Below are 68558 nucleotides of genomic sequence, written 5' to 3' on the forward strand. Positions count from 1 at the left end.
CAAATATTTAAAGTGTCATTAAGACAGGCCAGGCGAGGTGCTCATCAAAATTTTATTTGTCACCTCTGATCTTACTGCACAGTTTTGAAAGACATGGATATTCATTAAGATATTAAGTAGAGAGGAATATACAGCCTTGGTTTAAGTATTGCAGAAGCTCCTGGATGAGTCACTGAATTGCTTAACTGAATCAAGAGTTTTTCATTGTTTAGGTAAAATCTCAAACCATTGAATCCAATCATTTACTTTTCTTTTTTTAACTTTTCTTTTGGAGTTATAGTCAGTTTACAATGTTGTGTCAATTTCATTTACTTTTTAAAAAGCCATAAAATTATTGATTTATTTTTCCTACATCCTTCCTTGTTTAACCTCATCACCCTACATTTCTCATATCTTTTTCTGAGACATGCAGTATGAATGCTACACATTAAAAAGACCATGTTACACAAGTCTCTTGGTGTGCATAAAAGAATTAAATACACATCATTCATATAAAATTTATTCAAATGTCTAATATGATCCTAAACTTTGTTCCAACTAAAGAAGATCATCTCTGTCACTTGGAGCTGAATCTTCTCCAGATGGTCATTCAGGGTAAAGTAGGTTCATCAAAGGTGAAGATAGTCATACAAAATTTAGTAAACACAAAGACCCACAAAATACAAGAACTTTAAGTAACTGAAAAGGATATGCAATGAACAGAGACTTTTCAGAAAGTAGAAGGTGATACGTTACTAGAAAAGACTTTGATTAAGCTTAGTGGATTTAATTTCTCTCCCATTTACATTAAGGAGGAAAAACACAAAGTGATTCATAGTCATGGCTATCCATAAATAGAAAGGTTTCAAGATCTCATCCAGCTGTGTGCTCAGGTCTTTGCACATTATCCATGAAGATCCAAAAGACAGAGGTTTTTACTCTAGGCTTATGAACCTGAACTTGCTGAATTATAAATTAGAGCTATCTTTAGCACCTGATGATGGAGTTAGCTCAGAAGGAGACATGCAACAACTTACTAAGAGTTATTTTGTAATAGAAATCTACAAAAGGAAAATTTTAAAAATACCCTAAAAATCCTTGAAACAGATTTTTTTTTTTTTAACTGCCAGGACAAATCACACAGGTCCAGCTTTCTAGAAAAATGTGTTAAAACGCTTCCTTTCTTTTCAAGAGATTTTAGAAACCAGTGAGGGACAATTGTGAAAAACTTAAAAAGCAGAAAGAAAGTTGCAGACCATTAAAGAATGCTGGACGGTATCTGGGTGTTCTGTGTTTCGGTTCCCTGGAGCAACAGGAAATGCTCGTAGCGAGAAGAGGCAGGAGTTTAAATAGTTTTCTGAGAAGGCCACGAAGTGAAGTGCTCTTGTAAAGAGCAGATCTCTTCCCTGTGGAGCTCAGCAGACCTTAATGAGACAGATCTGTCCCAGCTAATGAACAGTGTATTCATGGGGTGAAACAGCATGAACCCTAAGTCACATGGACTTTAATAAAAGTGTTTCCACTGCTGGGCTCCAAAGCCAAGATCCTGATTTCCTGAACATTTCATCAGAAATTTCCTTCAGCATCATGCATCTTAATGTGAAAAGCCATAAAGATGATTTTTTAAAATAGCCCAATTTCTGTTACTCATCTTAGCGGTTTATTGATAGTCTAATAATAATTATTTTATCTGGTATTGACACACTCACACACACACACACACACGCATATATATACTTGAGGAAATATGAAAAAGTTTAACAAATTAAAAGTGCTCATAATACTTAGAGATAGTCACCAAAGCGTATCATAGAGACAGTTATCTTTACAAAATTGCGTTTACATTGTATACGTTATATACATGGTATTTACACACTGACACCTACATATGTGTGTATTTACATATAATTTGGCAATTTTGATTTTTCACAAAAAAATACTTAGGAAGTTCACGAAGTGAAATAGTCTTCCAAATGTAGCATTCATAAGCCACATTATTCTCCCCCAGGGATCTGCTCAGTTTTATTTAACTAATGCTCCACTTTCATGCGTACGTGTTTTAATTGTGGCATTAATAAATCATGTAATGATGAAGATCTTTTTAAAAATCAATCTTGTTTTAACTTGACTGAAGTTTTTTTGAAGGCTTCATATCCAAGTTTTAACATATATATATTAATTTTATACAATTTTTAAAGATTACACTTCACTTAGGGTTATTACTTAAATAGTCTATATTCTCCATGCTGTGCAATGTATCTTTGAAGCCTTGTCTTACACCTAATAGCCTCTCCCTCATCTCCCCACTGGTACCCACTAGTTGGTTCTCTCTGTATCTGTTGAGTCTGCTTCTTTTTTGTTATATTCACTAGTTCTGTATTTTTTAAGATTCCACATATAAATAAAAGCATACAGTATTTGCTTTTCTCCGTCTGACTTATTTCACTTAGCAAAATGCCCTCCAGGTCCATCCATATGGGTGCAAATGGCAAAATTCTTTTCTTTTAAGGCTGAGGAGTATTCCTTAAATGCATACACCACATCTTTTTTATCCATTCATCTGCTGATGGACACTTAGGTTGCTTCCATATCTTGGCTATTGTAATAAAGAGGCAATGAACATTAAGATGCATTTTTTTTGAAAAACGATGTTTGGTTTCTTTTGGATATATACTCAGGAGTCGAATTGCTGAGTCATACTGTAGTTCTAGTTTTACTTTTTTTTTTTTTGACAAACATCCATCCTGTATTCCACAGTGCCTGTAGCAATTTATAGTCTAACAGTATACACTTAATTTTAAATCTAGATCTTGTCGTGTTTCCTTCATAAATTTTTCTTCAATGACAATTAGTCAATTTGTGTAATTATTTTTAAGTTTTACTTTTAATTTGCATTTCCAAAATATTTTGTAATGTGTGATAGTTCCCATTGCACTGATGCAGCCTCACAGCTCTCTTTCCACATACATAAGTATAAACAGATATGCATACACATACACACCCATTTACAACTTTAAATTTGTACCTAAATTTAATTGATTTTTTTTTCTAGTGAGGAAATTTCTTGAATGTGTTGGAATTTTTTTTTCTAAATTGTCTGCCCATTTCATGTGCTCTTATTTAATTGGATTTTTTTAACTTCTTATATTTTAAACACATTACAGTATAGAATAAATGAACAAAAAAGACCTACTCTATAGCACAGGGAATTATATTCAATTTCTTGAAATGAGCTGAAAATGGAAAAGAATTTGAAAATATATATATGTATGTACATGTATAACTGAATCACTTTGCAGTATACGTGAAACTAACATTGTAAATTGACTATACTTCAATAAAAATTACAAAAAAGTATGAACATGTGTTTATCATATATAGTTCAACTAGTGCTTGCATTTGCTTTCTGTTTAAATTTTATTCATTGTTTTTTGTTAAACAGATTATTGATTGACTGACTGATTTATGTTTTAGTTACTGGAACAAAGCATATCATCATTACTTCTTTCATTTTTATTTTCCCTGTTACATGCTTAGAAAATATTCTTATAGTTTTAAACATGAAACTATTTTAAGTTATATTGGTTTTCCTTTGTTTGTGTGTGTGTTTTTTTTTTTAATTTAACTCTTTAAATTTGAATCTGAGGGTAAGATTGTGAAGCAGAAATATACAATATTCCCTCTAAATAACAATACATTTATCTCATTATCCCAGTGACACCAATTATTGACAAATTATCCCTCAAATGAGTTTGAACATCAATTTTTTCATATATTAAGTTTTTACATTTATCAGGGACTCCATCTAGTGTACTGTACTGATCCTTCTAATTTTTAAAACTATACCTCACCATTTCTATTATTTCAACATGTTATTTCTTTTTGTATGTGGTAAAGAAAATGGTCTTCCAGCTTCCTCTTCCAAAAGGATTTATAAATATTTGCTCACTTATTTAGGAAACATACATCTAGAACTGCATTATTATGTTTCAAAAACAAAAATAGAAAAATTATTTTATAGTTCTTATTAGAGTAGCGCTAGACTTATTGATCTGAAGAGTATTAAAATCTTTACAAAGTTACTCTTCTCATCCCAGAGTGTGATACGCCCTTTGATTTGGTTAGGTATTAGGTTAAGTACCTTTAAGAGTTGCAATTTGTATATAGTGTGTGGATATTCTTGTAGTCATGTGTATGGGTATGAGTATGGATTCTGTATGTTTCTGTGTATTACTAATTATTTTTGTATATTTATTATTAGATTTATTCCTTACTATTTTATTTGTTATGATTTCTGCAATTTTTTTGTATTTGTCAATATTTACCTCTGGCATACTGAGGAACTGCTGGATTTTAAATACTAATTTATTTTTAATCTGTTAACAGACAATTTCTAATTAGTAAAAACATCTGGAAAGGTTCACATTATGTTTACTTTGCACACTTATCAAATGCACAAAAATAAACATATGCTCTTCTTCATTCTAAAATGTAAAGATTAATTTTTTATTTGCCTTATACTATTAAGAATTTCCCAGAAATGTCAACCAACATGGTGGACATGGGTTCTTTGTATTATTTTAGACATTCATAATAATGCATGTATTACTTTATCATTTTGTCTGGATCTTTTCTTAGTGTGAGACAGATAAAGTTCATCGTGGTAAGGAGTTACACTTTTATTTTTGTTTACTATCTAAAATTTTCTATCGGCAATGATTGCTGGATTTAATCTCTTGGCAACCATTCTTTACAAGCAGTGTGTGTGCGTATGTGTCTTTATGTATTTGTGTGCCTGAATCTCAGAGAGCACATTACTAATTCATTTTTTTTGCAATAGTGTTATTTTATATATATATTTATTGAAGTATAGTCAGTTTACAAGGTTGTGTCAATTTCTCATATGCAGCACAATGCTTCAATCATATAGGAACATACATATATTCCTTTTCATATACTTTTTCACCATAAGTTACTGCAAGATACTGAATATAGTTCCCTGTGCTATACAGTAAAAACCTGTTGTTTATCCATTTTATGTATATTAATTAGTATCTCCAAATCTCAAACTCCCAATTTATCCCTAACCATAAGTTTTTTCTCTATGTCTCTGAATCAGTTTCTGTTTTGTAAATACGTTCTTTTTTTTTTTTTTAGATTCCACATATAAGTGGTATCATGTGGTATTTTTCTTTCTTCTTCTGGCTTACTTCCCTTAGAATGACATTCCCCAGGTCCATCCATGTTGCTGCAGATGGCATTATTTTATTCTTTTTAATGGCTCAGTAGTATTCCATTGTATAAATATATCACAACTTCTTTATCCAGTCATCTGTTGATGGACATTTAGATTTTTCCATGTCTTGGCTAATGTAAATAGTGCTGCTATGAACATTGGGGTGCATGTATCTTTTTGAATTAGATTACCTCTGGATATATGCCCAGGATAGCTGGATCATATGGTAAGTCTATTTTTAGTCTTTTAAGGAATCTCCATACTGTTTTCCATAATGGCTACACCAAACACCATTCCCACCAGCAGTGTAGGAGGGTTCCCTTTTCTCCACAGCCTCTCCAGCATTTGTCATTTGTGGACTTTTGAATGATGGCCATTCTGACTGGCATGAGGTGGTATCTCATTGAAGTTTTGATTTGCATTTCTCTGATAAGTAGAGATATTGAGCATTTTTCTCATGTGCCTATTGGCACTATCGTCACTGGAGAATTTCTTGTTTAGGTCTTCTGCCCATTTTTGGATTGGTTTGTTTGTTTTTTTGTTATTAAGTTGTATGAGCTGTTTATATAGTCTGGAAATTAAGCCCTTGTCTATCTCATCTTCTGCAAATATTTTCTCCCATTCTGTAGGTTGTATTTTTGTTTTGCTTATGGTTTCCTTTGTAGTGCAAATGCCTGTAAGTTTAATTAGGTCCTGTTTATTTTTGCTTTTATTTCTATTGCCTGGGTAGACTGCCCTAGGAGAACATTGCTGAGATTTATGTCAGATAATGTTTTGCCTGTTTTCTTCTGAGAGATTCATAGTGTCTTGTCTTATGTTTGCCTTTAATCCATTTTGAGTTTTTTTTGTGTATGATGTGAAGGAGTACTCTGACTCCATTGATTTACATGCTGCTGTCCAGTTTTTCCAACACCATTTGCTGAAGAGACTGTCTTTACTCCATTGTATGTTCTTCCCTCCTTTGTCAAAGATTAATTAACCAAACGTTTGTGAATTTATTTCTGGGCTCTCTGTTTTGTTCCATTAGTCCATATGTTTGTTTTTGTACCAGTACAATGCTGTTTTGATTACTGTAGCTCTGTAGAATTGTCTGAAGTCTGAGGGAGGGGTGGTTATTCCTCCAGCTTCATTCTTTTTCTTCAATATTGCTTTGGCAATTCTGGGTATTTTGTGATTCCATATAAATTTTAGGATTATTTGTTTTAGTTCTGTGGAAAATGTCCTGGGTAATTTGATAGGGATGGCATTAAATCTGTAGTATGTTTTGGGGAGTATGGCCATTTTAACAATATTAATTCTTCCAATCCAAGAACATGGGATATCTTTCTATTTCTTTAAGTCTTCTTTGATTTCCTTAGTCAATGTTTTGTAGCTCTCCGTGTATGTTTTTCACTTCCTTGATCAGATTTATTCCTAAGTATTCAATATTTTTTGGATGCAATTTTAAACAGGATTGTTTCTTTACTTTCCTTTTGTGATATTTCATCCTGAGTGTAAAGAAATGCCAGTGATTTCTGTATGTTAATCTTATATCTTGCTACCTTGCTGAAATCTTTCATTAGCTCTAGTAGTTTATGCGTGGAGCCTTTAGGGTTTTCTGTATATAGTAACATGTCATCTGCATATAATGACAATTTTACCTCTTCTCTTCCAATTTGAATCCATTTTCTCCCTTTTCTTGTCTTATTGCTGTGGCAAGGACTTCCAATACTATACTGAATACAAGTGATAAGAGTGGACATTCTTATCTTCTTCCATTTTTTAGGGGGAAGGCGTTCAGCTTTTCACCATTGAGTATTATTCTGGCTGTAGGTTTGTCATTGTCACCAATAGCTTTTATTATGTTGAAGTATGTTCCCTCTATACCTACTTTGGTGAGAGGTTTTATCATAAATGGGTGTTGAAGTTTATCAAATGTTTTTCCTGCATCTATTGAGGTGATCATGTTATTGTTATACTTTCTCTTGTGGATGTGGTGTATCACTTTGATTGATTTCTGTATGTTGAACCATCCTTGCATCCCTGGGATGAACCCAACATGATCATGGTGTGTTACCTTTTTTATGTGTTGCTGGATTCTGTTTGCTAATATTTTGTTGAGGATATTTGCATCTACGTTCATCAATATTGGCCTATAGTTTTCTTTTTTGATAGTGTCTTTGTCTGGCTTTGGTATCAGGGTGATGGTGTCTTCATAGAATGAATTGGGAGTATTCCCTTCTTTTCAATTTTTTGGAAGAGTTTGAGAAGGATTGGTATGAGCTCTTCTTTGTATGTTTGATAGAGTTCCCCCAGTGAAGTCATCTGGTTCTGGACTTTTGTTTGCAGGGAGTTTTTTTTTTATTGCTGATTCTATTTCACTTCTACTGATTGGTCTCTGCAAATGATCTACTACTTCTTAATTCAGTTTTGGTAGATTGTATATTTCTAGAAACTTTCCATTTCTTCTAAGTTGTCAAACTTATTGCCTTATAGCATATAGTTGTTCATTGTATTCTCTTATAATTTTTCATATTTCTGTTGTGTTGGTTGTAATTTCTCCATTTTCATTTCTTATTTTGTTTATTTATGTTCTTTCATTTTTCTTCTTGGTCAGCCTGGCCAGAGCTTTGTCAATTTTGTTTACTCTTTCAAAAAACCAGCATTTGGTTTGATTTTTCTATTGTTTTTTAATCTCAATTTTATTTATTTCATCTCTGATCTTTATTATTTCTCTCCTTTTGCTGACTTTAGATTTTTTGCTTTCTTTCAGTTTTCTTTTTCTAATTCTTTTAGGTGGTAGATTATGTTGTTTATTTGAGATTGCTCTTCTTTTTTGAGGATGCCTGGATCGCTAGGAACTTCCCTCTTAGTATCAGTTTCCCTTAGTTCTGTCTGCCAAGCCATTCCCACTTTCTCCTCTGAGCCTTGGAAGTTCCGCTTCTGTCCTCACTGACCTCTCAGCTAGAGAGGAGGCATCCTAACATGAGGGTGCCTATCTTCCTATACCACTCTCTCCTTGCAGAACTGTCCTACACTGATTTTTTCTTTTTTTCTTGCTGGATTTTGTGAGAATCCTCCTGCATTTCAAAGAGAGAGACACACTGCCAGAGTTCAGTAGGTGTTCTGTGCGATTTAATGGGTTTGCAGATGTAATTCTTGATGTATTTGTGGGAGAGGGCAAGCTGTGAGTCTCTCCACTCCACCATCTTGGCTCAAACCCTGCAATAGTGTTGAGGTTGCTTACTAGCAAGGAATGGAACAGTAAGTAAAACTGTTTTAAACAGAAGATCCTCATTCTGTGCTAGTGCTACAGTTAATAGTAGACTATGTAAGCCAACTCAGCTCTCTGAGACTGTTTTCCCATTTCTGGAATGATCATTTTGAGCAAGATCAGTAATCACACATGCAAGGCATTTGTGTCTGGCACCTTATGCCCTGAACCTCATCCCCAGGAACCCACTTATGCACCTCCTGATTAATGGGACTGCATGACTCTTCTTACAAAGCATAAATGTAGATTTTGTTCTTGAGAAATTTCTTGACACAGAATTGGCAACCATTGGCAAGATCCCCTCTAGGACAATTTGCTCCCTTGAATTCTCTTCCTGTAAGAAGTTTCCCCACATTTTCTTTGGCCATTATTTATGGAGCACCTGCTGCTTGTCAGGCCATTGGGGAGGTCATCTAAGTCACTGGCTCCCTTCCCTACCATAGTCCCCAATTCACCTGCACTCCTTACCAGGGATAGTCCTATGCTTCATAGGTGGAATCATTGACTTCTTAGGAACACGGCTTGATGCCAAAATTCACTCTATTTACTACACACAGCTACATATTTAAAGCACTGAATGTGTTCATTGCATTCTAAACATCAGAACATAAACCGAAACAAAAACTTAAAAACTGGCCATAGTCTACCTCAAGCTGATGGAAGGGCCTGTGTACTACTCAAATTGTTAGCAAGTTTTTTTTTCTTGTGGGCACCAGCAATTATTTTGTATTGGTAATCTGTGAGAATATATCCCATTTCACTTATGGACAAACTGAAGCCAAGGCAGCCCAGTCATCTAAGTAACAGTGAGTGTCTGGCAGCTCTAAGAGCCAAATCAAGCACCCTTCCAGTCATTACTAATTCTTTTATAAACACAAGTTGCACATTTAACTTGCTGGTTGCCACCACAGGAAGGTCTTAAGACATTTTCCATGGGCTCTGACACTGATATTCAACCTGACTTTCTTGCAGGCATGTCTGTATAGCTCACAAGTGGAGACATTGTCTTCACGTTCCATCAGAGGACTTCAAAATTTTCCACTGTCTCTGCAGAATTAAGACCACCTGAATTTTATAAACTTCTTAGTGTATTGGACATGTGATGAATAAAAAAACACCTTCTGGAGAGAAAACCATTCTGCTCACTCTAACGTGGGCTTCTCTTGCAGCAGTAGCCTTCTGAGAAATATAGATGACTCATTTCCCCTCCTTACACAGGTTATATATGCCTTATTATATATGCAGGATGGGAAAGAAATACTGACTTGAAATGCAGAGTACCAAGGAAATACTACCATATGCCCAAGGTGTGAAATTAATTTGTCATCCCCGCCAAAATTCTAGCCTTACTGCTCCCCCACCTCCAAAATACTCATAGCCAAATCACCAAAACAAATCCAATTACATTAGCAAGGTCTTATAATTTAATGTCTGGTCTCCATCCTGCTTCTACAAATTCCACCATTCTAATGATTTCTTGAGTGAAATGCAGCATCAGAGAGTGACCTGGGTTTTAGGAAGTTTGTTTGTTTTTTTTTAATTAATAAGGTTTATATTAGAAGCCTTTTGATTTACAGAAAATGTAGCATGGAGCTTGACCATATACTTCCTCTCTTTTCCCTATTTTTAACATCTTTCATCAGTATGGTACATTTGTTGCAATTGATTAACTTATTTTCATACATTATAATTAACTAAAGTCTATGGTTTGCATTAGGATTCACCCTATGTTCTATAGTTCTGTGAGTTCTGACCAATGCATCATATTCCATTACAGTATCGTACAGGACAGCTTCATTGCCCTAACAATCCTCTGTGTTCCATTAATTTGTCTCTTCCTCCTGAAACCCCTAAGAACCAATCATCTTTTTATCATTTCCTTATTTTGCCTTTTCCGGAATGCTATACAGTTGGAAATCACGTATTATGTAGGCATTTCAGACTGTCTTTCTTCACTTAGTCTTATATCTTAAATATTCCTCCTTTACTTCATGGCTTGGTAGCTCATTTCTTTTTGTTGTTGAAAACATTCCGTTGTATGAACGTATCACACTTTATCTGTTCATCTACTGAAAGGCATCTTGATTAATTATTGGTGATCATATAAAAAGCTGTTATAAATACCACATGCAGGTTTTTGTGTAAAAAAAAAAATCAGTAGGGTAAGCCCTGAGAAGCACAATTTTTAGATTATATGGTAAGACTATGTCTGGATTTGTAAGAAACTGCCAAACTGTCTTCCACAGGAGTTATTTCGCACTCCCACCAGCAACAAATGAGGGTTCCTGTATTTCACTAGCATTTGCTATGGACAGTATTTTGAGTTGTAACCATTCTAATAGGTGTGTAGTGCTATCTCATTACTGTTTTAACTACTACATTTAAAAAGTATGCACTATTTATTCTTAATTTTATAATTTTCCTACTGAAATTTATTTTAATCCCTACAGTTGGGGTATTAATTTTGCACATTATCAATTTCCTTTCCTTAGTATGATGAATAAGACAACATGCTTATATGTGCGAGAAAGACAGAGAAAAATATAAATGGAGGAATTTTAAAAAACCAGGAAAAATAATATAAACATGAAGGGCAATCACCTTTGTTATGAAAAGCTAAAATAATGGTTGGTATTTAGTACATTTATCATATTTGCTTTTATAAAGAAAACCATTACATTAGGTCAAACTTTACGAAAGAGGAAATTGGGCCTTTGTTACATATATGATATACAGAAGTTCACATGGCCTCTACAAGTGGAGCCCAAATTGATTCTCAGTTCTCAGGACCATGCCTCATCTCTTCTGGTTTATTGCTTTCTTGTGCCTCACCATCCTCTGGGTTGGAGATGGCCCCTCCTATCACCTGGCAAATGGTACTTTCCAAGCCAGTCAGACAAGATTGGAGGAGATGTACCTTCCAGATAGAGAGCCTCAGAAAGTTTGCCTCTGGTTTGCAAGTGATAACCCTGCTGAATCAGATGGAAGCAAGTCCACTTCCTTGATTAACTAGTTAGTCCAACCCACAGTGTTCCAAGGTGGATTTTTCCTTTTGGTTACAGATTTTGTCTACAACGCAGAATCTTTTTCAGTGTGATAGGAGGCATGGTTATGTTTACCTCACCATCACCTGTGTCCTGTCAGCAGTAGAACATCCCCAAACCCAGTTGGGATTTTGTCATACTGGTTAAAGCACAAAATCTGGCACATCACCATGCAGAGGTGGTCTAAGGGGCTTGGGATATGGTCCAAGTGTTTACAACTGGGTACAGTTTAGCACAAACACATATATTCTGGGTTCCAGCTTCCTGGAAAGAAATTATATTGTAACTTCCCAAGAATTGTCCAGCTCCAACTTTCAAATGAAAAGTGAATTATTTCCCTCCCATTTTATAATTTTATATAATTTAAAACTTAGTACCATAGAAAGAGAAAAATATGCTGTCCACTATTTCTTTGGAAGAAAAAGATAACATATCCACACCACCACTAACACCTAAACAGCGATTCCAGAAATCTAATAATTCCAATGTATTGGAGAAGAAACTGAAAAGTGATTACTAAGTTTGCAAGTTAATGGAGTACTGCTTCCTCACCTGCCTCTCACTGTGTCTGCATTATTTTCCACATAACAAATATAATATCATAGAATCCTTGCCCAGCAGATACTTAGTCTTTGCATTTCTGCAAAAATACATGATTCTTTTTTTTTTTCCCCAGCTCCAAATTTAAAGGAGGGATGTTTTCAGGTGTTACTCAAAGAAAGGATATTCAGATATTCTAAATCCTGGTGTGAGTTAATGTAGGTATTTCCTTTGAAGTTTTATGACATGATAATTTCTTTCAAATGTCTGCATACATAACCCTTTCATAAACTCCATCAATGGATCATTTGAATAATGTAATCAAATGTTTCATTCTTATGAGGCTACTGAGGGTAGGCAGAGTATGTAATATTAATAAGACATTTGGGGGCCCTTATATACATAAATTACAGCCAGATAAGTGGTATGAGAGAAGAATTGGAATGGATAGATGCAAGGAATAAACATCAGTGCTGTTTTTGAAACCAAGCAGGACCCTGTAGGGCATTCCTGGGTACCAAATTTGTGTGCCTCATTTCGTTTTTGTAAAAAAGGCTTCAGTCTCCTAAGCTTTCCCTGAGGTCCAAAGAATAGACTCAAACAGTGACTAATTAGAAAAGTGAGGAATTGCTGAAACAAAGGAAAGACAGTCAAGTAAGAAAAAATAATGATAGCTTAAACAATAGTTCAGCAATGAAACAGAATCACAGGGCTCCTAATTCCTCCTCAAGTACATACCAGTTCTTTGAGTTCTGCAGAAACTAAGACCCTCACCCAGGCAGAGAATGGTGACTACAATGCTAATCACAAGCGTGTAGACCCCAGACTGGTTGGAACAAGAAAGTTGATGATTAAGATTCCCAAAATGTGATCCTGTCACCTCAACACCAACACATCAGAAGAATGTCCATGAACTTATCATGCACCCTGGTACCCTCACCTTTAATGTTGCCTTTAAGAACCCTTGCCCCAAAGCCGTCAAGAGTTTTGTTCTTTTGAGTGCTAGATGCCCATTCTCCTGGATTGGTGGCCTGCGATAAATGCTGCATGCTCCTTCACCACAACCTGGTTTCAGTAGACTGGCTCAGTAATGTTTATAGCATTCTTGCATTATCAAAGCACAGATGTTACAGTGGCTTCACATTTTTGATAAGAGTACTGCTGATGGACCTTTTGACATAACTGGCATTGGTTGCTGCAAGCATTATCTGTAGTATCCATGGCATAACCCCATTCCCTCCTGAGCAGGCATGGAGAATTTAGATTGTCAGAATTCTCCTACTGTCCCACCGCAGGGCCCTTGACATCTTGCCAAAACCCTCCTAAAGGCCCCAGTCACATCTCTGTTTCTCAGGCTATAGATGAGAGGGTTTAGCAAGGGAGTGAGGATAGTGTAGAAGGCAGAGAAGACTTTGTCTTTGATTGGGGTGTGGTATGATTGGGGAAGCATGTATGTGTACAGGGTGGCCCCACAGAACAACATCACCACCATCATGTGTGAGGAGCAGGTGGCAAAGGCCTTCTTCTTCCCTTCTGCTGACTTCATCTGGTGCACTGTGGTGAGAACCCTGGTATAGGACGTGAGCACCACAGAGAAGGGGATAAGCAGCATCACGACACAGCAAAGGTACATCACCATTTCATAGGCAGCTTTGTCACCGCAAGCCAGCCTCAGCATGGTGGGTGCCTCACAGAAGAAGTGATTGATCTTGTGTGAAGCACAGAACAGGAGACTCATGGTGATAGGTGTGAGGAGGAAGCTGTCCAAAGTACCACCAAACGAAGAGCTGGCCAAGATTATCCAACAGATCCGAGGGCTCATGAGAGCAGAATAGCGGAGGGGATTGCAGATGGCCACGTATCGGTCATAGGCCATGAGTCCCAGCAGGAAAAATTCAGCCCCTACAAGGCCCATATAGAGGAAGTACTGGGCTGTACAGGCAATGAAGGAAATGGTCCTCTTGTCCCTGAGATAATCGACCAGCATCTTGGGAACAATGGTGGAGATGTACATCATGTCAATGAGAGAGAGGTGGCTGAGCAGGAAGTACATGGGGGTGTGGAGGTGAGGGTCCATGTGGATCAGGAAGATCATGACCCCATTAGCTATCATGGCCATGAAGAAGATGGCACAAATGATGCTGAAAAGGAAACCAGAGGCTTTATTGTTAGTGAAGAGCTCTGTGAGGGTGAAGTCACTGAAAAATGTCTTATTATCTTCATCCATGGTGTTGAGTTGGACCTGGAGGCATAAGAAAAGAAGTCTGGGGTTAATGAAAACTGCGGTAGATAAAACAAACCATTAAAAATGTCTGTACAAGCATGACTGAATTAAAATGTTTTATATAACTGATATCAAGAATATTGTTTTTTGAGTGTGAGGGGGGTGAGCCTGCAGCTTCCTCATTTGTGGTTATTTCTTCTTACTGAAAAGCAGTTCTAAAATTTGGTCCCCATGGCATGAAGATGAATGGTCATCTGGCAATTAACACTTGGTTTAAGCAAGTTTAATTATTATTTCAGAACATCTGGGCCACAGAGAGGATCTTCCCCTGGAGTTGGCTCCATTTATTTGAAATGTGGATGCTACTGCAAAACAATTGATTTAATCATTTCAAATAAACCTACAGTTCAGTAAGATGTTCCACTGAATTGAGAATTTTTGTGACAATTTTAAAACCGATCAACCTCATCAGAAAATAACCATTAAGTTGTAGATATGATTGAAAACTATAATGAACTGTAATGAATTGGATCACAGCTTTGGCCATCTGACTATTTATCAGTCACTCATCCTTATTTGTACCTTCACTCATTGTTGATTTTTCAATCAATCACACACCAACCTTTAGTTATGGTGAACAACTTGTACAGAGTTTCTAAGCTCTTGAGTTACTGTTGCAAACAAAAGAGGAAATGTTTCATGTGAGTTATGGATTTAGTTGTGGGAGAATGAGAGTGAATTAATAAAGGACAATGATGGCTCTGGGTAGTAAGAAATACTACAAGGAAAAAGTTTACCATGGATAATGAAGGACGACAAATGAGCAGTCATGTGAAAGTTAGAGAGAAGGGTATTCCTGCAGACTGAAGAGCAACTTTAAAATCCCTAAAGCAGAAAGGAGCTTATTATATTCAAGACATTTCATGCAGAACATCATGAATGAAGAGGGTAGTGAGGTGTCGGAGGACAGATTTTTAAGATGTGTTAGCCAAGGTCAAGGGTCAAAATTATTTTTAAATATCTGTTGAGAATTAAGATGCAACTGACAGCTTGTAACCATCTGTTTAACATTTAAACACATGTTCATTCTGAATTTTTCTTTTTCAGTTTCCTTTTTGTGCATATGAACCAATGATTCCTCCTCTTTATTCTGCAGTTTTGTGGACTTTGAAGGCTTTACAACAGGAGAAATTCCATCCAGGTTAGTCTGGGGGCAGTCCGAGTTACATACTCTGTCCCTGGGTCCTTTCCGGTTTAGCGTGAGTCCTGCCCCCTTTCGCTCTCAAGAGCATCCTAATTTGGTTGGTCATAAGCCTTAGAGGTGGTACCTGAAAGAAGTGTCTGAAGGACTATGTTAGGTACAGGGTAGCAGGAAACCCTGCAAGGTCCCAACAGCTGGAGGGAAATCCACACTATGGGCAGTACATTTGCATATTGAATATATAATGAGAATAAAGGAATCCCTTTCAAAAATTCCTTATTAGCTTCACCATTTACCAGTCTTCAAAGGCCAGATCTAATTTGTGAATTACTTGGGTGGGGGTGCATAATATTAACAATTGCAAACATGAGTTGTTCTATATGAAGGAGCAGGTAATGTAACCGTAAGTGAGTGGAGCTGACAGTCAGGTTGCTGGTCTAGGAACAGCATTTTGAAGTAGGGGTTCTCTATGGTTCCAGTTCCTTGATCTATAATTAAGGGTCATCCTTTCCTCACCATGTAAATGTTTTTGCCTCTGTCCCCCCATCTTCTCTGTAATGACAGAAATGACACAATTTGCAAGGTCTAAATCAGTTAGCACACATCAGTAAGCTGGTACCTCAAATGCGTTACCTGCCTAATAAGAACTATTGTCCATATTACTAGATACACTTGAATTGTCAGTAATATGTGAATCAAAAAGGAAGATATTCTAAAATGTGTTAATAGGGAATAAACATTAACATATATCCAGATATTTGTATAGGTGAAACAAAATTGAGAAGTAAGAATAGAGAAGAAATTGCAAACTGTTCCTTACAGTGGACACTGAATTCAGTTTAAATAGATATGTTTAAAAGGAATGTAAATATGATTACAAACTTGCTCGAATTCAAAATAACGCTTAACAACAAAGATCTATTGCAAGGTATGAAAATGTAATTAAAGTGGGGGAGGGTATAGCTCAGTGGTAGAATGCATGCTTAGCATGCACGAGGTCCTGGGTTCAGTCCCCGGTACCTCTGTTAAATAAATAAATACATACATATATACATAAATACATAAACAAAGCACCCTAAATCTCCCTTCCCAAAAGAACAAAAACGAACAGAATATGTAATGAAAATTTTATATAAAAAACAGATTCAGATTACAAAGGATGGAAAATTAGGAGTACCAGAATGTAGCTTGCATGAAGTTATTTTTTTATTCATTCATTCCACTATTTATTGTGATCTGTTGGTGGAGGAGCTATGATACAACAACAATGTACACTCTATCTCGGAACATATATTCTAATGGAAGGGACTGATGGGAAATAATTAAACACACAACCATCAAGAGTTTAACATGTTTCTCTCAGCAAACGAGCCAGAGAAGATAGATTTTCTCACTCATGAGTGGAACAAAAGAGAGCTACAAGGAAAAGCACAATTCTGAAAAGCACTAACAAAACCAGGCCGAGTATTAAAGTCAGACACGAGGATGTGTGTGTGTGTTCAAAAAACACTAGAAAATTACATAATATAGAAAGGCAGGAGGTAAAAGCAATATAATGAGATTAGACAGGAAACAGCTAATTTGATATCAACATATGGGGTAGAAACACTTCCTTTTAAAGAAAAGGCTCACTCTTTAAGGAAGCAAATCAGAAAAAGTACCAAACAGAAAAAGACAGACTGAAAAGATGCAAAAAAAAAAAAAGAATGAATACAAAAATATAAGTCAATATTACAGATGGAGAAAAGAGGTAATTCTATTATTCACGTTATAAATGGAGATATTTTATGTGCTTAATATGTTCTATTAGTTTCTAAAGGACAATCTTTTAAAGTAAAATATGTTAGAATTATGAAATAATGATAGGTTTAAATCTAATTTAAAATATATAAATATATGCCAACCACTACTCAGGGCAAAAAGACACTCAAACTTGTACTTAAATCAAAATACTATGAATGAAAGCCTATAGGACATAGCCAAAGAGGTACTCAGACAAAATTGTATAGCACTCAATAAAGCATTTTTATATGAAAAATATGTGGTGTAAATAAAGGTTTAACCTAGTAAGTTAGAAATATATCCACAAAATAAATGTAAAGATGAGGAAGAGAATATACCAGTTTTAAATAGATATTCATGGATTCTAAAATGCATAGACTGCATATATAAAGAGGTGATTCTTTAAAATTGAAACAAAGTAGACCAACTTCTGACTAGGCTAATGATATTTGGGGGAAAAAAAAGGATGAGATTAAGAATTAAGCATGAATTAAGAATGAGAAAAATGATCTAACCACAGATATGAGAAAAATAACAAAATATTTGTGATAGGATGTTATTTCAACATTGTATTAATATAGTGAATATTTCGATAAAGATTAGTTTCAAATATATACCTAGATGTGTCTATAGGCATAATATGCATGTATAACTATAAATAAATAGAACGCATATATATCCAAATTGCTAAGAAAATTGTTAACAAGATCCACAAAATTTGGAAAAAATTAAGTAAAATATTTTAATAGAGCTATGTGTCCCTCAAGTTCCTAGTTTAGAAAGCATTCTATAAAAATCTTCTAAGAAGAGAATTTCAAAATTATTGCAGTGTGTAGAAAGATATGGGTTTTATCCCCACTTATTTTATAAATCTGTATAGCTTGCAAAACACAGTCCTTCCTAATTGTAAATCAATTTCACTTATACATGTAGATTAAAATTCCCCAAATTAATATGTCATTAAACCCAGCAGTACGTTAAGAATAGCACATCTAAGAACCGGCTCATATAAGCCTACTCCTTCTCTCTTAAAGCCCGTCAAGTCGCTGCATTGTTTTTGAGCTACAGGTAAAAGTCCTGAATGTGGTTTGCCTGGCCCTCAGTGGCTTGGACCCTTGGCCCTCTGCTTTCCAGGGATCTGTCAATTCCTGGCTCTTACCTCCCAGAAACTAGCCTGACTCAGGAGCACCCCCTGCCTGGAACACAATTCTCCCCACTTTATCTGGTTTCTCTGGCCTCTTTTCAGCTCAGGTGTATACTTTCCTCAGAGAGGACCCTCTCTGGTGTCAGTGACAGCATAAAATGCCCTAATTACATGTTAACATACTGTTCATAATAACAAAGATGTTAGCAAAATATCTGTACATAATATTAACAGAAATGCTGAAATAGTTGGTAATGTGTCAAACTTGGATAAAAGTGTAAAACTAATAAAATGCAATTCTAATTAAAATCCCAGTAGGAATTTTTCTGGAGAAACTTGGTAAAATGGTTCTAAATTTGATCTGACAGAACGAGGATGTGCTAACTGTCCAGAGGGAACAATGCTAAAAAATGGCAGTACTTCAACCTCTGGGGGACCAATGAAAAATGCAGAGACTGAACAACTGGATAAAAAAGCATGTTTAGAAATAAACGCCCCTAGCCCCTGCAAAAAAAAAAAATGCACACAGATTATAGCACATTGGTAAATGTTGCACATAGGATTTTTTAAAAGATGGATTTCAGAATGCACATACAACAATGAAAGAAAACAGAATACGTCACCCTAAAAGATGCATCATTGACATAAAACTTATCTTGAGCTGAAGGCAATTAAAAGTAGCAAACTAGGGAACAGCTCCTTCTTTTCTTTCTAAAGGCAGGATACACAATCTATTATTGGAGACAGACTCAGCAGGAAACTGCAAACCTTATTCATTTCCTCCCTTACATTATACTCCCACAGCTTGCCACTCACAGAAGCATAAAACTGCTTCCCTTAGTCTTACTATTTTTCTACAAATGTATTTTTCTTCGCTGAAGTTGCTACATATGCCACAGTTATAAGCCAATGGCTTTGGGTTAACTTTTGCGTTGAGATTTCTCCTGTGTATGGTAAGCTACATGTATTAATAAATTGTTTTTCTTTTATTAATACGTCTTTTTGTTGAAGTGCCCCAGCTGAAGACCTAACAGTGGTAAAGCATTGCCTTCTTTATAGAGACAAGAAAATTGCACCCTAGAGATAAAGAATACAGCTTTTCTTTGAACTCACAATCTTTAGCCCAGGTGACTCCAAAAACTTAAATAAAAGAAATCAATACATTTCTAAAATGAAGCTTTTATGTAATGCTTGAAGCCCTTTAACAAAGAAACCTTGTTTTGGAATCAGAAAAAAAATATGTTTAAAGAATGACAGTAACATTTTAGGGTTTTCTACGTGAAGAAGTGGACTCGTGCAGTCCCACACACTGCTAGTGTGACTATAAATTACAACAAAATTTCTGGAAGTATCTGGAAATATGTATCAATTTTTAAAAGATCTACACTCTAATGTTATGAATTTATTCTAGGGAAATATATAGTACGAAGATGTGATTATATGCAAATGCATTAATCATCATTTTGATTGTGAAAATAAACTGAAAACAGTGTAAGTGATCAACATTACCAGACTGATGAAATTAAACATTATACTCCTTACCTTGGACCCTTTGATACTAATAATGTAGATTAGTTTTCCTGTCATGTAAATATGTGCATAATATATTTTTGAGTAAAAAACACATTAATATTCTTTTACAGAAATATGTATGCCTAGAAAAACTTTCATCGCCCATAGTTGGTTTAGTGTGTTTTGCACTCAGATAGGGAAGAATGAAACTGAGGGCAGAAATCAGGCTTAAGGAAGAAGAAAAACCCACAGGAGGTGCTAAATTGAATGGAGATTGAAGAATCAGGAAGACATTTTACCAGAACATCTTACAGTCTGGTTTATTTTACTTACAGTGTACTATGCACTTTGTATGTCATGCTTTTCCAAATCAGATAGACTCTGATGATCAGAGTTCCATAACACTTTCAGTCTCTTTGTGATGCTCTTAAATGTCTGATAGGAAGAACACTGCTCCCCATTTGCGCCCATGACATGTCTTCAACTTGTTTCCACAGCTCACGGCTTTCTGCCCAGTGTTTTCATTTGTTGTGTATTTCTCGCGTTCCAACTACAGTGTGAGATTTTTGACAGTCGACTCATCTTCCAAATGGTTTTTATAGTCATGGCCATTAGCACAGTCTTGCACTTACTAGGTGGTCTGTATATCAACAGATTACTCCAAAAACGTAATGATTCCTATGGCTAATATTTTCCCGTTTCAAGCTTGTACGTGAGGGGACAAAGGATGTGACTGTTTGCTTTTATAGCCTCTATGATATCACATGGTACCGAAGATCTAAATTCAAAGACCTCTTAAGTCAGAACAAAGCTGGTCTGTGGAAAGGAAAGACAGCTTTGACACCAAGCAGAAAGGTGATGGTGTTGGCCAGGTGTTTCTGTCTAACATCAAAAGTTGTGTTAAGCCTGCGCTTTCAACACAGCTTGACTAACAAGATCTGACCGACCGACAGCCACAACCATCTGGGAAGAGGGCTCCCATCTTCTGGGTGCTGCTGCCTGCTGTACCCAGAACGGTCCACAAAATGCAATAAACATAACCAGATCATGAAATAGTGAGTGGCTCCACAGCAAAGCTAGCAGTGTTAATTACCATTTGATTATTTTTTGTGTGAAACAGTGATGCTGGTTTCACACAAGTGAGTGGCTATTTTGTAATTGAAGCAACAGAAAACTTGAAGTCTAATCCAAGTTTTTCTATGATTATTTCTGCCCAACTGCTGACCCCACCCCATTTAACTGTAAATATTTCTTTATTACCTGAAAAATAAATATTTAAGAGTGCTAAATGAATACTTTGTGAGTACGCAGAAATAGCTAAAATAGTAGTCTATGTTTTTTAGGTTTGACAGCTAGGTTTTTGTCCACAGTTTTGGCTTTATTCAATTCAGTCAAAATTATGTGCCTCTACTTTCCTGGATTCTACTTTAACCATTTCCAACCCAGTCTTCTAAAGGTAAAGCATCCTGTCTTCCTTATACTTCCACCAAAATTTCTAATTTCCAATTCTATTCTATTTAATTACGTTTTCATCACCAAAGTCTTTGTGCTCCAAGCTTATGTAACAGCAAGTTTGAATATGCACAAAAATGAATATGCAAAAGATATGCAAATTGTCACAAGCCAGTACATTTATTATGAATTCTTCCTGGCCCCCATATGTATTATCCATGAGAGCCAAGAGGCTTTCTTACCCTGAGGATGGAGGTAAAAGCTGATGGCAATGTATCACTTGCAGGTATAATATATTTAGAGAGAGGAATGTTAGTTAAAAGCAAGATTAGTTACAGACAACTTCACAAAAGATAAGACCTTAGAAACTGAAAGATAAAATGGAACCTCTTTGGTTTTCCTGTTTTCTGTCTCCACATTGGCTTCTTGCCTTCCTTGAAAAGACGACAGGATATCCAGGTTGAAAGACCCAGAGAATCAAAACTGAGATTGTTAGTTAGAAGTATTTAAAGATGACCAAGTTAGAAGTATTTAAAGATGATCAATATAACTGAAGCCATGTATTTCATACTTCAGTGCCACAGACAATTTGGGGCACACAGCAGCAGGGAACTAAAGCAGGAAGAGTTTAAATAACCTTTAGAATGATACCATGACCATCCTGAGAGCTCTCATGGCGAGGTCTCCTTCTAAGAATCCAGAGGGGATATTAATTAAACTGATTCTGGTTGATCCTGAGAAATTTAACCCAAAAGTCTAAATGGCAAGCAAAGAAAGTGCTCTAAAGCTGAAAGGATTAGTCTGACTTCTCTCCAGTTTTTTTTTTTTCAATCAGCTTGAGAACAGCTGTTTTCTGAATGTTTCATCACATCACATTATGTATTTTATTCCCCTGGAGAGCAAATTAGTAATAGTGGGAAAACCAGCAAAGTAAGGAGAAAAGTTGGTCATTTTTTTTCCTCACTTCCGTAACAATCATGAACTCTAATTCTTACATTTTTTTTCTTTTGTGAAGCAACTTTCTAATATGGATCATTCGTTGACTAAATGATAGCAAAACAACTCATGTAATCGCCAGTAACATCACTAGCCAAATTTGTAAGAAAATCTATGGGGAAAGTTTTTGCCTATAAGAATCCAATTTACAGAAATGATTGTCATCAAACCCTCTTGAATGCCTGGTCAAACATCAAGTTGATGAACATTGCTTTATCCTAGATTAGAAGTCAGAGTGAAACTTTTGTTTAAAAAAAATAAGCCTTTGCTTTATTTTTTAAAGCAAAAATTCATGTGAAAAATTTGAAAAAAAATGGACAATACTTCATTACTTTAATACATAAAGCAAAGTGTGCCAGTCAACTGGAAATTTTAGACATGCTCATTCTTTTTTTTTCTGACAACATCACACTCAGGTCTGGGATGAATACTTCCTGTGACCACCTGAAATGGGAAATGTAATAATCAGGGACAGTAAATAAAACAATATTAATATCACCTGTCATTCCACCAAAGAACCAGTGTTATATTTTGTTGTATATGCTTAGGAATGGATGGAACTTAGCTAGGTTATATTATTCAGTGTATATTTACTTTCTCTTTACTGTGTATCGTAACTAGTGTTGCCACCTGCAATCTGACATTAATGGTTTCATGGTAAAGAGAAACGATTGTAACTAGTGTCCCAGGCTGATTCATATTTTGGCCATTGTGCACAGCAGGGCATTGGATAACTGTACAGAAATAGTTGTGTTCAAATCTACTTCTTTAGAAGAGTTTTCAAGAAGTGGAGTTGCTAATACACCAGTATATATATATATTTTTTCTAATACACCACTGTTTTTTCTAATACACCACTACTAATTCATGAGTCAAGGGATAGAAATCTATATTGCTAAATAAACCCCAAGATGAATTTTATAACACTTAGTAGAAATACATGACAAGAGTGTCTATTTCACCATTCTTGCATGGGGTTTTCTCTGCTGATTCCGGCCTATATGCATGTATATGTGCATGTATGTGCATTTGTAGACCAGAATTTCTGTAAAACAACTAAAACAGATGTAGCAACACCACCGCCATCATCACTTTCATCATTACAATGTAAGCCTTGGGTATAAAGTATTCCATTCCGTATTTTAAACTAATCAATCGCCATCCCTTGATATGGTCAGTTTCTCTCTGGGGACATCAGCCTATGAGTTACGGGGTGGATTCTTGCTGTGACCACGGGAAGAAAGTAAGGAAATGTCAACGGCGTATTATATGATGAAGTTATCATTATTTTATATGAAGAAATTGAGATTACTGATCTGAACAGACAGATCAACCAAAAAACCAAATTTAAAGTGCATACTATGTGCCAGGCATTATATTAGGAATCACTGAGATACTAGTAATCAAAATATAAACAGTCGGTGGCTAATTGGAGCTAAGAGGCGTGGGATGAGGATCACATTAGTAAATGCATTCAAAGTGACTAGTTGTTACTATCATTAATTTATGTTATTACCAAAATGATGACTGTTTTACGCTAAGGAAATATGTGCCTTTCAGTTTTTACTACCCGGAAATAAATCTTGAAACTCCAGGTCATTATATCAATTGAAGTTGGTCAGGGGAGAGACCCTGAATTATAAAGAAAAACTTGTTTTTCCTAATTTATTTTTAAAAATATTTTTTCTTGATCTTGTGATACATTTGTGAATCAGGTACAGTGCAAACATACAAAAGAAACTGCTAGAATGATAAGGAAATAATGTGGCACTGATACAATTAAGTTAAAATTTTTTTGAAATGAACTCAATGCACAATGTATTCACACTGACAAACAACAAAAAAAACTAAGGAATAATGATATTTGATTTTAAAAGAATGATAAATCCTTATTAGAAGTACTGAAAATAAAGTAGAACATTAAGTAAAAAGACTACATACGTTATTGAAATTCTCAAATATATGCAAACAAAAAAGTACCTAATATGATAGAACATCAATGGAAAAAAAGCCAAACATCTAGCAAATATAAATGTTGTAATTGTCTTCTAAATGTGATTTAAGTTTATTTGCTGTTAAGTTATTTGCTGTTAAGTTATTTGCTGTTAAGTAAGTTGCCACTGGGTTCAGTTAATTTTCAAAGGCTTGGATCGGATCCTTCAAATCCTACATTTTCTGAAATGGGTCATGAATGTGAGTGAACTAATGCAAAAATGGTAACAGGGACCAAAATATTTGAATCTCGTAGACACTTTTTATGCTGAAGAAAACAAAGGTTCTATGTCATTTTGGAGATGAGGGAATACACAAGAGAAATCACATCAAGTTTTCACCCATATTTGCCAAGCTTGGGCAGAGAATGTAGATCTCTTTGATTTAATTTGTGATCCATCTATGCCGTGCAGTTTTTTTTCCCCCCCAGTAATTAAAATAAGCCAAAAATATTGAAGGAGAATGAGAATCAGATATGCTCTTTTTCCCTAAACCTAGTGCTGAATTAAAAGCAACTGTAGTGAGAAATACTGAACACGCTGGGAATTTCTGTAAGATTTATGGGAGGAAGGGTTCACAGATGTTGTCACTGACTTGAACAGAATTTCAACTTTTCTGGCTTATCTTTCCCTTCCCCATCACGCTGAGTCATTGATTTGATGGAGGGTGTTGAGGAGGGATGGAGGAGGTGCAGGGGATGGAGGATAAGGACGTGATGCAAACCCACAGTGCTGGTGGTCCCTGTGCAGACAGCAAGGCAAACTCCCGCTGCCCAACGGCCGCTCTGGTTCTGGGCCTTTCTGAGCACAGGCTGAGAAGGTGGCCTTGGGCAAGTAACTTCAATTTTCTGAGTCTTAGCTTTGTCTCCTTTGAGGAGGAAGGAGGGAATAATGATGATAACGATGATGATGATGATAAACTCCCGGTGTTCTTATAAAGTTAGGCGGGTTCCCATACCCACACGTCGTAAGAGAGTCCAGGACAGACGCTGAAAGCATTTTTTGTTGGGTGGTCACTGATTCTGCTTGTGTAGTTTTTAAAAGATGCCCATTTTTTAATGTGTATTATCAGATTAAGTTCCTACAAAAAACTTCTATATGAAATACATGTCCTCGTTTTTTAGAAAACTAAGGCTCAGAGAAGATATTTTTCATCCAATATTTCAGACTGAGAGGTCAATGACTTGCTAAGATTGCCCTGCGAATACACAGTAAAAGCAGATTAAGGATATTGTTGGTTTATTCATGAATTAAGGGAAAAGACTTCCTTGAGAAAACTGGAAAGTTGAAAATCAGAACTAAAAAAAATGCACTAAACCCTGCACGAAGCATTTTCTGCAGGAGAGCCCTCCTGCATCCTGAGACGTCCCAGGTTTTGCCTAGGAGCAGCAGCAGCAGCAGTCACCTCCCCAGCCACTAGGTGACAGCACTGCCAAGTCCTCACTGGTCCCCTCAGGGGCAGAGGTGACTCCTCTTCCAGCCCAGGTAAGTCTGGGTCCTGTTCTCACTCTGCTCTGCAGGAGGGATGCTGGGAGACCAGGACAAACACCTCTGAGATAGAGGGCAGTTGCCCTGTGGATGGTAAGGATGCTCAGATGCCTGCATTGATTGCAGAGCTCAGAATTCTTTCCTGGATGGGTGACCCCTGCAGAGCTCAGGAAGCAGGCATCCTGGAGGGGATTTTTCCATAAGGTCTTCAAGGGCTGGGGAAGGGAAGGGACCTGAAGAGAAAGAATATCTTCACTGGGCTGCCTAACTGAGAAATCACTGTCCAGGTGGAGGCATCATTGAAAGTCAACAGTGGACTTGGCTAATGGGGACAAGGACAGGCTGGACAGAGACACCAATAAGGCCAGGGTGTTTCTACAGTGTGAGGTCACCAATCACTCTGGGGATAGACCCAGAGGCAGCAGACGCTTCCTGTCCCAGTTCAGCCGGTTGCTACACAGCTGGGGACATATGGCTTTAATGTATCATCTGCAACAAGAGGGCAATAAGGATCTATTTGAGATGCCCCATCTTTGTGCCTACCTTGCTCTTAGAGTAGCAAGATTGATGTGGACTTAACATAACAGCAACTCCATAGCAGTGAGGAGGTATCTTTTAAGAGAATCAGTTTGTTCTAGAGAGAGCAGTTCCTTCGTTCATCCAATAAGCATTGAAGTTGAGAAGTAGGCAAAGGGATGAGATCAAAGTACAAAAAAAAAAAAAGACCCACATGATCTTTGCTGTCTGGAGCCTTCCTGATGGATGAAAAGATGAACAAAATGTTTGTCAGGCAGCCTTGAAGGGGAGTCTTTAGATGAGGGTTCTGGCCAGAGGTCACTCGGGATGGGAGAGCTCTCTAGGGAGGGGATTTGAAGCTGACACTGAGGGACACGTTGCATCTGTGAAGAGTACAAGTGTAAAAGGGACAACGGGCAGGATGGGCACCCCAAGTGCAGAGAGCATGCAAGGGGTCCAGAGGGACAGATGTGGGTGTCTTCCAGAAGTTTGGGGAAGACAATGAGGTTGGTCTTGGATAGATGGTGCTGGGGAAAGGACAAAGTGACCTTGAGAAGAGTAGGAAGAACACTCCAGGAGAAGGAAATCTACTAGTCACTGGATTCAGGGTTCTATTTGTACAATACTTGAACTTTTTCCTTGAATAAAACTCCCCACAGGCCTTGAGAAAACCTGTAAAAACAGCCACCACTTGGCAAATTCTACATGGGGATTCTATCTTGCCTGTGATACATCCTTGATTCCAATAACCCTTTGAATGGGGCCATTTCCTCTTTTATTCCTCGCCTCCCATTTTCTCTTGATTCATTTCAATTAGACTGTTGTCCCCATCCCTCCTCTGAGGCCACTCCCCAAAATCCACAATGACAACATCATTTCCCAATACAATGCTAAATTCTCAGTGTTCATCCTTCTTAATCGATGAGCAGAACTGGGTCTCCTGGATCTGCCCACACCGCTTAGAATACTAACTTCACCTGATTTCTGCTCTTTCTGATCACTCTCTTTCTTCTCCTTCTTCATCAGCATCTCTTCTTTTGGTTACTTTTGCTGGAAAAGCAGGGTTGGTCGGCACTACTTCTGACTGGGTATCTGCTGAGAGGGAACAGTTGCTGTCTGCAATCTGGGGACACCATGTTGGCATTAACATGGTCTTCCCAATGTACCATTGTCTGTGAAGTCCCCTACAAGGGGGTTCAGTAAATTCCAGGTCCCTTACATGCCACAGAATTTTGTGGAGATACCTGAATATGTGTGTGTGTGTTTGTGCAAGCGCGTGCACACGCGTGGAGGGTGTGTGTGTGAGTGTGTGTGTATATTAGTGGAACTGCGCAGTTCTTATAAATTCTTCAATAGAGGTATGGAACATTCTATTTTGAACACATCTGTAACTTATGGCTCTAAAAACATGTTTAAATAAATTATTTCTGTTTGATAGAGTAATTAAAAGAAACCTTTGGAGGAACATGGTTCCATACCACTTTTTGTTTTATTTTGTTCCGTTTTGTTCCCTATGTCTCTAGGGTGTTGTAAATGGAACCATCAAACGTGCATCATTTTGGTTTAGCAAATTGAGGGATGATGCTAGTTTTTAATTAATTTAAATTTATAATGAATATTTATTGATTCAGTTTTACTGCATCAAACTTATAGGGAATTGATTTTCTAAAATTGTTTCCCAGAACACTGCAAGATGTTTATTTTATGGTCATGAACTAATCTACTGTGTCAAGAAGTACTGGGAATATGTACTTTTGAAACAGTAAGTTGGACACAGCCAACTGGAAAACGGAAGACACATAACCATGTCTGTGGTCTTTATGCAACAGTTTCACCAAGGCCTCTCTTACTCCAAATATTCTTCCCTCCAGTTCCTTTGTTGTTGAAGCGGGATCCATGCCACTTAGATCAACACCACTCAGCTCCCATCCTCACTCGCCTCACCACCCTGTCTCCAGTGTCAGAGCTCCCCTGTTGATTACCACCAACTTAGCATTTCAAAAATACAAACCTGACCATGTCACTGCTGTTTGTACAACTCTGGGTCACAGAAGGTCAAGAAATGAGTCTATAAAGTAAGGCAGGAAAGGAGGAGCTATTGGAGCAGTTAACTCTCCTGCCTGGGAATCTGTCTGACCTTTGTTGACCCGGTTTCTTTTCTTTGTCCTTGAGTGAGTTCCCCTGGCCCCAGCCACCTAAATTCATCCAAGGGTAATGTCGGCTCACCATTCAACACTGAATTCCAGGGTCTGCTCTCAACCTTTTGTTTACAAAATTTACATGTCACAGGCAGAACTGATGCATCTTTATGAGCTGTAACTTTTCTGCATGAATATCAAGTCATACCATGTATTTAATTGAACCTATTTGCATATAAAACTGTAGGTTCAAATTCCTTGGGAACAGCAACCATATAGCGTTCAGATTTTAATCGCATTTAGCTATTATTTTGGGTTATAACATAGCATAGGAAATACTCATTAAATATTTGAATAAATGAGTTTGGATATTTGATATCCTGTCTCTCTTTCTTTGTGCGGTAAATTACATACCTCAAAACTCAACTCAGATGGCACCTCATGGAAGGAAACTCCCCTAAGCTTTTCTGCCATTCAGAGTTTATAGTTTTCCCTCTGTCCCTTATGAAATTCTGCATTCTAAACCTACCACCTGGTAAGGACAATTAACCTCTCCGATAGATGCCTCCAGGGTTGGACCACATGAAATAATCTAGCCCGAACAAAGGTGGGCAGAGAGAGGATGGTCTCAGTAATAATTAGCCATGTTGAAATGAGCACGTTTTCTAGACATTATGTCATTTACATTGTCACCAAACAGAAGACAAACTCAAAAGGGGGGTGACTGATATTTTAACTGTTTATGTGGAATAATTACATATTTACATATGAATAGCATGACCAAGAATGGTAAAAGCAACAGCCACATACTCTTTACCCAGACTCACCACTTACTGACTTTGTACCATTTTGCTTCACCATTCCTCCCCATTAAATCAATTACATAGCATCTCATGACCTTTTTCCTTTAAATACTTTTATTATGTGTTTCCTAAGAATATAGATATTCATCTATAAAGTCATAGTGTAGTTATCAACTTTAGTACATGTAACAGCAATACAGTATGATTATATAATACATTTTGAACGAAGAAGTATTCAAAAATTGAAGAGTTTTCTTGTACAGGAAAGGAATTCTTTTTTTTAACATTTTTTATTGATTTATAATCATTTTACAATGTTGTGTCAAATTCCAATGTAGAGCACAATTTTTCAGTTATACATGAACATATATATATTCATTGTCACATTTTTTTCTCTGTGAGCTACCATTAGATCTTGTGTATATTTCCCTGTGCTATACAGTATAATCTTGTTTATCTATTCTACATTTTGAAATCCCAGTCTATCCCTTCCCACCCCCCGCCCCCTTGGCAACCACAAGTTTGTATTCTATGTCTATGAGTCTGTTTCTGTTTTGTATCTATGCTTTGTTTGTTAGTTAGTTTGTTTGTTTTTTAAAAGAGGGGTGAAAATGAGATGAGACACCATGGTATGAAAGTCTGAGGATTAATGTTGGCATAGGATTCTAAACTTTTGATGTGTAGGGAGAAGGCAAAATACATTAATATCAAAGTTTCTTACTTTACAGTTTCTTGAAAGCTCCCATTCAACATTTTCTTCAGAGCTCCCATAACATCCTTATTCCTCAGACTGTAGATTAAAGGGTTTATCACAGGAGTGAGTATGGTGTAAAAGACAGATACCATCATGTCCTTCTCAGGGCTGTGGTAGGAGCTGGGGAGCATGTAGGTATAAACGGCAGCCCCATAGAAGAGGATGACCACAGTCATGTGGGAAGAACATGTGGCAAAGGCCTTCTTCCGGGCCTCTGCTGAGTTCATCCTGTGGATGGTGAGGAGGATAAAATAGTAGGAGCCTGAAATGACTGTCACAGGGATGAGGAGCATGAGGACACAGCACAAGTACATGAAAATCTCATAGAGGGAGGTGTCTGAGCAGGAGAGCTTTAATACAGCAGGGACCTCACAGAAGAAATGATGGATCGCCCGGGATCTGCAGAAGGGGAACATCATGGTGATGGGAGTAAACAAGAAGCCATCCACCGAGCCCAGAAACCAGCAGCCAGATGCCAGAGAGAGACACACCCTATGGTTCATGAAGACAGGGTAATGGAGAGGATGGCAGATGGCCATGTAGCGATCATAGGCCATGGAGGCTAGAAGGAAAAACTCTGAACCTGCTAGGGTCACATAGAGGAACATCTGCATCCCGCATTCAGGGGCTGAGATCTTATTCACACCCAAGACTTGGTCCATGAGCATCTTGGGCACGGTGACGGAAATGTACATCACGTCCATGAGAGACAACTGGCTGATGAAAAAGTACATGGGGGTGTGGAGGTGGGTGCTGGAGTATATCAGAAAGATCAGGATGCTGTTTCCAGACAAGACCATCAGGAAAATCACAAAAATGACTGCACAAAGGAGAGCTGGGTGCTCTGTCTGGCTGAAGAGTCCCACCAGGATGAAACCTGACATGTCAGTGTGGTTGGTCATCCAGGTACTGTTCTCCATGAGGTTCGCCCTGGACCACTGAAGAGAGCTTTGAAGTTAATGGATCCTCAAAGGAAGCTACCCATTGAAATGAATAGTTACTGACTGTGTGTGTATGTGTGTGTGTGTGTGTGTGTGTACCAACCCAGTTGTGCTAACAGGAGGAAATCCCTTTGTTCTGTATACATGGAGATTTAAAATTACCTGTAAGTCTATGAATTATCAGAAAACTAGGGGCAGAAGAATTGAGATTATCTGATGGTGAAATGCTTTTCATGGAGAAAAATGGACATTTGCATAGTCACTGGCCTATGAAAACACACCAAAAAAGTGAATTATTTTAAGAGAAATATTACACTTCCGTAGAATTTCTGTTATAGAACTTGGAATTTCATTCTCTCTCTGGTTTAAGAATCCACCTTGGTTCTTAAAAACTCTTGGAGGCATATTCCATATGAGAAAGATTTAAAAATGAACTGAAACACAATTTAAAGAAAATCTATACAAAACATTTGAACACCTTGTCCTACAGGATTAGATGATACTGTGAGGCATTGTGGTTGTACAGAGTGAGCCTCGGGTCTCCAGGAACAGACTGTGGTCCTCATCAATAGTCAGTCTCTCAGATATCCTGGGAGCACCGTGAGAGAAGCCTGGAATCTGAGGCTGGGCTGCTGTGGGCCTGGATTATCCTCCACCCACTGTTTCTCTGTTCACGCTATATAAAAAGAGGCTAAAAAATAGTGTTGGGTCTCAGGTATGATTAGGATTAGATGAGGAAAAATAATAAAAGTCTTAGAACACTACCAGTTACAGATGAATAAACCTGTAACACATCCTGTTTGTTTAGAGTGTTAATATCTACCATAGTAACTGTGCAGAATCTGTGTAAGAGATGGCTGTTATTATGAGTCTCCGATGATATAAGACGCATTACATCAGTTCACCAGTTTTAGTATCTTTATGCATTTTAGAATTTGGATTTAGTAATTTGTGTACAAATTATGTGTGAATATGTTTTACATATATATACATACATATATTATACATTTATTAATATATATATGCACATATACATCCAATCATTTTAAAGAATACATAATTTTAAGTAAATATATGTATATATGTATGTAAATATATACATATATGTATGTAAATAAATGTATATAAATATATATGTATATAAATATATACATATAAATAAATATATGTATATAAATATACACATATAAATAAATATGGATAAATATGTAATATATATTTCTTATTTTAAACCTGTTTAAGCAGAGACTTATATAGGAACCCATCTTATTTCTGTCTATTACATGTTTTTCCGTGTTGAAATTCACCTTCTGAAAGCATCTACCATTTGCGGTAAATCTCAGGGGACAAGAAATGGGATTTTGAGGGTCACTGCCATTTGTCAGACAAGGCTTTAGTTATTTTCCCAAATGTTTTCTGCTTAAAACATATAACAATGAATTATTCATGGAAGCTGTGATGAAGAGAGGAAAGCTGTGCACTGAGATATTTCTGACTCTAATTTACTGTTTCCTCCTCTATCTTGCTGATTATAGCCAGCCTCTGTATTAGACGCTGAAGCTGAATTAAAGACAAATTAAACTTGGTTAGCTTTAAGGAGATCACGGTCAGTCTATTCAGGGAGAAATATTATGTAAATGTGATGTAAAGTATGATTTAAAACTAACCGCAAATTTAAAAAAAAAGAAATATAGACAAAGAATGTCTGACTCAGTAATAGTTCCTTCTACACTTTCTCTTACAAAGATTAAACTTTTGCAGCTTCTCAATTTCTGACAAAAACCATTACCAGCAAGAAGAAAACATTGGCTCCTCTTTCTGGGAAGAGTTTAGAGTTGGTTATGATGCAGGAATATTTCAGAAAGAATGTCCAAGTTTCAAATACATTTTATGATAATTCCAAAGGCTAATTATGATATTCAACATATGAACCGTTCTAGGTTCTAGAGGGCTAAAGCAATAGATAACACTGCAGAAATTCTTTGATTTCTTAATATAAACATCCAACAAATCCAGGACACATTGCAATAAAAATTTATACATTTTAAAGATAACCTTTCTATCAAATTCTACCCTCAGTGGCAGATGGAATTTGGATCTGTGCAAAACGTAAAAACAGGTCAATAAATTTCAAAACACACCTCTTGACTAAGTCTATATTGTGGTTAAATAGAAGCAAAGACTGTTGAAGTGACCAATAGATATGAAGACTTTGAAGTTATTTACTGAGTGAAAAGAGGGGGATCAGGAAGGCGCTTGGTGGGCACTGGATGAAGCTCTGCTGCACTTTGGTAAGTGGGGTTCACTGTCATTAAGCCACAATGAACAGCCCACCCAAGACACCAGACAGAGAAGGGGACACACTGTACAGCAGCTGTCCCCCACTCCCCATTCACTCCTACTCTCCTCTAATCTAATTCCTTGAACTTCATGTGAAGAGTGTAGTGTATATTTAAATTGGGAAATTGTTGGCAGTGATGGTGGAATCATATCCAACCTTACTTGCAGCTCACAGCATTCCAGGAATTTTTCCATTGCTTTACTGAATTTGATCTTGCCCAAGAGCCTGTGAGCCTACCTCCTCACCTCATTTTCTCCTTTAAAATGTCAAAAAAGTCAGGTTGTCAGGGTGTCTGCTTAGTACCACACAACTGAACTTAAGTGAGAACCTTTGTCTTAGCCCAAGAGTTGAAGGCATGGACTGTAACTCTGCCTTAGATATCTTGGGGAGTCTTCTTCCGTAGTAAACAATTTGGGAGAGGTCACCATTGTTAGTTTCACTGAAAACATAAATATGATTAAGACATTTATTTTTGATGTTTTCTAACCCTCAGAAATCACCCATATTCCAAGTAAAATCAGTAACCCTTCCTCTGTAAAGTTTCAGGATCAGAAAAACAAATACGCCATGTAATAAAACAGAAAGAATATATATATTATTTTGTCTACAAATTGTTGAAAACCAAAAACTGACTTCCTAATATATTGCAGTAAATACATCTTATATAAAGAGCTTCAAAAGAAAAAGCACATTTGCTTTTCTCCTTACAACAGTTTTAAAAAAGGAAAAATGTTTTTAACAATTAATAGAATGTGCGAGAAGCAGAAAAGTCAAGAACAATCATTACCCTTTTGGAAGTTCTGTCTCCTTGTCTGGTTTAACCCAGCATCAGATGACGTCGCTGGGCTCATCCAGATGGGCTGATAAAGTGTGTCCAGGTTAAGTGCGCAAAGTGGACCAGGAGAGTGACATCACCCCTGGTTCTGCTATGCCCATTGAGTGAGTGCATCAAGGTTTTTCTGTTGATAAATCCCTTTGAGACTATAAAAAGGAATGCATTTAAGAGAGCTAATAAAGCTAACAGATCGTCCTGTTGTACTTTTCTGGATTTTTGCCTCATGTCTTTCTATAAACCTGCTTTTATTTTTAATCTCAGTGTGTATCACGATGTTAACCAATATGAACAGTAATTGCAAATTTCAACATCACTAATAAATTATTAGGTATGAAAGTATTTTAGTTTCTAAGTAGCCTTTTCATTCAGCAAAATATATTTTCTTCTATGTGTGAGTTACATTTTTTTCTCATTTGAAGTTCTGAAAAATTTGTGAAGTAATATTTTTTTTATCTTTCACTGACACAGACTTTGAAACTCATAGTTCAACTGATTTGTCATAGAAAATAGAATTACTCAGTAATTACTCAGTACCACGGTCAAAGCTGAAATTGTCTTGATCACTCTTAATTAGATTACTTATTGTACAATTTCTTTTGCTATTCACGTGAAATCTGTATTAGTTTAATATTACATTTATTTTTTATCATTTTTCCAATTCATTTAATTTTAGAACATTTGTTTCCCAGTGTCATTGAGATATAATTGACATGTAACATTGTGTAAGTTTAAGATTTATGATGTGATGATATATATTGCAAACTGTTTCCCACGATAAGGTTTGTTGTTAACATATCCTTCAATTTCACATAATTACCATTTTGTTATGGTGAGAACATTAAAGCTGTACCTCATAGCAGCTTTCAAGTATACAATACAATATTGTAAACTGTAGCCAACACGCTGTAGCATGCATACGTTTAAAGTGTACAACACTTTGAAGATGTTGATTTGATAACATCTAAATTGCAAAATGATTAACAATGTAGCTTTAGTTAACACTTCCATCATATCCTATAATTACGATTCTGTGATCATTTCTTTTTTGTGATGAGAACAGTGAAGTTTTACTCTCCTAACAAATTTCATATATATAATCCATAACTGTTAACTATAATCATAAGGCTATGCATTAGATCCTCATAATTTCTTTATTCTCTAACTGTAAGCTTGTTTTCTTTGGCCAACAGTTCCCCATAACTCCCACCCCCAGCCCCTGGTAACTGCCATTCTACTCTTGGTTCCATGATTTTGGCTTTTTTAGATCTCACATATAAGTGATATCACACAGTATTTTGTCTTTCTCTCTCTGACATTACATCTAGCATAATGCCCTCAAGTTTTATCCAATTGCTGCAAATGGCAGGACTTGATCCCTTTTGTGGCTGCATAATATTCTCCTACCTATTTCCATTTCACATTTTCTCTATCCATTCGTCTCTTGATGGACACCACTTTTTTCGTATTTTGGCTATTGTGAATAATGCTGCAATAAACATGAAGTGTAGCAATTTCTTTGACACCTTGTTTTTATTTACTTGGATACATACTGAGACGTGGGATTTCTGGATCACACAGTAGTTCTATTTTTAAAATTCTGAGGAACCTCTGTACTCTTTTTCACTGTACTAAGTCCTATTCCCAACAACAGTTCCTTTTCTTCACATCTAACATAAGTGAGGTGAACTGATTGTACTTTTGATTTGCACTTAGTGATAATTAGTGATGTTAAACACCTCTTCATGTAACTGAGGGTTATTTCTATGTCTTTGGAAAATGTCTATTCAGCTCCTCTGTTCACTTTTACATTTATGAACTCCATTAATTTACAGCATATTTACCTTTTATCAGATATAAAGTTTACAAACACTTTTCTCATTCCATAAATTCCTTTTTAATTTTGTTGATTGTTTCACTTGCTATGCGATACTTTGTTAGATTTGCACAGTCACAATTACTAATTTTGAATTGCGTTGCCTGTGCTTTTTAATGCCAAATCCAAAAAAAAAAAAAAGTTGTCAAGGCCAATGTCAAGAAGTTCTCCTCTGTTCAAATCTAGGAGTCTTATGCTTGAAGGTTATTTGTTTGTTTGTTTTGTTTATGTACTTTAATTTTATTTAATTAATTTATTTTATTTCATTTTATTATTTTATTCTTGTGGTTTCCGGTGTCCTTTTTCCAATATCATTAAATGAAAAAGAAATATCCTTTCCTCCCAGTTTATTATTGGCATTTTTGTCAAAAACTACTTTCGGTGAAAGTTTACTTGCTGGTTCTCTAGTCTGTTCCCTTGATCTATGCATCTGTCTTGATTTTATTTCTTTGTAATATAATATGAAATTAGGAAGTATATTGCCTCGAACTTTGTTCTTCTTGCTCAATTTTTTTTAGCTATTTGGAGTCTCTTAAGGTTACACATTTTAGATTTTAAAAAACTTCTTTGAAAATGCCATTGGACTTTTGCTAAGAATTGCTTTGTATTCGCAAATCACTTTGGGTGCCATCAATATCCAAATAATATTAATCCTTTCCATTTATGAGTGTGGGATATTTTTCTACTTGGGGTCTTCTTCCATATGTTTCATCAATATTTTATGGTTTTTAGTATACTTTTCACCTCTTCAGTTAAATTCATTCCTAAGTATTTTATTCTTTTTTATAGCTATTGTAAATAAAATGGTTTACTTAACTTTTTATTTTGTTAGTGATTTCTGTATGTTGAGTTTGTATCCCGCAACTTTATTTAGCAGGTGTATTATTTTAAACCATTTTTTTAGAGGAGTATGTAGGATTTTATACATATAATCTGCAAACTGAGACAATTATACTTCTTCCTTCCCAATATGGGTATGTTTTATTTTTTTCTCTTGCCTAATTACTCTGGTTCGGACCGCAATACTGGGCTAGAGTGAGAAAGCTTGTGTTTTGCATGATCTCAGAAGAAAATCTTTCAGCTTTACACCATTAAGCATGATGTCAGCTGTGGGTCTGCATAAATGGCCTTTATTATGTTGCGGTACATAACTTGTATATTGAATTTGTTGAGTATTTTTACCATGAAATGAAGATGAATTTTGTCACATGTGCTTTCTTTATGTGTTGAAGTGATCATAGACTTTATCCCTCATTTTGTAAATGCGGTGCATAGCATTTATTGATTTTCTTATGCTGAAGCATCCTTGCATCCCAGGGATAAATTACAACTGATCACAGAGCATGATCTTCCTAATGTGCTCTTGAATTTGGTTTGCTAACTTGCTATTGAGATGACCCAGCATATTGGCCTATAATTTTGTATTATCCTTGTCTAGTTTTGTTATCAGAAAAAATAAAATAAAATAAAATAGAATAAAATAAAATAAAATAATTGAATAAAAGAATTTTGAAATGTTCTCACCACTTGAAAAATTTAAAATATTTTGAAAAATAGTACTATTGTATCTTCTTTTGTTTGTTAGATTTTACCAGTGAAGCCATATGATCTTTAATTTTTCTTTTTGGAGAGGATTGTTATCACAGAATCATTCCCCTCTCCTGTTCTGGACAGATTTTCCATTTTTTATGATTTTATTTTTGCACATTGTATGTTTCTAGGAATGTATCCATTTATTGTAGTTTGCCCAGTATTTAATCGTATTAATATTCATAGTAGTTTTCTTATGATTCTTTGTATAATTCATTCTCTTTCATTTTAAAATTTTACTTATTTGAATCTTCTCAGTCTCTTTTTCTTAGGTAGTCTAGTTAAATCTTGTCCATTTTATTTATCTTTTCAAAAAAATCAAATCTTGGTTTCGCTGATCTTTTCTATTTTCCCTTCATGCCTATTTTACTTATTTCTGCTCTGATCTTTTTGGTTTGCTTCCTTTTGGAAATGTAAGCTTTTTTTTTTTAATTCTCTTTCTAGTTTCGTGAGATACAAAGTTCGATTCTTATCTGAAATCTATCTTTTTTCTTATGTAGAAGTGTATTACTATAAACTTCCCTGTTAGAACAGGTTTTGATACATCCCATAATTTTGTTATCCTGTATTTTATTTTCTGTTTGTCTCAAGATATGTGTGTGTGTGTGTGTTTGTTTATTTATTTGTTTATTTAGTTAAATTTCCCTTCTGATCTATTCTCTGACCCATTGGCTGTTTAGGAGGGTGGTATTTTTATGTATCTGTGAATTTTTCCAGTTTCCTTCTGTTGCTGATTTCTAGTTTTGTATTATTGTGTTCAGAATTGATGCTTGACAATATTGCAGTCTTCTTAAATTTGTTAATGCTTTTATCATGGACTGTTATATGGTTTCTCCTGGATAATGTAATGTTCGTGCTTGAGAAGAATATGTACCCTGCTGTTCAGTAGAATGTTAATCTCTATGTCTTCTAGGTCCATTTGGTTTAAATGTTATTCAGATCTCCTATTTCCTTATTTTTTTTCTTTCTGGATCACACACCCATTGTTAAAAGTGAAATACTGAAGTCCCATGCTATTATTCTATTGCTATCTATATTCCACTGTAGATATGCTAATATTCACCTTATATATTTTGGTGTTCCAATGTTGCATGCACACACATATGCAAGTATTGTAGCCTCCTTATAATTTTACACTTTTATTATTATACAGTGAAGTTATTTATCTTTTGTAATTGATTTTATTTTTTTAATTGAACTAGAGCCAATTACACTATGTCAATTTCAGTGTTCAGTACAATGTCCCAGTCATGTATATACATACATATATTTATTTTCATATTTTTTTCATTAAAGGCTGTCACAAGATATTAAACATAGTTCCCTGTGCTATACAAAGGAAACTTTTAAAAATCTATTTATATATATAGTGGCTAACATTGGTAAATCTCAAACTCCCAAATTTATCCCTTCCCACCCCTTTTCCCCAGTAACCATAAGATTCTTCACTAAGTCTGCAAGTCTGTTTCTGTTTTGTAGATGAGTTCATACTGTCCTTTTTTTTTTATATTCCACATATGTGTGATCTCATATGGTATTTTTCTTTCTCTTTCTGGCTTATTTCTCTCAGAGAGATGATCTGTAGGTCATTCATGTTGTTGCAAATGACATTATTTTATTCTTTTTTGTGAGTGAGTAGTATTCCATTGTATAAATACACCACAGCTTCTTTATCCAGTGAGTTGTTTATAAACATTTAGGTGGTTTACCTTGTTTAAATAGAAGGAAGCCTGTTACAATTAACTAGTTTGACTTCATGTTTGTCTGAATTAAATGAAATATCTATGCCTTTGTTGTTGTTGCTATTTTTGTTGCCATCATTGTATTTAAATATGGTCTTTCTCAGCATTTTCCAGAAAGCAGCTTTTATATCCTGGTTCTTCAGGCTGTAAATGATGGGATTCAGAGTTGGTGGTACCACGGTGTAGAAGACAGACACCATCAGGTCTGAAACAGAAGGAGACTCTGACACTGGCTTTAGGTAGGCAATGGACCCTGTATTGAGGAAAACAGTAACAACTACAAGATGAGGAATGCATGTTGAGAAAGCTTTTGACCTGCCTTTCACGGATGGAATGCTCATAACTGTGGAGAAAATGTGGATATAAGAAACCAGGATTGAAATAAAACACACGATCCCCAAGGATGTTGTGACAATGATGGCTCCAATCTCAGCAACAAACTTCTCTGAGCAGGAAAGTTTGAGCAATGAAGGAATCTCACAGAAGAACTGATGGACAAAATTTGACCTACAGAATGGTAATGAGAAGGTCACAGATGTATTCAGGAGCCCAGAGGCAATCCCACTGAGCCATGAAGCAGCCAACATCTGCTCACAGGCTGCTTTCTTCATGACAACCTGATAATATAGGGGGCGGCAAATAGCCACATATCGGTCATAAGACATCACTGTGAGCAATGTCAACTCTGCACATGCAAACAAAACAACCAGAAAAACTTGTGCCACACACCCAAGGAAAGATATGGAACTATTTTGGGTCAAAGACTGAATGATGGCCTTGGGAACTGTGACAGAGATGAAACAGACATCTAACAGTGACAGTGTCTTCAGAAAAAAGTGCATAGGACTGTGGAGGTGCTGATCCAAAGCAGTAAGAAGAACAATGAGAAGATTGCCAACCAGAGCTGCCAGGTAGATGAATAAGAACAGAACGACATGGAGGACTTGCCCCTCCCGGCTATCTGAAAATCCCATGAGGACGAATTCAGTGATGGACATGCTGACATTGGCCATGATAATCTTCTCTCTGGGACTAGGCAGAAGAAAAACACTGTGAGAATCTTTGTTTAGAGCTAAATATTGTGTAGCTTCATAGATTGAGTTTATATTTTATTTCTGTTCAGTTTATTAAAATGAAATTGTTGGATAGACACAAATTAACAAATATCTCTCTTAGTTTTCCAATTTTAGTTATGCATGGTCCCATATCATAAAATATGTGAGACAATATGGAGGCGTAATTTTTATTTGACAATGTATAATAAGATCTACAAAGTTTTGATGAGCCCATGAAATGGATTGTCTGAATGACAGACCAAGAAAATAATTTGAGTTACTATTTTCACAATTTTATTTAAGATTCTACATAATCATTTATAATTTTCTAGATATTATTTCAAGCACCTTGTGTGTATCAACTTGATTAATATTCAAAACTCTCCAAAGAAAACAATAATGAAGTCTTTTTTTAGAGGGAAAACATATTGGCAAAATGGCTTTTTAATTTGCCAAATGTCAGAAAGTAAGTGAACAGTGGAGCCAGGGTGTGAATCCTTCCAGATTTTCTAAAGCCTGGACATTCACACACTGCACTGTTCACTCTCTGAAGACTGTTGAATAAGACTAAAATTGATCTATGTATCTAAGAGCGTACTCACAAGAGAAGCACCAAAGACATGGGAGGTTTCCCGGCATTATTGGGTGATTAATAATAACAAAGGGTTCAAATTTAAGGGCTTTGAGAATCTTCACAACCATGCCAAGAACTAATCATTTCTACCCATCAAATGAACACAGTGGGCTAAACTTTCCAGTGTTCTAAATTGCCCCTTGTATCTTTCTGGTTCTTTCACTCTACCACGTTCAAGAGATTGACTGAATAAAGAGAATCAGAAAAGAATGCCAATAAACAGCAACACAATAACTAAACAGTCCCCTTAGCATCATGTTTAGCCAGAAGAAACAGAAATCCTCACACTGTCTAATCTCATAGTTACTTAACGTTTTGGTGGAATTAACTTCTTTATTCTCGTCAGTAGCCATGGGGTCTCAAACTAGAAAATAACGAAAATATTTGAGACACACAGTTGTTGATCTTGTGCTTAGCAATAGAAATGCTTAACTACCCCCTTTAATCATTATGTTCAGTATCACTAAGGAATGTAAAAAGAGTAGTTTCTATTCTAGGCATCATCGTGAAAACCAAAGAATTGTTACCCAAAGCAACTTGAAACAGTGCCATACAAAAGTATCAAAGCAGGAAAAGAACTGAAAGATACTACACACCTTAAGTTTTCCAACTCAGAAAAGTCCATGAGCAAAGAGCAGTTTTTTACCTCTTGGATATAATCTTAGTTGAGCTCAAATTTTTAACATTATGATTTTGACTTTTGGGTTTGAACTTATATTAACAGTCTTGTTGAAAATATTATGAAACAGCAAGTAAAGGAGAAGAGTTAAGGAGTATGCATACAGCGATGAGATCTATAAATAAAGAGTTTAAAGTTCTTCCCAAAAGAAGCCCCTGACTGGAAAAAGTCCCTGAGAACACAATCTTCAGAAAGAATATCCAGAAAGAATTTATAGCCTGAGAGTAAAGTGTGTAATATTTTGTTAAGGAGTAACATTTGAGGTAATATTTTAAGAATCAAAAATATTCTTAAGAGACATGAAACACACTGGATTTTTTTTACCTAACCCAGGGGGCTCATTCCAAGTTTATACCCTACAGAATGGAATATGGGGAGTCAAAGCCAATTTTATCTTAATTGCATTAGTCGCTTGTAGAAAGAGAGCTCCGTGGGGATTGCGTCTACTCTGGAATTATATTTAGAGACATAAGGGCTAGAAGGATACTGAGAGATAAAATATAGAGTCTAGCTTGGTTCCTGGAATTCAACGTTATTTTACTTAGAATCTGAGTTTTGGTATCATGTGGATTATTGAAATTAATTATTACACTTTGAAGACAATGAATCAGGTCTACAGAGTGGAAGAATGCAATGATCCAATATTACACAACAATTTAGTAGTCACTGGACATTCTGTCAAATGTTATATTAAGAAAATATAATACAAAACTACTCTTTATTTAGAACTATATATATGAGGAATGCACTTGAACATGAAATACATAACATCAACTTATTTGATATAATAAAAATAGACTATGGGTATGAACACAAAGATATATTGCTGTGAAGTTAACTTTTTAGCAATATTTGAAAAAATAAAATCAACTAGTTTGAGAATGAGAACCAAAACTGTATGCCCATGTATTCAGTCCTGACACCAAGAGCAAAAATTACCCTTACTATCTATATGGGAATGAATTTGTACTATATATTCTTTTTAATTGCATAGTCTAATTTCTCCAGGAGTCTCCTGCTTATGGAATTGTTTTGTTTGATTGTATTTTTACATAAATTTATGAGATTCATCAACTTTTCGGTTGAAAACATCAACATAAATTTTATTACCTGATTCATCCGATCCTCACCTGAAAATCCCCATCTTGCTGTTTCCACCAATCCAGGACTGTCGTTTTCTGATCCTTACACAATTCCAATCAAGTCTTCCTTCCTTCCTTTTTTGAAAATTTCTAGTTCACAATAAAGTCTAACGCAATTTTTCCCCCCTTCAAGGAATTACCAAAAGTTTGTGAGGTGGTGTAGTCCCTTACAGGACGTTAGCATTGGAGTTAGTGTTGGTTAGTGTTGCAGAATCAGATTTCAACAAAGGGATACAGCAGATAGGAAATGCCCAGGTGGAAAGTGAGGTTACCTAAGAAAAAGCTTTCCACCAAGGAAGTTGGGGCACGTTGCTGTGCTATTGAAGACTTATCAGAATTCCATGTGACACAAATAGTGATAAAATTTCCAAAAAATTTTAAACAATTATTCTGATCTTTACACTATTTGAATTTATGTGTAAATGCTACTTTCCTGCTTCTTGTAAACTTTGTGAATTTATTAACTAAAATATTCCTGCATATGACTTTAAACGTAGCCCCCACCGCCTCGGTGTACTAATGGTTGAGTACTTTTCAGTACTTTTTTGCAATTTCCTATTCAGTCCTTAGGTTGTGTGTAGTTAACTTAGTACGATATGCTTATCAGTGAATTTCTTTTGCTTTTGTCTGTGTAGAAAATACATTTTTTCTGAATTTGCCATTTTCATAATTATTTATACCATAGAAAAATCTATTATAGTTATTATAATATTTATTATCTGGTATTCAGTATTTGGTGTTATTTTTCTCAAAACAATACCGGTAATTTATTGATTTTAAGGAGCCCAGAGGACTTATGTCTACCTTGGTCTGGGCAAATGACATGACCTCTATCATAGCTTCTGGAAAAAATAGGTATTTATATCTGCCATCTTCAACTGAGAGAAATTGAAATGATGGTGTCAAAGTTTCCATTTTGCTGGAAAGAGAGCTGAGGTGTCAAATTTTGAGTAGTAGATTAAAGCAACAAGCCAGATATGAAAATAAAAGGTAAGTCTTTCTTTGATGGCACAAATAAAGGATAAACTAGAGAATGCACCAGCTCCTCCCTGTTCTATTTTTATGCACGGACAGGCCTACTAGTCAAGGGCCAGAAGAATCAGTGCATATGTGGAGGTTATCACTTCTCAGGGAACCCAAATAAAATGTTCTTGCAGGAAGAGGGAGAAAAGGGAGGAGCAGGATTATAAAGTATGGGATACTTAGAGCAGAGAAAAGTATCTTCAAGATTCCTCCTTCCTCTTCATAGTGTAGACTTGGCAGAGGTCCATGAGGAACTACTCAGTTGAACCCCAGGAGCAGAGATCTCAAAATAAAGGCATTTGGGTCAAAATGTACAGCTAAACTCTACTCCACCTAAGTCACAAGTATTTTTGAGACTATAATATAGTGACTGTGGATCAAGTCTGGTATTGGGATGACAAATATTCCCTAAGAGGTCTGACAAGTAAAATCCTGTAATGGTCAGTGGTCAAATGGAAGGACCACATGTAGATATTTGAACAAAAGCCAGGCTCCTCAAAATCACTGGCAGTTATCCATTTGTAAACAACACATATGTGAACAATATCATTATAAGGAAAGTGGACAGGGTAACCACAAATCAAAAACGTACAGCAGAGTCACAAAAACCAAAAAGAAACCAAGCAAATACAAAAGAAAATTATCAAATGACAAAAAGAAAAACAAAAAAGAAAAAGAAAGGAACAAAGAAGAAATACCAAATGAACTGAAAAACAAAGATCAAAATGGCAATAAACACACATCTATCAATAATTACTGTAAATGTCCATGGACTAAATTCTCCAGACAAAAGATATAAAGTGGCAGATTGGAAAATAAAACAAGACTCTACAATATGTTGCCTACAAGAGACTCCTTTAGGGTGAAAGATACATGGGTTGAAAGTGAGAGGATGTAAAAAGATATTTCATTCAAATAAAAATGATAGGAAAGCAAGGTTAGCAATACTCATATCAGACAAAATAGACTTTAAAACAAAGGCCAAAAAGAAACATAAAGAAGGACACTATATAATGATCAAAGGAGCAAAAAAAAAAAAAAGAGGATATTACACTAGTCAACATACATGCAACCAATATAGGAACATCTAAATATATAAAAAAATGTTAACAGACCTAAAGGGAGAAATTGATGGAAACATAATATTAGTAGACTTTAACACCCACAAACATCATTTGACAGATATTCCAGGCATAAAATCAATAAGGCAATGGATATGCTAAATGACACAATAGAACACTTGGACTTAATTGATATTTTTAAGACATTACATTGTCCAGAAACATAATATAAATTCCTTTCAAGTGCACATAGAATAGTCTTTAGGATAGATCACATCCTCAGACACAAAAGAAGCCTCAATAAATTTAAGAGACTAGAAATTACTTTAAGCATCTTCCTAACCACAATGATACGAAACTAGAATTCAACCACAGGGGGAATAATGAGAACAAAAAAACTGCATGGAGACTAAACAGCATACTACTAAAAAACCAATAGGTCAACAATGAAATCAAAGAAGGAAGATGGAATAAGGAAGAAGGAAGAAGGAAGAAGAGGAAGAGGAAGAAGAAGAAGAAAGAGGAGGAGGAGAAGGAGGAGGAGGAGGAAGACTAAAGAAGACCTACATGTAAGGCTGGAAACTACAAAACTCCTAGGAGAGAACAAAGGCAGAACATCCTTTCACATAACTTGTAGCAATTTTTTTCCCATCAGTCTCCTCAGGCAAAGGCAACAGAAGCAAAATATGCAAATGGGACCCAATTAAACTTAAAAGATTTTACACAGCAAAAGAAACCAATGACAAAACAGAAAAGACAGCTTACTGGATGACGGAAAATAATTGCAAATTTTACATCTGATAAGGGGTTAATATTCAAAATATATAAACACCTCAGACTACTTAATATCACAAATACAAACAACCCTGTAAAAAGATGGGCAGAAGACCCCAATAAACAATTTTCCAAAGAAGATACACCTATGGTCAACAGGTACATGAAAAGATGCTCAATGTAGCTAATCATCAGAGGAATGCAATCAAAACCACAATGAGATGTCACCTCACACCTGACATAGTGACTATCTTAAAAATGACCACAAGTTGATAGAAAGTCCAGAAATAAATCCACATACATATGATTAATTAATCTATGACAAAGGAGGCAAGAATGTACAATGGAGAAAAGACAGTCTCTTCAATAAGTGGTGCTGGGGAAACTGGACAGCTACCTGTAAAAGACTTTAATTAGAACATTCTCTGACACCATACACAAAAATAAACTCAAAATAGATTAAAGATCTAAATGTAAGACCAGATACTATAAAACTCCTACAGGAAAACATAGGCAGAACACTTGTGGACATACATTACAGCAATATATTTTTTGAACCAGCTCCTGGAGCATTGGAAATAAAAGCAAAAATTAACAAATGGGATCTGATTAAACTTAAAAGCTTTTGCACAGATAAGTGTACCATAAGCAAAACAAAAATACAACCTACAGAATGGGAGAAAATATTTGCAAATGATGTCACTGACAAGGGACTAATTTCCAAAATATACAAATAGCTCGTACACCTTAATATCAAAGAAACAAGCAACCCAATCCAAAAATGGGCAGAAGACATAAACAACAAATCTCCAATGAAGACATACAAATGGCCAATAGGCACATGAAAAAATGCTCGGCATCACTAATTGTCAGAGAAATGCAGATCAAAACTACAATGAGGTGTCACCTCACATCAGCCAGAATGGCCACCATTGAAAAGTCTACAAATGGTAGATGCTGGAGAGGGTGTGGAGAAAAGGGAACCCTTCAACATTGTGGGTGGGAGTGTAGATTGGTGCAGCCACTATGGAGGACAGTATGGAGGTTCCTTAAAAAACTGAAAATAGACTTATCATATGATCCAGCAATCCCACTCCTGGGCATATATCCGGAGAAAATAAAACTCAAAAAGACACATGCAACCCAACATTCATAGCAGCACTATTTACGATAGCTAAGACATGGAAACAACCCATATGCCCATCAACAGATGACTGGATAAAGAAGATGTGGCACATATATACAATGGAACACTACTCAGCCATAAAAAAAATAAAATAATGCCATTTGCAGCAATATGGATGAACCTGAAGGTTGTCATTCTAAGTGAAGTGGGCTGGAAAGAGAAAGTAAAATGCCATATAATATCATTTATATGAGGAATTTAAAAAATAATAACAATAATAATGACATAAATGAACTACTTATTATTTATAACTAAGATGATTGATTTCTTGAATATGTGTAAGCACATCTGACTGTCTTTTATGACTGGATTACCACATCCTGCTGATTCTTATTTTGTAGTTGGCTTTATTCCTTTGATAACTGTGTGAGTTTAAAAAGCTAACACTCTAATCTGTTCTTAGAAACAATAATCAGTACATATATGTAAACTAAAAATATGTGCAGTATATTGTATATATGTATTTACATGCAATACAATGTGTATGTGCAGTTGAACTGTAATATTTCTACCTAATAAAACTGGAAAAGGAAAAAAATGACAAGTAGCAAATATTAGCAAAGATATGGAGTAAAGGGAACCTTAGTACACTCTTGGTGAATTCATAAACTGGCGCAGTTTGGAAAACAGTATGGACGTTCCTCAAAAACTAAAAATAAAAACTACCACATGATCCATCAGTTCCAATCCTAGGTGGAATCTGAAGAAAAGGAAGCACTTATTTGAAAGGTTAATGCATCCCAATGTTCATAGCACGATTATTTACCATATCCAGGATTTGGAAGCAACCTAAGTGTCCATCAATAAATGGATGGATAAAAAAGATGCAGGATGTATATGTATATATACAGAGACACTAGAATATTACTCAGCCATAAAGAGAATTAAATTTTGCCATTTGCAACAACACAAATGGCTTTTGAGAGTATTATGTTTAGTGGAATATATCAGAGAAAAACAAGTACATGTTATCATTTATATGTGAAATTTAAAAAATAAAACAAGTGGATAAATATAATTAAGCAGAAACAGATTCACAGGCATAGAAAAGAAACTAGTGATTGGCAGTGGGAAGAGGGATAGGGGAAAAGCAAGTTGTGGTATGTGTTTAAGAGGTACGAACTACAAAGTACAAAGTAAGTGAGATACAATATTTTACAGCATACAGAATGCAGCCAATATGTGCAATAATATTAAATGGAGTATAATATATAAAAATACTGAATTACTATGTTGTACACCTTAAACTAATGTAATATTATAAATCAACTATACTTCCATTTAAAAATAAAACAAAATATAAGGATAAAATAAATGCTGACAAATATATGGAGAAATTGGAACCCTCCTGCTTTGCTGGTGAAAATGTAAAATGGCAGAACAATCATGAAGAATAATATATTGGTTTTTCAAACAGTTCATGATAGAATTACTATAAGATCCATCAATTCCACATCTGGGTATACACTCAAAAAGAGTTGAAAGCAGAGTCTTGGAGAGGTGTTTCTACACCGATGTTTATAGCAGCATTGTCCAGAAAAGTAAAAAGTTGGAATCAACTCAAGCATCCATGACATGTGAATGGATAAAGAACTTTTGATAATTACAATGAAACATTATCCAGCCTTAAACAAAAGTGAAGTTTGATACATGGTACAACATAGATGAACTCTGAAGACATTAAGCAAAATAAAATAGTCCAGGTACAAAAGGACAGATGTTATTTTATTCCATTTATGTCAGGTGCGAAGAGAGTTAAAACATTTAGTTACAGAAATTAGATTGATTGTTGCCATGGACAAGGGCCAAGAGAAACTGAGGGTTGTTTTATGGGTCCGATGTGCCGGTTTTGCAAGATGAAAAGAGTTTGGGAGATGGATTGTGATGATGGCTTCACAACAGTGCGGATGTTTTTAACACCATTCAATTGTGCACTTTGAAATGGTTCAAATAGTACATTTTCTATTATTTATAATATGCCTTAATTAAAGAGTAAAAAATGTCCTGGTTATGTAATTATATCTTCAAGATGCTCAGAAGAAATTGTATTTAACCAAACAACTCTCCCTCTGTCTTTAACAACTACTAGAGAACAAAGGCAAAGGGTGAGAGGAACTATGCATATAGAAAGAGTCTAAAATATTCTGCAATAGAAAACACAATGATTATTTTAAAAGATTAATTATACAGGTCTCAATGGAGTGAATTTGGGTGAGCTTTCCAATACCTAAAACCCAGACATAAAGTTAATTATAGAAGTGTGGATCAAATTCAGGGATAAACTTGGAATGGACTTTTTTATTATTTCCAAGAATAAAAGTTTCTTAATATAACTTTCTTCACAGCTTCTTTTACCTGTGTGTTTCTAAGACTGTAGATGATAGGATTTAAGAATGGAGGAACTATGGTATAAAAAACAGGAAGAATCATGTCCTGAATTGTTTCAGAGTTTACCAAAGGCTTTAGGTACACAGAGAGAATAGAGCTGAGAAAGACAGACACCACAAGAATGTGAGGGACACAGGTGGAAAAGACCTTTCCTTGCTCTCTGATTGGAAACTTTAGCACAGTGGAAAATATGTGAATATATGACATAGTAATAAAGATAAAGCAGCCCCCAGCAACCACAATGGCAGAAAAGAGAATTAAAAGGAAATAGCTGGAGGTATCAGAGCAGGAGAGCTTCAGCAGAGAGAGGACATCACAGAAGAACTGACGGATCACATTGGACTGACAGAAGGTCAGCTGGAATGTTTGACCCATGTGCACACCTGCATAGACAAGACCACTGAGCAAGGAGGCGAGTGTCATTTGGACACAGCATTGGTGGCTCATGACAGCTGGGTAGTGGAGGGGCTGGCAGATGGCCACATAGCAGTCTCGGGCCATAATGGTGAGGAACACCAGCTCCACATAGGCAAAATAAATGACCAGGAAAACCTGGGTTGCACACCCAGCCACTGAAATGGCACTGTTGCCAGTGAGAGAGTTGACACAGGCATTAGGGACAGTGACAGTAACATAGCACATATCTAAGACAGACAGATTTCTGAGGAAGAAGTACATGGGCATGTTAAGTTTCGGGTCAAACGTGGTAACAGTGACAATGAGAAGATTCCCTAACAAGGTAACCAAGTAGATCAGAAGGAACAGCATGGAGTGCAGGAGCCGTAACTGCCATCTGTCAGCAAAGTTCATGAGGAGAAACTCAGTCACTGTGGTGGAGTTGGCCATCTTTTGGAAAAGGTGGTTGATCTGGAAAATAAAAGGGATAAATCATGAGACACAGGGCTCAAGAAAAATAATTAATGTAGTTTCCTTAAATATTTTATTTGAATATGGGCTTCTGTATCTCATACAGCTGGTCTTTATATTCATTAAATGTCCACCATTAGACTTTGGATCTGTCCATCTTATTGTCACCACTGAGTAGTTAACATTGCAAAGTGCTAAGAATGGGACTCTCCAATCTCATTATTTGGTTACAACATGTAGAGTTATTATTTTTTCAGTAATATCCAGCCCTCTGAGATTCATTATGTTAATGAAGATTTATCACTTTGTAGATAGATAGGTATGTAGATAGATAGATAAATAGATAGATAGATAAACTAGATATACTTCAGAATCAATTCTCAAAGACAGTTTTACTTTTGATTTGGAGTTGTATCCCGTGTGTAGTTGGATACTGACACACAGTTGAAGTTCAGCTTGACCTTCTACAATGTGCTGGCTGTGGATCAACAAGATGCCATAAACTCTTCAAATCAGTCTTTAGCGATAAACACAGAAGTTGAGATTAAGAATTTCTGCATTTAGATTTTGAGTGTCATTTTAAAGAGTTATTTTTCTATAAATGCATTTGAATTCTTTCAAAGTAATGTTACTCAAGAAGATTTCAGAGGAAATTGAAAATGGTCTTCACTACAGTTATTTCAAGAGGCACTGGTCTCGGTGACATAAACTTGGGTAGAGAAGATTTCTTATGTGGTTATGTGAAGAAATAAATACTAAATTTTATTATTAGGTATTTCATAGATGATTATGTCTACACTCCTATTCTAAATTTGAGTATTTTTAAATCTTATATGGTTGTAATAAAATAACTAGAGTTACTTTTCTGTGTGTATCTTCAGAATGTAATTTCCATCAACAAATTCAATTTCTTCTACAGATACATTTGCTATTTAAAGTTATACTTAATTTTGGAAACAAAAAGGTTTCCTCCTGCAAAACAATAATCTGAAAGTTTCACATTCTAAGCACAAATTCCTTATCATTTATACTTGTTTATTCCTAGCAAATTATTATTTTACTATTTATTAATACTCTGTGATTTAATTCCCTCTCTTCTGTTCCTGAATGCCACATTTGCTGCCAATTTAGTATCACCATGTGAATAACAGTAATACACATGATAATTTGGTAAAATTTCCATATAGAAATATATTTTACCACAAAATTTAAATATCATTATTAACATGAACAGTTTACTAATGGAGATTTGATCCCAGCCCTTTTACCTAATGGTAACTTCTGTTTCTGTCTGCAAAGTGGTGTGTCTTTGTCTTGTTGGTTTTTTTCATTGCTTTTTTTCCCATTTCAGTTGTGATCATTTATTTTAAAAGTATTACCTGTACTTTCTAGTAAAATTTTAGTTCTGCACATATCATTTCTGAAACATTTTTGAGGAATTATGGGTCTGTGAGGAGTCTGTTTCTTCTGCAGTCCGAAAACTTTTTCCTCTTCAGCATCTTCACACATTAACTAAAATCTCCCACACAGAAGCCACTTTCTCATCAGTGTTTCTAGGGCATAACAGAAAATAAATGTTTTCTCCAAGGTTGTAGTATTCTTGGCCAGTCCCAAGTATTTATCTATTACTTTGCACAGCAAAAGTGTGAAATTTAAGTGCTTTTGTAAAAAGGTATACAGAATCTTATATAAAGTTCCATTCTCCACTTGTCCCCTATGTGATATCAAAGCTCTCACATCAGCCACCTTCTCAATTTCAAAATACACTCAGAACTTTTTATAGTTTCAGTCATGAGTGCATGCATCTAAGTTACTAAAAAGGTGCATTTAAAGATAACTGATTGACTACTGACATTCTTCTCAATGCTGTGTTGCACAGATAACTAGCTCTCAAAGGAATTATATTTTTTAATTACCTTAAATTAGTAAATTGCATAGTGTCTAAAATAGTAAAACTCATGCCAACATGTGACATGTATAAGCTAAGGTCTTCATCTAGCAATATTTTTTAAAACAAATTACCCATAACCATTTAAAAATTCTTCCAGATGGCGGAATTTTGGTGAAAGAAAGAAAATATCATCTTATTTTAGGTGCTTGATTCCAGTGTTGGTAAAATATAATACTTAAAAACAAAAATGATTATCTAAAATTAAAAAATAATGGATCTTATATTCCTAGAGAATGTCACTTTAAGTGAAGTAAGCAAAAAAAGAAAGAAAAATACCATATCAGATCGCTCATATGTGGAATCTAAAAAAAAGATAAAAGAAGAAGAAAGAAAGAAAGAGACAAATGAACATAAATACAAAACAGAAACAGACTCACAGACATAGAATACAAACTTGTGGTTGCCAAGGGGCTGGGGGGTGGGAAGGGACAGAATGGGAGTTTGAAATTTGTAGATACTGACAGGTATATATAGAATAGATAAATAAGATTATACCATATAGCACAGGGAAATATATAGAATATCTTGTGGTAGCTCATGGTGAAAAACATTGTGGCAATGAATATAGGTATATTCAAGTAAAACTGAAAAATTGTGCTCTACTCTGGAAATTGACACAGCATTGTAAACTGACTATAATTCAATAAAATTAAATTAAAAAAATAGTGGATCCTAAAAAAAAGTAGTAGGGAATTCATAAGACTTCTTTCTTTTCCAAACTATTAAATGAAAAATAAAGATATATTCTTCAAACCTGTCAAGGTGACATAGAACTGAAAAGACAATGTCACCTACTATTTCTCTTTCCAATTGAGGTTAGCAAATTTTTCCTTTTGAACACAACTTAATAGACATACTTTTTTATTTATGTGACAAAATTATAACTTGAAAATTCCTTACTTATTTGATTATTTTTTATGCATAAGTACCATAGGGAACATGCAGCTTTCACAGCCTAAGGCAGTAGTCTCATGTAAGAATAAAATACAAAAGAAATAAGCTACTTTCTTATTCTCATTTTAGACTACTTTCTTACTCTCATTTTAGACCTCACATACTTTAAACAGTTAAATATAAATGCATTTTATTTAAAAAACTGTCAGATTTTAATAAAAGCATATCATTTAATAATATTTTAATAGTATTTTAAAATCCCACTTCTAAGAATATATCCAAAGGAAAGAAAATCAGTCATTTTGAAGAGTCTCTCTTATGCCAATGTTTATTGCATCTTTATTCACAATCATCAAGATATGAAAACAATTTAAATGTGCTACCAGAAAAGAAAGGAAACAAAAAAAAATCTGTGTGCGTGTGTGTGTGCATATGTATACACACAATGGGATATTATTCAGCCATGAAGGGTACCCTGCAATTTGCAAAGACATGAATGAACCTGGAGGGCATTATGCTATGTGAAATAAGCCAGACAGAGAAAAATGAATACCAATAATGTATACTATCACTTATATGTAAAATCTAATTAAAAAGGAAATTTTATAGAAACAATGAATAGAATGGTGGTTGCCAGGGCGAGGGCAAAGGGAAATGGGTCAAAGGGTACAAATGTTCAATCTGAAGAATTAGTTCTAAAGATCTAGTGTAGAGCATAGTGATTATAGTTTAAAATATGTCCTTGTATACCTGAAAGTTGCTTAAGCGTTGTCGTAAGAAAAAGTTACCCATGTGAGGTGATGAATGTACTAATTATCTTGATACTGGTAATCTACAATGGACGTGTATATATACCATCTAGTCGCACAGATAAAAAAAGAGATAAATTCCAACAGTCTTATATTATTATTTGTTTACCCTAAAGCTGATTTCTTCTTAGGCTCATCTGGAAATCCTGTACACATGGTTCTGAGGATTTTCCAAGTATATGGTCTATAGATGTTTGAAAATAAGAATTTTAAATCAATAGGAACAGTATAAAGAAACACCTATCAGCAGGATGTTAAACATGAGCAGATCACACACCCTGATGTAACTATTGTGTCAACACAATGATAGCAGAGACTATAAGACATTTGATAAGAATTATCTACGCTTGCTCCTATTCTTTTAATGGGTCAACTTACTCTTTTAAAAAGTTATTTATTGTTTCATAGAGTAAAATAAGTAGGGCCATTGCATTGATATTCTAGCCATACTTTCAATTTTGAAAATGTTCATTTCTAAAACAATAGTAAAAGCACAAATGTAGCAAAAAATCTCCTGAAAAAACAGAGTGTGATGGGAAAGTAAAGAAGTTAGGAAGACATTAATAACAGTAGAGACCAAAAAGTACTTACTTTAGAGTACTGCATGTTCTTATCTATGAGGGAACATATGTTTCTTTTGTTAAATTTTCCAAATCACGGTCTTTAAGATGGATTGACCAAATTTGCCCATGTGATAAGTTTTGAGAAAATTTTCATATGAAAAAAGCATCGATTTTTTGTGGACGTAGGCCAGTCACGTTCTGCTTTCTCTGAAAATATGGACATAGCTGTCATCACTTCAAAGCCTCTGGGAAGATAATCTTTGTGATTGAATTTTGGTCAGTTGCCCAAGGGTAATTTCAAGCTGGTAACAATCTCTACAGCACAGGTGAGACCCAATTAAAATGAGACCCAATTAAAGAAGAAAAGGGTTGACCAACTAGAAGTGTGTTACAGATAAGTGTGTGTAAATAATTAATAAGTTAATAAAATAATAGAAGTAGGGAATGTACATGCATTTTTATCCTTCAAAGTTTGTATTGGGGGCATCTCTGTGATCTTAATGATACTGTTATGTATTTTACGGGACCCAGATAACTTGTGTCTGCCTTGGTCTGGGCAAATGACACGACCTCAGTCATTGGCTTTGTAAAATATAATTTTATTTGTATCTGTTGTGTTGAATTGAGAGAAATTGAGATGACTCTGTCAAAGTTTCCACTGAGCTGCAGGAAAGCTGAGGGCCACATGTTGAGTAGCAACAAGCCAGTAATGAAAGTAATATCTAAGCTTTTAATCACTTCCTATGATGGTACAAATGAAGGATGAACTAGAGAAGGCACTGACTGTGCTATGTTTGTGGTCATTGGTCATCGGCCAGAAGAATCAGCACATATGTGCAGGTCATACCACTTTTCAGGGGGCCCAAACAAAACGTTCTTGCAGCTGTATTGGCTGGGACCCGGGGAGGAAGAAAAGGGGGGAGTAGGATTAGAAAGTATGGGATACTTGAGTAAAGTGTCTTGAAGATTTCTCCTCTTCCCCCTTATAAGGAAGGCGGATGTAACAGAGGTCTAAAGTGAATGCATTTGAGCCAAAATGTAGTCACATATGATAGCACGGCCAAACCAGATTCCAACTGAGTCACTGAGCACAAGCTTTTTCAGGGACTGCAATGTAATGACTGTGCATCAAGTCTGGTGTGGGAATGACATGTTTTTCCGATGAGGTCAGCCAAGTAAAGTCCTGTAATGGTCAATGGTTGGCCTGAAAGACACACTCATTGATATCTGACCAAAAACCAAACCCCTCAAAATCACTGGCCATCATCCATTTGAAAATTGTACTTACTGTACAATGTGGAACATTTAGTTGTTAATTTGAGCTCCTATGAAAATAAATGAGTTAAAGTAATGTGTGTAGATTTACATCCATAAAAATCTTAAAAGACGGGTCCCAATGTTACTGCTTTGTATCAAACTCAGATTCCTAGATTGAGTGAGGTCAGTGATCTCCGAAAAGACATTGAGGGCAGAAGAAAGAACATACCTGGGCTTTGAAGTCATGCCTTTCTAACTACAATGCTTACTATACTCTAGCATCTTATTGTTGACTTCCTCCATTTTACTAAATATTTGTAGTATCTATACAGTTGTAGCTAAACCAAAACAGCCAAAATTGTAAAGAGAACTGGATAGATTATTGATATTAATTTGATTTTTAATACAGTGCTCTTAAATCCAGCAGATTAAGTAGACCAAAATAAGCAATATGAATCTACGGTTATGAAAGTAAATTTACTAATTTTGATTCCTTTTATATACAAAAAGAGAGAGTGGAAGAGATATTGAGAGAAGATTCAAAATTTAACAACATAAGATATACAATGTTTATTTATAAATTATGTTCTTTTGCTATACACACATACACACATATTTATTCCCCACTGCATATGAAATTGGCCATTTTCTCTACCTGTCTAGATCTGTCTATCTTATAACTGTTTATATCTATCTAACAATCTATCTTCATGTATCAGCTATTCTTCCATCAAGCTTAATAACTGTATTGTTTGACGATTTTGATGCTTATTTTACTCTTGTCTACTCATCCATCAGATTATTCAAGTAGATATTTTTTAATTCTCTTTAGAGAATCCAATATTGTTTTATTATTTATTTGTTTATTTATTTATTTATTATTGATATTTTGTCAGTTTGACATCAGTCGTTCTGTAGGGAAAAGGGCAGGTTCCACATTCCATGTAAGAAAATTAATTCTCAATAATGAGTGCAAGTTTGAGAAGCTGGTTTGAGTTAATTCTAGGAATCAAAACCAGAATGTATTGCATTGTATAAATCTCAGGAATATTTAACACATAAATGACTTATTTGCCTAATGGGAGTATGTGTATTTAGGTGTATTGTATATGAAATACAATGAACGTTTTTTTCAAATGGATTTGGATTTCATAACGTGCTTATTAATAAAATGTCATAAAACAAAAAAACCTTGAAAAAAATGTACGTAGACTGATAATTTCAAAGTCATCAGCATGTTGTGAGTTTCTTTTTAAGTATTTCAATAGAGTTGATAATTATGTATTGAAAACCAATGTTAGAGTTAGCAAATACTCACTACACAATGTGTGCATTCAAATAAAAATTTGTAAACCTTGGGAAATATTACTAAAGCAGGTATATCATCAGTTTTCCTATCTCTGAATCTGAGATGGGTAATACTGAACCAGGGATATACTGTTAGTCTTCACTACCACCATTTACAGATATACTGGTCTAAGTGATTCACCTCAGTAGAGAAGAATTCTATGTGGTCGTTCTGTAAAAAATTCTATGAGAAAATAAATAATAAAATTTTACTATGATAAATATTGCAAATGACTCATCTATACCCCTACACAACCTCGAGTCAATATGATTAAATCTTGTATGATTTTAATAAAATAATTGGAGATTTTTTTTCATGATTTATCTTCTGAATGTTAATCATGGCACCCTTTCTCAGCCTCTCTGTGATAATGCTGCTTCAGTCTTTCCCTCTGAAAAAATTCGATATTTCTACACACTCCTATGAAACATAACAAGAAAAATCCCCCCATTCCATCCCTCTGATGCACAAAGGTGAATTATCACAGGAGAGATGGCAATACAAGTTTAAAGCACTCAGGAATAAGCTTCATGAAGGGTTCTGAATTTCATTCAGAATATAAAGTCCTCAGCCACATAGAAGATCTCAGTTCATTCTAAGTATGAACCTTGGAGCATAGTTACTCAAAACATGAAGCCAACAAGAAGGTAAAAGCAACACAAGTGTCCATCAAAAGATGAACGGATAAAGAAAATGTGGCGTACGTACAGTGAAATGTTTTTCACCTTTAAATAGGAAAACAATTGTAACATACGTTCCATCATGGGTGAAACTTAAGGACGTTATGCTAAGTTAAATCAGCCTCTCACAAAAAGGCAAATACTCTATCATGCCACTTCTATGAAGTACTCAGAGTCAGCTAATCTATTGAGACAAATATAGAATGGTGCACCAGTATATTTTCTCAATTTTTATTAATTGTTTTAAATAATATAGTTATGTTTTCCTACTTTTTAACTGTATGTCAAAATATAATTAATTTTCTGGTATTCATATTTTTCTTCCACTTAATAATTTTAGAAGGAATTATTTCTTCCCCATTTTCTCTGTTACACAATTTACCTTAGATAATTTGATCCTAAGCATGTACCAAAGTGGTTATGAACCAATGAGAGTAGTTTGGAAACAAAAACTTTAATAAAAATTAATAAAATTAATTAATTAATTATTTATATTTTTCACATGTGTGTGTTATTCTGCAGCATGTTATTTACATAGATATTTCAAATTTCACTGTCTAAATACAGATAGCACAGCCTGCAAATTACTTACATATTTGATTTGCTAAGGATTCCTTTCAGATATTATTGATATTGTTAATAATTAATGAATAGCAGACATATATAATCTAAAATGATTTTCATCATATATCTTGGGTCATATTCATTCATTAAAAATAGAGCTGCTAGCTTTAACAGAGATTAAATAAAAAGGGTAATATAAAACACAATGATTATTTTATAGGATTAATTATACAGGTCTCAATAGAGTGAATTTGGAGGGAGCAGTCTAATACATAACACCCAGACAGAAGTTATTTTACACACATTGAATCTCATTCAGTGTTGCTGGGATAAAATGATGTGATTTATTATTTTCCAAAATAAAAGTTTCTCTGTTTTTAAATTTTATTTTATTGAGTTATAGTCAGTTACAATGTTGTGTCAATTTCCAGTGTAGAGCACAATTTTTCAGTTATACATGAACACACATATATTCATTGTCACATTCTTTTTCACCATGGGCTACCACAAGATCTTGTATATATTTCCCTGAGCTATACAGTATAATTTTGTCTATCTATTCTATATATACCTGTCAGTATCTACAAATTTCAAACTCCCAGGTTGTCCCTTCCTACCCTCCTCCTCCTTGGCAAACACAAGTTTGTATTCTATGTCTATGAGTCTGTTCCTGATTTGTATTTGTGTTCTTTTTTTTTTTTATTTCACGTGTGAGCGATCTCATATGGTATTTTTCTTTCTCTTTCTGGCTTATTTCACTTAGAATGACATTCTCCAAGTACATCCATGTTGCTGCTAATGGCATCAAGTTGTCATTTTTATGGCTGAATAGTATTCCATTGCATAAATATATCAAATCTTCTTTATCCAGTCATTTGTTGATGAAAGTTTCTTAACATAACTTTCTTCACAGCTTCTTTTACCTGTGTGTTTCTAAGACTGTAGATGATAGGATTTAAGAATGGAGGAACTATGGTATAAAAAAACAGAAAGAATCATGTCCTGAATTGTTTCAGAATTTACTGAAGGCCTTAGATACACACAGAGACTAGAGCCTAGAAAGAGAGACACCACAAGAATGTGAGGGACACAGATGGAAAAGACCTTTCCTTGCTCTCTGATTGGAAACTTTAGCACAGTGGAAAATATGTGAATATATGACATAGTAATAAAGATAAAGCAGCCCCCAGCAACCACAATGGCAGAAAAGAGAATTAAAAGGAAATTGCTGGAGGTATCAGAGCAGGAGATTCTTAGCAGAGAGGGGATATCACAGAAGAACTGACGGATCACATTGGACTGACAGAAGATCAGCTGGAATGTTTGACCCGTGTGCACACCTGCACAGACAAGACCACTGAGCAAGGAGGCGAGTGTCATTTGGACACAGCATTGGTGGCTCATGACAACTGGGTAGTGGAGGGGCTGGCAGATGGCCACATAGCGGTCTCGGGCCATAATGGTGAGAAACATCACCTCCACATAGACAAAATAAATGACCAGGAATACCTGGGATGCACACCCAGCCACTGAAATGGTGCTGTTGCCAGTGAGAGAGTTGACACAGGCATTGGGGACAGTGACAGTAACATAGCACATATCTAAGACAGACAGATTTCTGAGGAAGAAGTACATGGGCATGTTAAGTTTCTGGTCAAGTGTGGTGACAGTGACAATGAGAAGATTCCCTAACAAGGTAACCAAGTAGATCAGAAGGAACAGCATGGAGTGCAGGAGCCGTAACTGCCATCTGTCAGCAAAGTTCATGAGGAGAAACTCAGTCACTGTGGTGGAGTTGGCCATCTTTTGGAAAAGGTGGTTGATCTGGAAAATAAAAGGGATAAACCATGAGACACAGGACTCAGAAAAATAATTAATGTAGTTTCCTTAAATATTTTATTTGAACATGGGCTTCTGTATCTCATACAGCTGGTCTTTATATGCATTAAATGTCCATCATTAGACTTTGGATCTGTCCATCTTATTGCCACCACTGAGTACTTAACATGGCAAAGTGCTAAGGATGGGACTCTCCAATCTCATTATTTTGTTATAACGTGGAGAGTTATTACTTTATTCAATAATATCCAGCCCACTGAGGTTTGTTATTTTAATGAAGATTTATCACTAGATAGATAGATAGATAGATAGATAGATAGATAGATAGATAGATAGATAGAGATACTTCCAAGTCAAGTCTCAATGACAGTTTTTAACGTTTATTTAGAATTGTACCCCATGTCTAGTTGGATATTGACACAAGTTGAAGTTTAGCTTAATGTCTTACAGAACGTTGACTGTGGATCAACAAGAGTTCATAACTTCTTCAGATTAGTCTTTAGGGATAAGCACAGAAACTGAGATTAAGAATTTCCATGCTCGTGTTTGTGTCACTTTTTAGTATAATTTTCCTGAAATCCATTTTAATTCTTTTTAAATTACGCCTCAAGAAAATTTCAGAGGAAATTGAAAATGGCCTTCACTACAGTTATTTCAAGAGGCATTGGTCTAGATTAAGTAAACTTGGGTAGAGAACATTTCTATGTGGTTATGTGAGGAAATAAATACTAAATTTACTATTATAACTTTTGTAGATGATATTCTACCTTCTCATTCAAACTTGAGTAAATATCATTAAATCTTAAATGGTTGTAATAAAATAGCTTGAGTACTTTCTGTGTATACTTCAGAATGTAAATTTCATCCTAGAAATTCAATTTTTATACAATTATATTGCCATTTAAAATCACTATTAATTTTGGCACTGATCACACAAAAAATTTTTCCTCCCACAAAACAATAATCTGAAAGTGTCACATTTTAAGCATAAATACCTTATCATTTACCTTTTCATGTCCCTAACAAATTATTATTTTACTATTCGTTAATACTCCATGGTTTAATTTCCTCTCTTTAGTGTCTGAATACCACATTTGCCACCATTTTAATATCACCATATGAATATTAGCAGTATAGAATAGAATTTGGTAAATTTTCTGTATAGAAAAATATTCTTACCACAAAAAATTTAAAGATTTCCAATCATATGATCAATTTACTAATGAAGATTTCATCTCAGTGTTTTTATGCATCAGTAACTTAGATTTCTGTGTACAAAGTGGCTTGTCTTGGGCTTGTAGATTTTTTTGTCACTTTTCCCCACCATTTTCATTGTGATTATTTATTTTTAAAGTATTACTTATACTTTCTGTCATTCCTTAAGCAGTTTTAACCAATTACAGGTCTGTGAGTAGTCTATTTCCTTTGCACGGCCCAAACTTTTTCCTCTTCAAAGTCTTCTCACATTAACCGAAATCTCCCACGTGGAATCCACTTTTCTCATCAGTTTTCTTAAAGCATAACAGAAAATGAATGTTTTCTCCAAGGTTGTGATTTTCCTTAACCAGAGCAAGTATTTGTATATTACATTGCACAACAAAGCTATAAAATTTAAGTGTGTTTTTTTTTGTAAAATGTATACACAGTCTCATATTCTGTTACATTCTCCATTTGTCCCCTACAGGATATTAAAGCTGTCACCTCAGTGACCTTCTGAATCTCCAACTACACCCAGAACTTTTGTACTTTCAGTTGTAAATGCATGCATCATAGTTAGTTTTAAAAAGATGCACTTTAAGTTATCTGATTGATTACTAACATTTTTCTCAATGTTATTTTTTCCCACAGGTTACTAGATCTAAGCAGAATTAAATATTTTCTCAATCACCAGGAAATTCATAAAGTGCACATAGGTCTAAAGTAGTAAAACTCACACTAGCATATGAGGAGTAGGAGGTCTTAATCTAGAAACATTTGTTTGAACTCATCACCCATAATCATTCAAAAATTATTCCAGGCACTGGGATTTCATTGAAAGCAAGAAAGTATTATTTTATTTTAGATGCTTGATTCCAGCAAGTTTAAAATATAGTACTGAAAAACACGAATGAATCTTTAAAAATTCAGAAAAGACCAGGTCCTAGGTCCTAATAAAAACAGTAGAAGTGAATTTATAAGGCTTTTGCCTTTTCCAAAATATTAGATGAAAAGCTAAGACACATTTTTAAACCCGCACAGTGACACAAAACTAGAGAGACACTATGTCACCTTTTAGTTGTTTCTCCAATAGAAGTTAGTAAACTGCCAATAGTTTGAACTAAACTTAATAGATGCAGTCTTTTGGTTATGTGACAAAATCATAATTTTAAAATTCCTTTCTTCTATGACTATTTTTCATACACAAGTATCATAGGGAAAATTTAACTTACAGAGCCTAAAGCAGTAGTCTCATCTAAGAATAAAATAAAAAAGAAAGAAATGTACAAGCTACTTTCTTAGTCTCATTTCAGACCTCCCATTATTTCAACAGATAAAATATAAGTGCAATTTCATTATAAAATAGTCACATTTAAGAAAAACATGTAACAATTATATTTTAATAATAATTTTAAAATTCCTACTTCTTAGAATATACCCAAAGGAAATGAATTCAATCATCTTGAAGAGACTATCTTATGCCAATGTTTATTGCAGTATATTTACACTCATCAAGATATGGAAGCAGTTTAGACAAAGTATAAGTATATGTGTATATAGATATGTATATATATACATATATATACAAAAAGTATATATATATATGCATACACACAGTATGCACATATATATATAATGGAATATTATTCAGCCATAAAAGGGTACCCTGCAACATGGATGAACTTGGAGGTCATTATGCTATATGAAATAAGCCAGACAGAGAAAGATAAGTATCAGTAACTTATGGTATCATTTACATATGAAATCTAACTAAAAAGTAAATTTTAGAGAAACAAAGAATAGAAGAGTGGTGGCTAGGGCTAGGGGAGAGTGAAGTGGGTCAAAGGGTACAAATCTCCATTATAAGAATCAGTCCTCAAGATCCACTGTAGAGTATATTGATTATAGTTAATAACATGTGATTGAATACCTGAAAATGCTGAGAGTAGATCTTGAGAGTTGTCATAGGAAAAAGTTAATTATATGAGGTGATGGATGTACAAATTATTTTGATTTTGGTAATCAATCTATAATGCATATGTATATCATATCATCTAGTTTTACAGATAAAACATATAGATATATTCTGACTGTCTTATATTATTATTTATTTACCTGAATGTTGATTTCTTCTTAGGTTCCTCTGGCACTTCCATATACAAGGTTCTGAGGATTTTCCAAGTATATTATTGAGATATAGATATATAGATAGATAGATAGATAGATAGATAGATAGATAGATAGATAGATAATGTTTGAAAGTAAGAATTTTAAATCAATAGTAACAGTATAAAGAAACAACTGTCCACTATGGTTTATTTTTATGTTAAACCTAAGTCCATCACACCTCCTGACCAAGTATTATGACACTATTATAGCAACTTCTATAAAACATTTGGCAAGAATTCTCTGTGCTTTCTGTTTTCTTCAAATAATTAACTCTTCTTTTATTGAGTGAGCTCATTCCTTTAATAAAATGACTCTACTACATGTTTCATAGAGTAAGATAAATTGCTTTGACAATCTAGCCGTACTTTCAATTCTGAAAATGTTCATTTCCAAAACAAAAGTAAAATTATAAAGGTGAAGCAAAAATCTCATGAAAAACAATGTTTGGGGGAAGTATAGAAGTTGGGAAGACATTAATAATAGTAATCAAAAAGTACTTACTCTTCAGTACTCTATGTTCTTAATCTATAAGGGAACAAATTCTTCTCTTGTTATTTTTCCAAATCAAGGTCCTTTAGATGAATTGACTGAATTTCCCCATGCAGATAAGCATTGGGAGCACTTTAATATGAAAAAAAGCACCATTTTTAGGTTGTGTAAGTAGGCTGATCATGTTCTGCTTTGTGTAAAAATGTGGGCATAAGTGTGCCATAACCTTCAATGCCTCTGGGAAGAAAATCTTTGTGATTGAGATTTGGTCAGTTGCCCAAGGGTAATTTCAAGCAGATAATGATCCTTAGAGCACAGAGGAGTGAGATGCAATTAAAATGAAACCCAATTAAATAATGAAGAAAGGTTGATGAACTAGGAAGAGTGTTACTATAAATGTGTGTAAATAATTAATAAGTTCATAAATAATATAATTAAAGAGCATACATGCATCTTTATCATTCAAAGTTTGCACTGGGGGCATCTCTGATTCCAGTGATACTATTATATATTTTAAGGAACCCAGATAACCTTGTATACCTTGGTGTAGGCAAATGACATGACCTCAATCGTGGGCTTTGGAAAATATAATTAATTTATTTATATCTATCATATTCAATTGAAAGAAATGGTGATAACAGTGTCAAAGTTTCCACTGAGCTGGAGAGAAAGCTGGGGCCGAATATTGAGTAGCAACAAGCCAGAAATCAGAGTATCAGTAAAGTTGTTAGTCACTTTCTATGCTGGTACAAACAAAAGATAAACTGGAGAATGCACCGACTGTTCTATTTTTGTGACAACTGATCAAGGGCCAGAAGGATCAACAGATATGTGGAAGTCATATGACTTCTCAAGGAACCTAAATGAAAAGTTCTTGGAGTTTCATGGGCCTGGACCAGAAGGGGTGGGGAAGAAAAGGGAGGAGTAGGACCATGATGTATGGGATACTTAGAGCAGAGAAAAGTGTCTTGAGGATTTCTCTTCTTCCTCACCACTGGGGAGCCGTGGCAGAGGTCCCTTTGCAGCTACTCAGCTGAAGACCCCAGCTGCGCAGATCTCAGAATGAATGCATCTGGGCCAAAATGTAGACATGTATAATAGCATGGCCAAACTGGACTCCAACTGGAATCCACCTGAGTCATTGACAGCAGGCATTTTCAGGGACAGCAACACACTTGACTGTGCATCAAGTCTGGTGTGGGAATGGCATGTGTTTCCGATGAGGTCTGCCTTAAGTTGTGTAACAGTCAATGGCTGGCCGGAAAGACCAGCAGACAGATACTTGACCAAAAGTTGGACTCCTCAAAATCACTGGCCATTGTCCATTTGAAAATTATACTTACTGTGTATTCTGTGGAAAATATCATCAGAAGGAAAGTGGCATGAAGCACTCATGAGTTACCATAGGCCAGTATCATGTCAAGGTAACTGGTAAAATTCCTTTGGGGCCATTTTGCCAGGCTTCAGTTCCCAGATCTGTCCTTAACAGGTGAATGGACCGAAGCCAGTTTTTGTCTGTTTCTTTTTGTTTGTTTTCCTTTGTTTTGTTTTTTAATCAAAGCCTTTACTTCTTAGTTGTTAGTCTAGGCTGTTACAAAAATAAATGAATTAATGTCTGTAGATTAGTACACGTAAAATTTTAAAAGATGGGCATTTCTGCTTTGTATGAGACTCGGGATCCAAGACTTAGTGAGGTCAGTGATCCCCCAATAGGGATTGAGAGGGAGAAAAGGCCACATCTGGGCTCTGGACCCATTCTCTTCTAACTACGCTGCTTACTGTATCATAGCAACTTATTATTTACTTCCTTTATTCTACTGAATATTCATAGTATCTATATAATTGTAGCTAAACCAAAACTGCCAAAATTGTAAAGAGAACTGGATAGAGTATTGATACTAATTTGATTTTTTAATAGAGTGCTCTATAAATCCAGTAGATCAACTAGACCAAAATAAGCAAATTGAATCTGTTATAAAAATAAATTTATTAATTTTGATTCTCTTTGTTTACAAAGAGAGGGGAAGAGATATTGAGAAAAAATTCAAAATTTAACAACATAAAATATACAATGTCTTTTTTGTAAATTATGTTCATATGATATACACACACACACACATATTCCCCATTGCATATGAAATTGTCTATTTTCTCTGTCTAGATATGTCGATCTTATATCTGTTTATATCTATCAATCTATCATCTATCATCTATTCTTCATCAAGCTTAATAACTATATTGTTTGAAGATTTTGACATTTTTGTTTACTCTTGTCTATTCACCCATCAGATTCTTAAAGCAGTTCTTTAAAAAAAATTCTCTTTAGAAAATCCAATATTGTTTTATTTATTTCTGATGTTCTGTCAGCTTGACATTAGTCATTCTTTAGCGAAAAGGGCTAAATTACATATTACATGTAGTAGTCTCAATAGCGTGTGCAATTTTGAGAAGCTGGTTTGACATAATTCCAGGAATCAAAAACAGAATCTGTTGCCTTGCATCAATCTCAGGAATATTTATCATATAAATGATTTATTTGCCCAACTGAAATATGCACATTTAGGTATATTGCATATGAAATACAATGAAAGTTTTTTTCAAATGGGTTTGTATTTTGTAACATGATTATATAATAAAATGTCATAAAACAACAAAAAAATCTTGGGAAAAATGTACAGAGACTGATAAATTCATTGTCCATCAGCATGTTGTGAGTTTCTTTTAAAGAATATCAATAAAGTTGCCTACTATTTATTGAAGAAAATTGTTATGGTTAATGAATACTCACTTCATAACGTATGCAATATTGCAAATAAAATTTTGTAAATCTTGGGAGATATTATTAAAGCATTTATATTGTCAGTTTTCTTATCTCAAAATCTGAAGTTAGTAACACTGAACCAGTGAAAGAATGGTAGTCCTCACTACCACCATTTACAGATATGCTGGTCTACGTGAATCATCTCAGTAGAGAAGAATTCTCTGTGGTCATTCTGTAAAACATTCTATGAGAAAATAAATACTAAAATTTTACTATGATAAATATTGCAAATGACTTGTCTACATTCCTACACAACCTAAAGTCAATACTATTAAATCTTGTATGATTTGAATGAAATAACTGGAGATTTTTTCTGGTTTATCATCTGAATTTCATTTTAATTTTTGGATTTGTCCTATACAAAAAAAAAAAAAGAGAGAGAGAGAAAATACTCCTTGACATTTGTGTTGACAGTCATTTTTGATATACCACTTAAAGCTCAGGCAACCAAAAAATAAGTAAACATGTGATCATAATCAGAGCAAAAACAAATAAACAAGATGAAAAAGTTACCTACAGATTAAGAGAAAACATTTGCAAATCATGTATCTGATAAGGAAACCCAAAATATGTAAGGAGTTCATACAACTGAACAGGAAAAAAAAATGGACAAAAACTCTGATAGATTTCCAAAGAAGACTTACAAATGGCCAATAGATACATGAAAATGCCTTTGACATCACTAATTATCAGGGAAATGCAATTCAAAACCACAATGAGATATCACTCCAATATGTCAAGATGACTAAGAGCGAAAAATAAATAAAAGTAAGTGTTGGCAACAATGTGGGGTGAAGGGAACACTTGTACATTGTACAAGGGAATGTAAATTGGTACAGCCATTGTGGAAAACAATATGGAGGTTCTTCAAAACACTAAAACTGGATTTATGATATGATCTTGTAATCCACATAAGAGAAATTAAATCAGTACCTAAAGTTATGCCTGCAATGCCATGTTTACTGCAGCATTATTTATAATAGCCAATATATGGAAGCAATCTGTGTCCTCAACAGATGCCCAGACAAGGAAAATGGGGTATATATATTCATCCTTATAAAAGAAAGCAATCCTGCCATTCAGAACAACATAAATAAAAATGTAGGACATTATGCTAAGTGAAATAGGGCAAACACAAAAAGGTAAGAGCTGAATGGTGTTACTTATATGTGGAAGGTTAAAAAAAAAAGTCAAATAATAGAAAAGCAGAGATTGTAACTGTGGTTACCAGAGGTGGATGGTGGGGGAGATGAGAAGATGTTTATCAAAGGGTATAAGATTGCAGTATGTAGCAAGAATTAGTCTTTGAGATATAATGCACAGCCTGATACTATAATGAATAAAGCTGTATTGAATAATGGAAATTTGCTAAAAATATATTTCAGGTGCTCTCATCACATGCAAAAAGCAATCAGTCAATAAAGGGAAACTATTGAGAATAAGTTATATCATTCAGTGATGCTGGGTTACTTAAATTTAGTGCTTTGTTTTCTTTTTCCAGTAGGTTATTAAAAGGATGCTAAAAAACCTCATGGATCATTTATATTTTATGTTTTCCCTACTCTTGGCTGAACCGTCATTCCACTGATTATCTTTTTATAGCCCGTGAGAAAATCCCCCAAACTCTTCTGTTTTATAAACATTGCTTTTTCCTAAGTTTAATTAAAATTGTACATTGCCTAGTCTCAGAATTATTGATGTTTCTTAATTTTCTTCTGAAATAGTTTCCAATCAGGTGATTTGATGAAATACACATCATAATATTCTTAATACTTTAAAAAATAATGTTAAAA

At 35.0% G+C, this 68558-nt stretch overlaps 5 protein-coding genes across 5 annotated transcripts; all 5 read right to left on the minus strand.

Annotated features, from left to right (window-relative positions):
• Positions 1 to 13319: 13319 nt before the first annotated feature.
• Positions 13320 to 14279, minus strand: LOC102540217 (olfactory receptor 2T6-like). The gene has a single exon (XM_072938360.1). The coding sequence runs from the start codon at positions 14277 to 14279 to the stop codon at positions 13320 to 13322; it is 960 nt and encodes a 319-aa protein (XP_072794461.1).
• Positions 14280 to 30016: 15737 nt separating this feature from the next.
• Positions 30017 to 30973, minus strand: LOC140685823 (olfactory receptor 2T29-like). The gene has a single exon (XM_072938300.1). It carries the CDS (start codon positions 30971 to 30973, stop codon positions 30017 to 30019), a length of 957 nt encoding a protein of 318 aa, XP_072794401.1.
• An 8374-nt stretch (positions 30974 to 39347) lies between these two features.
• On the minus strand, positions 39348 to 40388 carry LOC140685969 (olfactory receptor 14A16-like). Its single transcript, XM_072938361.1, has one exon. The coding sequence runs from the start codon at positions 40386 to 40388 to the stop codon at positions 39348 to 39350; it is 1041 nt and encodes a 346-aa protein (XP_072794462.1).
• Positions 40389 to 49230: 8842 nt separating this feature from the next.
• Positions 49231 to 50163, minus strand: LOC107035213 (olfactory receptor 14C36-like). Its single transcript, XM_072938362.1, has one exon. The coding sequence runs from the start codon at positions 50161 to 50163 to the stop codon at positions 49231 to 49233; it is 933 nt and encodes a 310-aa protein (XP_072794463.1).
• A 9020-nt stretch (positions 50164 to 59183) lies between these two features.
• LOC102527738 (olfactory receptor 14C36-like) lies at positions 59184 to 60053 on the minus strand. The gene has a single exon (XM_031674350.2). The coding sequence runs from the start codon at positions 60051 to 60053 to the stop codon at positions 59184 to 59186; it is 870 nt and encodes a 289-aa protein (XP_031530210.2).
• Positions 60054 to 68558: the final 8505 nt, after the last annotated feature.

This window comes from Vicugna pacos, chromosome 15, assembly GCF_048564905.1.
Source record: "Vicugna pacos chromosome 15, VicPac4, whole genome shotgun sequence".
NCBI lineage: Eukaryota > Metazoa > Chordata > Mammalia > Artiodactyla > Camelidae > Vicugna > Vicugna pacos.

Coding starts and splice junctions, on each gene's coding strand:
- LOC102540217 (XM_072938360.1), bottom strand. CDS start 14,279: ATGGATGAAGATAATAAGACATTTTTCAGTGACTTCACCCTCACAGAG.
- LOC140685823 (XM_072938300.1), bottom strand. CDS start 30,973: ATGGAGAACAGTACCTGGATGACCAACCACACTGACATGTCAGGTTTC.
- LOC140685969 (XM_072938361.1), bottom strand. CDS start 40,388: ATGGCCAATGTCAGCATGTCCATCACTGAATTCGTCCTCATGGGATTT.
- LOC107035213 (XM_072938362.1), bottom strand. CDS start 50,163: ATGGCCAACTCCACCACAGTGACTGAGTTTCTCCTCATGAACTTTGCT.
- LOC102527738 (XM_031674350.2), bottom strand. CDS start 60,053: ATGGCCAACTCCACCACAGTGACTGAGTTTCTCCTCATGAACTTTGCT.